This window comes from Triticum aestivum, chromosome 5A (assembly GCF_018294505.1).
Source record: "Triticum aestivum cultivar Chinese Spring chromosome 5A, IWGSC CS RefSeq v2.1, whole genome shotgun sequence".
Classification (NCBI taxonomy): domain Eukaryota; kingdom Viridiplantae; phylum Streptophyta; class Magnoliopsida; order Poales; family Poaceae; genus Triticum; species Triticum aestivum.
The window spans coordinates 433,651,551-433,723,639 of record NC_057806.1 but is presented as its reverse complement, the minus strand read 5'-3'; the positions used below and the strand labels follow the sequence as shown (position 1 = coordinate 433,723,639).

The window sequence follows — 72,089 nt, the reverse complement described above, 5'->3', positions numbered from 1 at the left end:
CATTTTGCAGTTTGGGAGGAGGTGCCATGGCACCATGGCATCCCCACTGGATACGCCGCTTTGCTACACCAATGCTATGGTGTATGAAATACTCCCTCCTTCTGACAATAAGTGTCTCAACTTTAATACAACTTTATACTAAATTTACTATAAAGTTGAGGCACTTATTTTGGAACGGCTGCTTAAACATATGGAGATCGACCGCTTAAAGGTTTCTCCGAAATGTAAAATCACCATACCTGACCCCGAAACCGAGGAGGAGGATGAAGCGGATGCCAAATATGATGGCCCGCTTATATCCCACTTGGTTGGTGAGGTTACGGAGGTTGGATTGGATGATGCAAGACCTGGGTCCATGTTTTGTGACTTCATGGCGTCTTCGCGGAAATCTAAATCGCACTCCTCTAAAAAGAAACAAAAACCGCCCAAGAAGGCGAAGAGTTCAACACAAACACAAGTTTCCACATGAGAGGCATGTTTTGGAATAGCAGAGGTCTCTCAGACTTGGCTAAACATAAACACGTCAGTGATTGTGTCCGGGAACACGGTTTGGATTTTGTGGCAATTTCTGAGGCTGGCAAGTGCGACTTTCGCCCACATGTCCTCGATCACCTATCAGGTGGTTTCGACTACACATGACATAGTCTACCAGCTCTTGGAAGATCTGGAGGAATCCTTCTTGGGATAATGACAACAACCATGGACTTGTTGGCTTTTTCGATCGGTGAATTTCATATAAAATTTCACCTGCGGAATAGAGCTGACAACTTTACATGGACTCTTGTCGCTGTCTATGGGGCTGCCCAAGATGAGCATAAATCTGCTTTCCTTCGGGAATTGGTTAACCTGGCTAAGAATAACCCGTACCCAATGCTTATTGGGGGGGACTTTAACATTCTGAGGTACCAAGAAGAGAAAAATAATGACCGCTTCGACACTCATTGGCCTTTCCTATTCAATGTTGTGATAGACAGTTTGGATCTTCGGGAGGCCAGTATGTCGGGGCGTCAGTTCACTTGGGCGAACAACCGATCTGTGCCGACATACGAGAAGCTCGATAGGGTACTAATGGATACCGAATGGGAACTAAAATTCCCTCTGGTAACCGTGCGAGCCCTAGAGCGTATCGAGGCCTTATCGGATCATGCACCCATCATTCTGGATTCTAACTCTACGAACCCAGCCACCCGACGCCCTTTCAAATTTGAATTGGGATGGCTGAATAGGGACGGATTCGTAGACATGATCAAGAATGTTTGGGAGAGGCCCGCTGTTGGTCGTACACCTATTCAACGATGGATCTTTAAAATAAGAGCCATGAGGCGACACCTCTCTGGATGGGCAAAACACACCAACGGAATATATAAAAAAGAAAAACAAAGGCTCTGTACCATCATTGATGACCTCGACAAAATTGCAGAGACGCGCACATTGTCTCAGCAAGAGATTGAATTGAAAAATCAATCTAATGAGATGGTTGCCCGTCTATTGCGAGAAGAGGAGATCAAATACTACCAGAGATCCAAAGCTGATTTCATTTTAATGGGTGATAGTAATACAAGATACTTCCAATTGATCGCCAATGGGCGGCATAGGAAGAAATGTATTTACAGTCTCCAACAAGATGAGGGGAGGATCGAAGGTCAGGAGGAGCTCAAAAAGTATATCACCAAATACTACAAATCTCTTTTCGGAGCGCCGACTGAAGGGAATTTCACCCTTGATGAAACCCGAATAGATGATATTCCACATGTCACAGCAGATGAAAACGATATCCTAACGGCACCATTCTCAGAAGAGGAGGTACGAGCTGCGGTGTTCCAAATGGAACATAACAAAGCTCCAGGCCCTGATGGCTTCCCCACAGAATTCTATCAGAATTTCTGGGATATCATCAAGTCCGACCTTTTGGAGTTGTTCAATTGTTTTCATGCCGACCAACTTGACCTATTCAGACTTAATTTTGGCGAGATTGTCTTGTTGCCGAAGATTAAGGAGGCCGAACGGATTCAACAGTTCAGACCCATATGCCTCCTTAATGTCAGCTTCAAGATTTTCACCAAAGTGGCGACGAATAGATTAAACTCGGTAGCTGACCATGTTGTTCGGCCATCTCAAACAGCTTTCATGCAAGGAAGGAACATACTCGATGGCGTAGTAATCCTGCATGAGACCGTCCATGAGATGCACCGGAAAAACATGAGTGGAGTAGTATTCAAAATAGACTTTGAAAAAGCCTATGACAAGGTCAAATGGTCTTTCCTCCAACAGGCCCTAAGGATGAAAGGCTTCTCCGATAAATGGTGCAAGTGGATCCACAATTTTGTAACTGGAGGTAGTGTGGCCATCAAAGTCAATGATGATGTCGGCCATTATTTTCAGACAAAAAAAGGACTACGACAGGGTGATGCCATATCCCCAATGTTATTTAACATTGTGGCTGACATGTTGGCTATTCTGATTGAGCGCGCCAAGCAGGACGGGCAAATTACAGGAGTAGTGCCACATCTAGTGGATGGTGGTCTCTCTGTTCTGCAATATGCCGATGACACAATTCTCTTTATGGAACATGACCTAGACAAGGCTAGAAACCTGAAACTTCTGCTGTCAGCGTTTGAGCAAATGTCGGGTCTTAAGATTAACTTCCATAAAAGTGAATTGTTCTGCTTTGGAGAAGCCGTTGAGGCAGCGGCCGATTATGCTGACCTTTTTGGTTGTGCACATGGACAATTCCCAATCAAATATTTGGGAATACCAATTCACTATCGGCGTCTCACCATTGCGGAGTGGAAGCATGTAGAGGAGCGGCTAGAGAAACGCTTGAGCAGCTGGAAAGGCAAGTTGCTCTCGGTTGGAGGACGACTGGTTTTAATAAACTCTGTCCTCACAAATATGGTTCTCTATATGCTTTCATTCTTCCAGCTCCCAAAAGGGGTCTTGCAAAGACTGGACTATTTTAGGTCCAGGTTCTTTTGGCAAGGAGATGGTGAAAAGAAAAAATATAGGCTGGCCAAATGGAGTGTGGTTTGTAGGCCGAAAGACCAGGGCGGCCTCGGTATTCATGACCTGCAGGTCAAGAATGAGGCCCTACTTAGTAAATGGTTGTTCAAACTTCTTACTGAGGATGGTGTTTGGCAAACCATGCTGCGCAATAAGTATATAGGCCAAAAGGCGGTGTCTCAGGTATATTGGAAAACTGGAGACTCACACTTTTGGGCCGGCCTAATGGCGGCAAAGAAACATCTCTTTCGCTTTGGGTCTTTCGCGATAAAGGACGGGTCGGAGATTCGTTTTTGGGAAGACATCTGGCTAGGCAATGCTAGCCTCCGAGAACAATACCCAGCCCTATACAACATTGCACGCGATAAGAATAATACTATTGCGCAAGTGCTCAGCTCATCCCCGCCAAATATTTCGTTTAGGCGGGATTTGATTGGCACCCGACTTATGTCATGGAATAATCTATTGTCCCGTCTGGATTCGATTATCCTGACACAAGGTCGTGATGTGTTTCGCTGGAACCTTACTACATCGGGGTCTTTCACAGTAGACTCTATGTATCGTGCACTCTCGCATTCTGAGGTACCGGTGAGAAATAACAAAATAATTTGGAAAGCGAAGGTACCACTTAAAGTCAAAATATTCATGTGGTATCTCCGTAGGGGAGTTGTGCTAACAAAAGACAACCTCGCAAGACGCAACTGGTCGGGAAGTAAGAAGTGTTGTTTTTGTACTCACGACGAGACAATTAAACACCTCTTTTTTCACTGTAAGTTTGCGCGTTCTACGTGGTCAGCCATCCAAATAGCGTCAAATTTGTATCCACCCACAAGTGTTGCCAATATTTTTGGTCATTGGCTGGACGGTATTTCAAATAGGTACAAAACGCTAATAAGGGTGGGAGCGTATGCCTTACTATGGTCGCTTTGGCTATGTAGAAATGATGTTGTTTTTAATGACAAAACTGTTTTGCCTTTGCAGGTTATTTTCCGTTGTACGCACTCGCTTCGTACGTGGTGTACGCTACAACGAGCGGAGTACCAACCGCTGTTCAAGGCGGTGTGTACGCTGTTGGAGCAGGTGGCTACGGAGGTTTTTACCCAACATGGATGGCAGCATAATCTCCGGCTCGGTCCACCATCTCTTTCGACATAGGCATAGTGTCGGTCTATAGACTCTACTGTTGCCGAATTGTCGGTCTTTTATCTTTCTACTTATCAGACTACTGGTGTTTGGCTGTGTGCATCCTAGTTATGCAGAGGCCGGGTGATACTCTTAATGCTTTGTATCACTTTGATGCTACATTTTGAGATAATAAAAGCGCCCTTTATCGAAAAAAACTTATTTTGGAACAAAGGAAGTACTTGTGATTTTGTTTTTGTTCATGTTTGTGCGAATTGAGAAGTATTTTTTTTCTTCTACAGGCAATACCATTATGCAGAAAAAAGTGCCATTATGCGACCTTTGCTCGTGTCAAACACTACAATGGGGTTTCCCGAAAAAAAAAGAGTTTCCCACGGTAGGGCTTTTTAAGGGCTTCTGGATGTTGGTCTGATAGGGGAGATCCTATTTACCGTGCAGGTCATTGGGTGGCGACCAATCGCATACCCTTTGCGATCGCTACGCTCGATACTAAGCCAGCCCAAGTAGGCATGCTCGGGAGACTCCTAGAACCTTCACAGGCCATGTTTTTTCTATGTTATTTTTCTTTATATGGTTTTTTTGCAAACATTTTTTTCAAATAATGAACATTTTATAAAATCACGACAGTTTTATGAAGTCATGAACACTTTTAAATTCGAGATTGTTTTCGATTCTGAAAAAAGTTTTTGAAATCCAAAAGTAGATTTTCTAAATCTATGAACATTTTTCAAATTCATAATTTTACTAAACCACAAATAATTTTCAAATCTGTGATTTTTTGAAAAACAAGAACATTTCTTGAAATTCAGGACAAAATTTAAATCCATAAATATAATTTTAAATATGTGATCATTTTTAAATCAGAGAGCAATTTTAGAATTCATGAACATATTTTGAATCAGTGAACACTTTTAAATTTCAGGAACAATTTTTGAAGTTGGCAAACATTTTCTGAATTTTGTATCAATTTTTTAAATTCGTGAACATTTTTATGAATTCCTGAACATTTTTGAATTCATGAAGATTTTCAGTAATTCAGATTTTACTGCAAAACTTTGAAAACTCTTTACAACCTATGAACATTTTTCGGATTTTTGTACTTTTTTTGAAATTCATGAACATTTTTTCGAATTTTGAGGATTTTTTTTCAAATTAATAATTTTTAAAAATTGTACGTACATTATTCCAAAAGCATGAGATTTTTTTAAAGTTCATGAACATTTTATGGATTTTGTTAGCATAATAAAATAAAGGAGGCAAATAATAAAAAAATGAAAACAGAAGAAAAAATACAAGTGTCATCAGGTGGCCGTGACTCCGTGACCCCTCCATGACCGGATCAAAGTTGCGCATTAGGTGAACAATATGTGGCTTTCCAGTGCGCACCGCGGGGAACGGGAGCTCCTGTCTGATAGGCCTTTTTTCTTCTCTTTCTTTTAAGCCAAACTCACAAAGTTTTATACTTTTATTAAACCGTCACAATGTTTAGAGAGACGAACAAAAGTTCACCGGGCTGCATGCCGGCTAGGCCCCGGTGTTAAAAGCATGCTTTACAAGTTTGTGAGCCTCAACTGTTGAGGTTATAAATTCATGACTAAAATTGCAAGAAGAAAAGGCTTCTGAGTGCTCTATGATTTCATGCACCACTGCTCCATACGATGCTGATGTGCCTCCTTTGATAGATTCAACTGCCAGCTTGCAATCTGATGTGATGAAGATCTTTTATATGTGTAGATCATCTGAAAGGGCGAGAGCTTCTCTGATTGCAAGTGTTTCCAGTACTTCAGGCTCGTCTATTTATTTTTTGCGGGCTTAACACTTGTATTACTCATTCAAAGTATCATTACAATCTTCAGCAACTATCTCCAAAACTTCTGGAGGACTTGACCCTAACCAAGTCATAGTCCTATTATTAATAGGACCAAAAGTAGCTAACTTGTCGCTCGCTTTATTTTACGAGCGAGCGACATGAGTAATACAAGTTTGATGTAGATTCAATAAAAATCTAATCTCATTCACTAAGGAAGAGTATATCGAACGATCAGTGCTCCCACATGTGATCATTGACACTGCAACAGAAGAGTCCATCTCAATTTCGATCGGCTGTATTGTGCGTTGAATCGAAGAAGATAAACCCTCCATACAAGCACATAGCTCTGCCTCCAACGCATCCATGCATAAATACAAAGCTCTGCAAGTTGAGAAGATAATCTTCCTTAAAAAATCCCTCAAAATCATACCCGCACCAGCATGTTCGTTCGAACCAAAAGCACCATCAGTGTTCAGTTTAGTCCAGCCTTGGCTCAGTTTGGTCCAGCTAGGCGACCTGGTCACTTGTATAACCGGCTGCACTCCCGTGTCCATGGTGCTATAAGATTTACCTTTAACAGGATCAACACCACTATCATGTTTGATTGCCATTAGTGACTCCAAGTAGCTCCACAGGAATCTGACAGACATGTCCATTGGCGGGGCCGGTTTGTGGTGCACCACTTCATTACGTACGAACCAGCTTCTCCAGAAAATCATTAGCATCATACATCTCTCCATCTCAGTCCTTGGAGCTAAAACTTGCAATAACCACTCCTTCCCACAATTGGCTATTGATTTTAGATTAGGGACTTTCCAGACTTTTGTCATTTCCATATATAAATCCCGACCGAATTGACATCTTAAAAACGGATGAAAATTGTCCTCCGTCTCAAGGCCACATACTGGGCATATGCTGGTAGTTTCAAGCCCTATCTTATGTTTATTCTTCCACGTTGGCAACCCATCAGTTGCAACTCTCCATGCAAAGTTTGAAACAGTCGGCGGTGCTCCACAATTCCATATGAACTTCCAACAACTCCTCGCCTCCGACGGCGACGAGCTAGATGATGCAGCATTAGCCCTATGTGTTTCATCAAAAGCCAAGTGGTAGGCACTCTTCACGGAGAAGACACCCGACCTGTCCGGACCCCATGCAGTCACGTCCTCTTCGCGCCTCGGGGAGGCTCTGATCTTTAAGATTCCCACCACATCTGCTTGGACGAAATACTGATTAAGTGTTTCTATCTTCCAAGACCCATTGGCATTTAGTAGGTTCGAGACATACCGGATGCGGCATAATCCCTGTCTAGAGATAGGTTTATAGGAGAAAGGACGTGAGATCCAACTATCTCGCCACACCCTAATGCTTCTCCCATTGCCCACTCTCCAAATTAAGCCTTTCTTCAATAGATCCATGCCGTGACTAATAGCCTGCCATGAGGACGAAGCGTTTCCAATGAACATCGTATCTTCGATCTTTCCATCAGGGTAGTATTTAGATTTGAGCAACCGGGCACAAAGGCTATCTGGCCTAGTAATAAGCCTCCAAGCCTGACGAACTAGGAGAGCTTGGTTAAAAAGACGAAAATCCCGAAAGCCAACACCTCCCTTATCTTTCGGTTGCATGAGATGATCCCACCCCTTCCAATGTACCTTCCTCTTTCCCCTCTCCTCACTCCAATAGAAATTCCTCACCATCCTAGTGAGATCATCACAGACTGAGAACGGCAGTTTAAAAACTCCCATTATGTATGTGGGCAAAGCTTGGGCGACTGACTTAATAAGCACCTCCCTTCAGGCTCGTCTATGTTTTTGAATACTACTGCAGAGGCTGGCTCCAGTACTTCATGCTGTTTTCTTCTAGCACTGAGATATCCAACACCAGCAGGCCTGCCAATGACAACGAGCATACGGTGGGTCGGCCCAGGTAGTGCTAGGTTGGTTCGTTTTTTGCCTTTTTCCATTCCTTCATTTTTACCCGATTCACAAATATTCTAAATAAGCATAACTTAAATTTCCTCATAAAATTTGAAAATCATGAATTTTATAAATTTTAACACAGTGTGAAAATGTTGATAAAATTCAAAAATAAATGTTGATAACGTTTAAAAAATGTTCAAGCATTTCCAAAAAATTAAACTTTTCAAAAATATTTATACAATGCCAAAAACAATGTTTTTTAGTTCAAAAATATTTTTTGTACAATTAAAAAATGCATGTTGTCTTTTTATTTTAAAAAATCACTTGTTTCAAATATACATTTATAAGATTTTAAAAAATGTTCATACCAATGTAAAAAAAGAGGTTTGTCTAGTTAAAAATATCATCATCCAAAAACAATGTTTCAGCGCGCGGTTGATATATTTTTAACACGTATTCAAAAAGAGTTCAGAAACATGTATTTGAGGAAATGTTGATCGTATAATTAAAAATTAATTATGTCTTTCAAAATGTTAAACATGTCTAAAAGTATGTTTCAGATGTATACGAAAATTTTATAATGTGTTTCATAATGTTAGTCATGTATTTGAAAAAAATTAAATGCATCCAGAAATGTTATTGATATACACGAAAATGTACAATCCGGACAACTTATTGTGCAGAATAGGGATAAAATAAAAATGAAAGTCAAAATAACTAATAAAATATAAATCAATCGAATGAAAAAGAAACGTAAAATCTTCTCTTCTACTACAATGCGGACTTTGGTACCTCTGTCCTGGTTTATTGATTTCTTTTGTAGTTTGTGTCAAATTCTGATTAAAGACTTAAATAACAAAATTTTAATGCATGTCAATAAAAATTATATCGTTCAATTTGTATTTATACATAGTTTTTAATGATATATTTTTTGTGACATGCATGAATATTTTATTAGTTAAACCTATGATCAAAATTTGACACAAAATAAATGGAGACCAATAAATCAGGACAAAGGTAGTTGGTAAGAATTAGTAAATCTTGTTTTAAATTACGCCAGGATATATTTTCACTGTAATGAAGATTTCTTTATGATTTACGAAGCACTGCACCATCAATGGGAAAAGAACAATAAAATCATGCTGCCCGCCATTCATCTGGAATGAATTTAGGAGTACATGCAACTCAAAAATATCTAGTTCCAAGCTAATGCATCAATGGGGACTTGAGTCACATACCTGAGCAACTCCCTCATAAATTACCTTTTTACCAGAGCATATTTCCGCATGGGCCGAAGGTACTTGATGGCACTAGTCACCTGTACCGGGACGGGCTCAGACGGCCATGCACTATTCGATGGGCCCCATGACTGCAATGTGCAGCTGAAAATACGACGGCCTGCTCAGATCCAGAGAAGAACACGCAGCAGGGATAACGTGTGTAGGCGAGGACGAGCGCTCCTTTGAATTATCGGCTGCTACGCGTCGATCGCAGATCTTTTTTAAAAGATCCACCGCCTCATGAGCCGTCGGATTTGACAAAATCGAGCGGCTGCACGTCTTTCTCTACTTTGCAACAGATATCTTGTTGCGGAAACACTTGTAAAAAAGATTGTTTTGTGGATTTTTTTTTGCAACATAGATTGTGTTGCATGATTTTTTTGCAACATAGGTCGTATTGCGGAATTTATTTTTCCGTCTTAACTTTTTTTTGCAACAGAGGTATTGTTGCAGAAAAACTTTGCAGCTGAGGTGATGTTGCAATTTTTTTTCTTTGTCTTCATCTTTATATGGTGGTACGGAAGAAAGTTTTGCAACATAACTGATGTCGCAGAAATCTTCCTTTCAACAAATTGGATGTTGCAAAAAGAAAAAACACCATTGTCGTTCGGCATGAGCTCCAGCCAGACGGGGGGAGGGGGGGGGGGGGGCACCACTGCCGAGCGCCCGACCTCCGACCAGCTTGCCTCGTCACCATCCTCCTCACCGGCGCGATGTACGCCATTGATAGCACTTGTATATGGGAGAGGGAGAGGTTGGGAAAGAGATAAATGAGGGAGAGAGACGAAGAGATAAGACATGTGTGGCCACGTGTCAAGCAAAGGGAGTGGGCATGAAATCAGTCGGCAGACGACAATTTTTTCCCATATAACAAAGATGAAGTGGTGATTACCTAGCTCTCATGTGGTTTCGGCAGTCAATGTGGACTCATAGGTTCCTTGGGTTGCAGGGTCGACGCTTTTGATCCAAAATTAGAAGGCAGGGACCTCTTCCGGCAGCAACCTTGTTCGGCATAGCAGAGTGGTCCGGCGTGCTGGGATGTTTCGGACAAGCCTTTCTTCATTTTCCTTGGCTTCCCTAGGCATTGGTGGAGAGAGGTTGCTCCCAAAGGGGGACACCTTAGTTGCGCCCACATTCGTGCATAGAGACGCCCGATGAGTCATGGTCGCTGATGTTTGCTGGGAGCTTACAGATACTCGGTTAAGTATAGTTGTGTTCTGCTTTCCTTTGTTCCGTCGTTTGATCTGCTTGTAAGATGTTGTATATACTTTAGTCAGTTTTGACTCTATTAATTTAAAGTTGTAGAAAACCTTTTTAGAAGGAAAAAAAAGCAATATCCAATGGCACGTGCAGAGTTTCGGCTTCGGTCAGAAAAAAAGGTCGCACTTTTTTTAAACACAAAAGACCGCAATTTTGAAAATGAATGGTTAAGCAAAATATCTTCAAAAGATCACTTGATCCTTTTGAACAAATACGTCACAACACAAGCTGAGTCAACTCTCATTGCTTCACACTGAACCATGCAACTTTATGCCTTAAGAGAGCAATATAAATACAAACACGAAAATAATCCTTAAGCCTTGTTCGGTTAATACTTTTCCCAAGGGGATAGGAGGGGGTTTTGGTTTGTAGGGATTTAATCCTCCCGAATCTCTACCAATCCCCTGTAGAGCCACTTTAACCAAACAAAGCCGTAGCGTGCACGCGTCCCAATGGCCAACCAACTTTAGAGACGATGCATTATCTAAAACAACTCTTAGCCTTCCCTTTGATTTAACTAGAGATTCAAGTGAAATCTCTCCTCTAACCTTTCTTCCCTCTGATTTTAAACTGTTTCTTTTCCCTAGTTTAAAGGGATTGATGGTTGCATGCGCAGAATCATGGGGATCAACAAAGCAAAAACGTAAGGGAACCGCAAACGGGGAACAAATATGAAAAATTTAAATATTCCGCTACAAATTGAACATCAAATTTTTCTAGCATAACAGATAGATCGTCTGAGATGGTGTCGTGGAATTGTCACGGCAGATGTCCTAGCAAAAGGACTTAGTCGTAGGGCCATCGCAACTAGGAAGCTTAAAGGGGTTAATCGGGACAAAGGACATGATATGGTGGACGAGCTCGCCTGCTCCTGCTTTCTGGACCAATGGGACAGCGCGATGCTGGAGATGGCATTTACTGCTCGCAGAAACGCAGGTGAGTTTGCACAGCAGAAAACGCATGCATATGGGTGTGGGGCCGTATGGGGAAACGGCAGACGCCGTAACGGAGAGCTGACGAGGACGTCAGTGAACATCTGGGTGGGCTGTTCGTAAGTAGTACTCCTATTTTTCTTTCTGTGAGTAAAACAAAGGCTAGCAAGGCACTTCCTCTAATCTAAATCAAAAAAAGCTAGCAACGCACTTTGTAAAACATTTTCACCATGTATTTTAAAAATGTCATCACTCAGCTTAGGCTATGCTCAACACATAGAAAGATATTTGACATGTCTCCAAAAAATGTTCAGTTTGTGTTTAAAACTATTCATCGTGTATTTTAAAATATTCAAGTTGACAAATGTTCAACATGTGTCCAGGAAAAAATAGAGTGTATCTGAAAAAATGGAGTGTTCCTTTTTTTGCAGGAAAACAATGTTAACCTCTATTTTAAAAATGGGGAAAATATATTTGGAAACAAATGTCAACATGTAATTTACAATGGTAAAAAGAATAAGAAAAATGGAGAATAAAAAATGGGTCGGCATGGCGGAGACGACAACGACTTCTTCACCGCATGGATCTCGGGGCCCTCTAACACTTTGCCCTAGTCCAGTGGGGGTCCCACCAGCTGGTGGCTGGCAGCCCCGCGTTCCATGCTAAGTGTTGCTTTGTTTTGTGGTGGCCCGCGCATGTGTGCGGCGGCCACTCCATCCCAGCCAGGCGGCTGGCTGGGACATGCCAGATCTAGCCTCGCAGGTGGCGGCGCCGACCTACGATCTGTAGCTGTGGATCGTGGTCGACAAGAACGGCATGTTAGTGCTTGAACAATTCAGTGTTTCTTTTATTTTCTAGAATTTGCTTCCATATGAGCATGAGATTATTTCAATTTGGTTACTCTGTGTTAATGCGACCATTTATTTATTTATATATAACATCAGAGAATTTTGCTTCGAATGACCATAAATTGCTCCAATGTAATAATAATAAACTCGTGCAAACAATACAAATATATGACTCAGTCAAACATATATTTACCACTGTTATAATTGTTTCAAGCACATTAAACTGGAACATTTCTTCCAAAGGATTTGGTATTTGCATAGAAAGAAATGGGAATGTACTTCCTAACAATTTGGAACTAGCATCTAAAAAACTGAGATTTGCTTCCCTATAACAAATACAACGCATATGATCAGGTTTTACACGGCCCGGACTACAATGCAGATACCATACTTCCAAAGATATGCAAATTTTGCTTCTAAATCATAGCTAAGAATTTCGTAGAAGTTTAGAGCATCTACAACCAGACTCCTCAAATTAATCGGGCAGGTACGGGGACCCCCGACCGGGCAGAAGAGAGAAGCAAAAAGTTAACCCAACCGAACCTCTCATATCACCCCTATACATCTGGGTTGTCCGCAAACCCTTATATCCATCTCAAATATGGCAAGGATATGAGGGCTCGCGGACGCGCCCGATCAGTTCACCATGTAGAACGCGTCCCTATCCCGGACTACCCCCCCCCCCCCTCTCTCTCTCTCTCTCTCTTCATCTCCACGAATCACATGCAAGTCACCGAACATATGAGGAAGAAAATAAGGACGGTGACTGCACGAATGGATAAATAGGGGTTCAAAACGGACACGCTCAGTCACTAACCAGGCGCGTCCACGTGCGTTTAAGGGGTCATATTTGCTATGTCCAGCTGTAGATGCTCTTACAACACTCGATGAGAACTTTGCTTCTAAAGTACTTCCTCCGTTTTTATTTACTTTGCATATTCATTTCGGTCAAAGTCAGACTTTGTAAACTTCAACATAGTTTATAGAAAAAGTATTAACATATACATTAACAAATAAATACAATGAGATTCATTATACAATACACTTTCACATCATATAGATTTTTTATTATAAATATTCATATTGTTTTCTATAAGCTTAGTCAAACTTTATAAAGTTTGACTTCAGTCAAATATAATATGCAGAGTAAATAAACTCAAAGGAAGTAATATTGTTTATGGTTACCCCATACACAGATGTGAAACTATAGTTGCGTGCAGATGGACGAGAGTGTAAGTGCAGTTACTCACAGTGCGGAAAAAGATTTTAAAAAATAAACAAAAAAATAAAAAGCAGTTGGACGAGCAACTGCAGTTGCGCGTGATCGATTGCCATGCAGTTGTGCGCCCACACGTTGACGTGCAACTATATTTGGCCACACCGGACAACTTATTGTGCAGAATAGGGATAAAATAAAAATGAAAGTCAAAATAACTAATAAAATATAAATCAATCGAATGAAAAAGAAACGTAAAATATTCTCTTCTACTACAATGCGGACTTTGGTACCTCTGTCCTGGTTTATTGATTTCTTTTGTAGTTTGTGTCAAATTCTGATTAAAGACTTAAATAACAAAATTTTAATGCATGTCAATAAAAATTATATCGTTCAATTTGTATTTATACATAGTTTTCAATGATATATTTTTTGTGACATGCATGAATATTTTATTAGTTAAACCTATGGTCAAAATTTGACACAAAATAAATGGAGACCAATAAATCAGGACAAAGGTAGTTGGTAAGAATTAGTAAATCTTGTTTTAAATTACGCCAGGATATATTTTCACTGTAATGAAGATTTCTTTATGATTTACGAAGCACTGCACCATCAATGGGAAAAGAACAATAAAATCATGCTGCCCGCCATTCATCTGGAATGAATTTAGGAGTACATGCAACTCAAAAATATCTAGTTCCAAGCTAATGCATCAATGGGGACTTGAGTCACATACCTGAGCAACTCCCTCATAAATTACCTTTTTACCAGAGCATATTTCCGCATGGGCCGAAGGTACTTGATGGCACTAGTCACCTGTACCGGGACGGGCTCAGACGGCCATGCACTATTCGATGGGCCCCATGACTGCAATGTGCAGCTGAAAATACGACGGCCTGCTCAGATCCAGAGAAGAACACGCAGCAGGGATAACGTGTGTAGGCGAGGACGAGCGCTCCTTTGAATTATCGGCTGCTACGCGTCGATCGGCAGATCTTTTTTAAAAGATCCACCGCCTCATGAGCCGTCGGATTTGACAAAATCGAGCGGCTGCACGTCTTTCTCTACTTTGCAACAGATATCTTGTTGCGGAAACACTTGTAAAAAAGATTGTCTTGTGGATTTTTTTTTGCAACATAGATTGTGTTGCATGATTTTTTTGCAACATAGGTCGTATTGCGGAATTTATTTTTCCGTCTTAACTTTTTTTTTGCAACAGAGGTATTGTTGCAGAAAAACTTTGCAGCTGAGGTGATGTTGCAATTTTTTTTCTTTGTCTTCATCTTTATATGGTGGTACGGAAGAAAGTTTTGCAACATAACTGATGTCGCAGAAATCTTCCTTTCAACAAATTGGATGTTGCAAAAAGAAAAAACACCATTGTCGTTCGGCATGAGCTCCAGCCAGACGGGGGGAGGGGGGGGGCACCACTGCCGAGCGCCCGACCTCCGACCAGCTTGCCTCGTCACCATCCTCCTCACCGGCGCGATGTACGCCATTGATAGCACTTGTATATGGGAGAGGGAGAGGTTGGGAAAGAGATAAATGAGGGAGAGAGACGAAGAGATAAGACATGTGTGGCCACGTGTCAAGCAAAGGGAGTGGGCATGAAATCAGTCGGCAGACGACAATTTTTTCCCATATAACAAAGATGAAGTGGTGATTACCTAGCTCTCATGTGGTTTCGGCAGTCAATGTGGACTCATAGGTTCCTTGGGTTGCAGGGTCGACGCTTTTGATCCAAAATTAGAAGGCAGGGACCTCTTCCGGCAGCAACCTTGTTCGGCATAGCAGAGTGGTCCGGCGTGCTGGGATGTTTCGGACAAGCCTTTCTTCATTTTCCTTGGCTTCCCTAGGTATTGGTGGAGAGAGGTTGCTCCCAAAGGGGGACACCTTAGTTGCGCCCACATTCGTGCATAGAGACGCCCGATGAGTCATGGTCGCTGATGTTTGCTGGGAGCTTACAGATACTCGGTTAAGTATAGTTGTGTTCTGCTTTCCTTTGTTCCGTCGTTTGATCTGCTTGTAAGATGTTGTATATACTTTAGTCAGTTTTGACTCTATTAATTTAAAGTTGTAGAAAACCTTTTTAGAAGGAAAAAAAAGCAATATCCAATGGCACGTGCAGAGTTTCGGCTTCGGTCAAAAAAAAAGGTCGCACTTTTTTTAAACACAAAAGACCGCAATTTTGAAAATGAATGGTTAAGCAAAATATCTTCAAAAGATCACTTGATCCTTTTGAACAAATACGTCACAACACAAGCTGAGTCAACTCTCATTGCTTCACACTGAACCATGCAACTTTATGCCTTAAGAGAGCAATATAAATACAAACACGAAAATAATCCTTAAGCCTTGTTCGGTTAATCCTCTTCCCAAGGGGATAGGAGGGGGTTTTGGTTTGTAGGGATTTAATCCTCCCGAATCTCTACCAATCCCCTGTAGAGCCACTTTAACCAAACAAAGCCGTAGCGTGCACGCGTCCCAATGGCCAACCAACTTTAGAGACGATGCATTATCTAAAACAACTCTTAGCCTTCCCTTTGATTTAACTAGAGATTCAAGTGAAATCTCTCCTCTAACCTTTCTTCCCTCTGATTTTAAACTGTTTCTTTTCCCTAGTTTAAAGGGATTGATGGTTGCATGCGCAGAATCATGGGGATCAACAAAGCAAAAACGTAAGGGAACCGCAAACGGGGAACAAATATGAAAAATTTAAATATTCCGCTACAAATTGAACATCAAATTTTTCTAGCATAACAGATAGATCGTCTGAGATGGTGTCGTGGAATTGTCACGGCAGATGTCCTAGCAAAAGGACTTAGTCGTAGGGCCATCGCAACTAGGAAGCTCAAAGGGGTTAATCGGGACAAAGGACATGAGAGGTTTATACTAGTTTGGCCCCTTATGATGAAGGTAAAAGCCTACGTCTAGTTGTGTTGGAATTGATGGGGTTTCGATGACCAGGGAGCGAATACGCTTTGCCTGGCTTCGAGTTGTCGTTTCTTGCCTTAAGCCGCCGCCGGGTCGTCCCCTTATATACACGGGTTGACGCCTGGCGGCCTACAGAGGCCCGGTCAGTTCATAAAACGTGTCCGGCTCGGTGACTTCCTTTATATGCCTTTCTTTACAAGTCTTTTCCTACATATGGCGGTTCACAATATTGGGCCTTAAGCCGTCTCTGGGCTTAGGCCTTCTTCAAGTCTTAATAAATCATCACCTTGAATATTTACTGGGCTTCTTCTTGTAACCCGCCATTGGGGTTAACCCGGCCCCTTCTGGGCGGGTCATACCTAGTAGCTATATCCCCAACATTAGGCCCCAGATTGACTTGAACTTTGTTCTTTGTCAATCTTCAATACTTAGACAAAATCCATCTTCGTCTCTTTGTAGAAATTCTGTAACCCGCCATGACGTCATCTTCTGAAAACACGAAAAAACTGCTATGATGTCATCCTTAACGAATCTTTATCTTTTAATGTCTTCCAAGAATCAAGGCATCCGTTTAGTTGGATAATCATTATTTGGGTCTTCCTCGATTTTCGCACCCGCCTGTTCGCTTATCCTATTATAAATAGGCACACCCCGGTCTTTCTCATTCTTCTCTCTCTTCGTCTTCTTCCTCTCACAACCCCACCGTTGCTCGAGCTCCGCCACCGTCGCAGAGCACCTCGTCTTCATCGACCTTGGCCGCTGCATCAACCGAAATCGGTCCAGAGAATGGCGGCGACTCTCCGCAGAAGATTCGTGGTTGTAAGTGTTTTCCCTCCTGTTCCTCAGATCCACATTAGGGTTTCTAGGTTTTCTGCGTGTTCTTCACAGTTCATCTCAGTTTCTTCGTAGTTCTTCACTGCAGCTTCTTCTTGATCCAAAAAGAACATATACTCGTGTGGTAGTTGTTTTGTGCCCATCCTTGATACCAATAGATTCCTTCTCTTGGTACGAAAAGCCTCATTAGAAATCATGAACTCATCTGTGCTAGATTTTTAGGTCTAGAATATTTTCCATTTCGAACGGCCGTTTGATCCAGAATAATATCAAGAAATTATGAAACTTGTTTGTCTCAACACTTAGCCAATTCTGTTGCTGGTATTTCTCAAATATCTGTAGTCATGGAGGCTTATGGCGTCGGCTCACCTTTTCCTTTATATGACATTAGCCCTTACGTAAGCCACCATTACTTATCTGTACCATCATTATCTTAACTTTTATTTTCATCATTGATTAAACCGGAACATCATTTTCCTTTCAGTATGTCTTTCATCATGCCGTCCAAAGCACCAACCGTCTGCAACTGGGTCCCCTCCACAGTAACTGAGGATAATTTGAAGGAATTCTTCACCATAGGATTTTTGCCAGGGAAGAATGTTATGTCTTATCGTGCACCTAACCCGGACAAGGAACGACCCAATCCTAAAGACGGTGAAGTCATTGTCTTCTCTGACCATATGAATCGGGGGTTTTCACCACCTGGCTCAAAGTTCTTCAGAGACGTTCTTCATTTTTTCAAACTTCACCCTCAAGATCTTGGACCCAATTCCATATCCAATATCTGCAATTTCCAAGTTATCTGTGAAGTGTATCTTCAAGAAGAGCCGACTGTGGAACTCTTTAGAGAGTATTTTTATCTGACCGCCAGAACGAGTGTACCAATGGCCCTAGCTTGGAACTTGGTGGAATCTCAATTCAGCGCCGATAGGGCGCCGTCTTTCCCCTAATAGTCTTACCGAGTCATCCCAAGGATTGGAACCAGACCTGGTTCTATTGCCAAGATACATCTCCAGCCAATGAAAAACCACTGCCGGGTTACCGCACGGAGCGTCTGGACTCCAAGTTTGTGCTCCCTGATAAGCTCACTGCTGCTGAATGCAAGAAGCTTATTCCATCTATAAATAGGATTAATGCCTTATTGGAGAATGGCTTAACCAGAGTTGACTTGACCCGTTGCTGGGTCTCGTGGCGGGTCATCCCTCTAAGCCGCCGATCCAAGTTGATGTATGACTATGACGGAGGCCAAGATGACTCTCTTCATCACAGCTCCGTTCAACTAACTGAAGAAGATATTGTTTCAATGTCAACCCTTCTGGTGAACGGCAAATATGAAGACTGCAGTAAAGTCGGGTGAAACCCCTTCTGCAAACTTAACCCGGCGCCAGAGGTAAAAAAACCCTGACCTCTTTCTCTTTGTATTTTCCTCAACAGTCTTAAGTACCTGCATGCCCTTTTATCTTGTTTACTTGTTTACAGGCCAAATCTGACTTCTGGAAAGCCAAGTATGACCATGAAGCCGCCAAGAAGGCTAGAGCCGCCGCCATAGCCGCTAAGAAGACGACCCGAAGGTCCAAGAAGAAAAAGAGCACCGCTGAGGACCTGTTAAAGCTTGATGATGATTCTGAGTCGGAGGTAGCCCTTGACTCCCTTGGCCAGTTTTTTAATAACCTTATTGACACTGACTATTGCCAGGACGACACGGGGGCCAGTCAGGCCATAGAAGAAGAGGTAACTATTTCCTCTGACTCAGCCCATTTGCCAAGACAGAAACTTCGACTGGTAACCCGGAAAGTAAGGTTTTCGCACTCTTTAGCTTATTTGGACCCTCATTTTCTTTTGAAAAAGCAGCAACATGAGAGCCGCCGTCAGGCCCGGAACGACGATGAACCGCCTTCCATTGTACAACAAACTCCTCGAAAATGCCAGAATGAGGTCTCTTTTATCTTCATATTCTGCTTTTATTAATGAGTCTATTCTCTTGCATTACTAACTTTATTTTAACTTTGCAGGAGTTTTCTCGCTCTTCTGGCGACTCATCTCAGACGCAATTTCCGGCCTTTAAGACTGCTCCTGGGTAAGGAAAAAATCATCTTTCCTCTGTGTCTTAAAAAACTGCATCATTGCACTAACTGTCGCATAAAATCTTTCTTAGTGGTCAAGCCAAGTCCAAGAAGATCAAAGTGGTTAAACCGGCGGAAGACCCGTCAGTTCTTGCACCTGAACCGACCATGCCAACTTCTCCCCCTCAAACTGAAGCACCAGAAGACCCAGCTGTTGATACTCAATTAGACCCTCCTGAGTCGCCAGCTGATGATACCGTTGTTAACCCCTCTACTGCCAGACCATCCAGTTTAGCTAACCCGCCATCATCTTCTGATCATGACGTTCTGATCACTGGTAGCCGTTTTGTTGAACCGGGGACTCCTACTGTGTTAGCTCGGCACACTGCTAAACAAGAAGCCTTGGAGAGACAGAAAGTGCGTTTTGATATCTCTCACTACACTCATCTGAATGCTAGTGACATATTGTCTGGCTATCTCAGCCATGTTCACTCCAGCCGCGAGTCAGAAATTGAGATGGTCAAGCAACTTCAGCTGAAATATGAGGTATGTTCTCCGGTTTACTTATACTCTGCCAGCCCCCAAGTCTTCAGATGATGAACCTGAATGATCTGGAGACTTTATGATATAGATTGATACTTTCTCTCTAAGTTTTTCAAAAGTCCAACAAAATAGTGTAAACTTCACCTGTAGTCCCCAAGGGCCGGCTCAATTTATCATAAATGAACTGGTACTTAACTTCGTAACTGTCTTTTGCCAGGTCCAATAAATATTGTAATCCGGTTTAATCTTGAGAAACTTTCTGAATATCATGCATTAGCCCCCAAGTGCCAAGTGCTGTTACTTTGTAAGGCACTTGGGACTTGAAATATATAAGAGTCATAAAAATTTGCTTTGGCAGACATTAGCCCCCAAGTGTCAAGTGGTATTGCGGTGCATAGTACTTGAGACTTGAACCTTTATAACTTGTAATTTAAGCCTTGACACACCTGTGTATGTTTTGTAGAACGCCCTATCTGAATTGGGCTCCCAATTAACTGATGCAAAGACCCGGCTGGCGGATCAAGAGGCAGAAATCAAGTCTGCTGATTCTAAACTTCAATTGAGTCTTTCTGAGACAGAAAAATTGAAGACCAGTTTGACGGCAAAGAAGAAATCCTGGGCCGAAGAAAAGACGTTGCCGATACAACATGCTGAAAAAGCTGAAGTGGCTCTTGAAGAGGTTACCACGGAACTCACCGGCTTGAAGAACCGGGTATCTCAAATGGTCTTCGCCATCTTTGGTAAGTCATCTGTGTTAATCACTTATGCCTTCTTGTGATTCGGAATATAAACCGCCTGCTGACCCCTTGTTTAAAAAATATGTGTAGGTCCGCGAAGCAAAAATCTAAGCCAATATAATGTGACCAAACTGAAGGCGGTTTACACCTTAGTGGAGCAGTTGTATACTGGCGCTCAACGAGCACTTGCTGCTATCTCTCCTGCCAACCAAGGACCCAATCGGCTAAGCGATGTGTTGAAGAAATTGTCAATCTTACCCGCCAGGTTTCAAGAGGTCAAACGATCCTGTGCCAGAGCCGGAGCCCTGACTGCCCTGAGCCGCTCCAAAGCCTGGGTGCCAGATCTAGACCCAGTGGATGTAGCTAGGGGGTACCCTACCGTGAAGGAAGACGGGTCTCTATTTGAGCAGGATGACTTCATTGCCTGCGTGAGGGGAGTTCGACCTCAAGCCACCGTTCTTGGAGATGAGACCAACGTTGATAAATATCATCCGGGTTTTGATTTGGAGAATAAGAAGATGGCGACTCCCTCTTATAAAGTGACGGATCTTATCCCGCCGGTTCACCAACATACATTTGCCCCAGAGATTGACCCGGCTGGCTTAACTGATGATGAGGCTGAGTTCATTGCTCTGAACGGCTTTGACTGGTCTAATTCCGGCTTTCAACCAGTGGAGGGAGATGAACCAGCCAGGGGGAGTCGTAACCATCTGAACAATCCTACTTTTAGCTTAGGACCTGTCTTAAGAGAGAAAAATAGTAACCTTTTGGACTCTTAATGCCTTGTAATAGGTTAGTTTAAAAAACTGCATATTTTGCCTATGCCATCGTGCATAGATGCAGTGTTACTCTTTGCTCCGGATGTCAATATATGCGTCACATCTATGGTTACATCTGCAATGTTTTAACTTTGCCCCTACAAAAAATGGAAGAGCTGGTCTGGTGGCTTAACACCGAACGGGTCAAAAACACCAAGTATATGTCTTTATTTGAAAAGATAAATAAAGATGAAAAAACCTGTTCGTGAACAACACTATCATACCTGTGTTTCTGGATTGTCGATTTTCATGATACGGATGATGAGGTTGATGACCCAATCTTTTTTGAAAAGTCAATGCTTCCACACACCTGATGACTATCATGCCTTTGGCATCTTATTGTCAAATAATCAAGCCGGCTTAAATAAAAACCATACTGATAATTTAAATGAGACAATAAAAAACTAGTACAACAAAATAGCAGATCGCAGGCAATATAAATTTGGGGGTTTCTGATTCGAATACGATCAGTAAACCGGACCAAAGGGGTTTAGCTAAGATTCGAATACGATCATATAGCCCCCAGTGGCTTTGGCGTTGCGCCAATCAAGAGGGTATCAACAACTATGTTCTCTTTGGTTCGAATACGACCTATGTTTGAACAGGAAGCCCCCAAATGACCTCGAGAGGTTTTTAACGACCCTGATTCGAATACGATCCAAGTCGGACCCAAAAGGGGTTAAGCTATGATTCAGATACAATCAAGAAGCCCCCTAGTGAGTTTGGCTTTGAGCCAATCAAGAGGGTTATGACAGCTATGTTCTCTTTGGTTCAAATACGACCTATGTTTGAACAGGAAGCCCCCAAGTGACCATGAGGTTTACAGCTAGATTCGAATACGATCATAAGCCGGACCAGAAAGGTTAAGCTAAATTCAGATATGATCAACTCCTTAATAGTCATGAAAATAGTAAAAATATATGGCATTTGAAAAGGAAAAAGACAGAGGTCCTGCTTTATTACTTATCATAATATATACAATGTCAAAGTATGTACATGACGAGAGCTGGTGGCTCAGGTGTAGTATGGCCGAAGTTGAGCAATGTTCCACGGCCGGCGGGTCTCCTCTTTCGACTTACGTGAGTCTTTGTCTTCTCGAACGTCGATGAGGTAATATGACCCATTGTTTAAATTCTTGCTGACCACAAAGGGTCCTTCCCAAGGCGAGGATAGCTTGTGTGCATCTGACAGATCCTGGATGAGCCGGAGCACCAGGTCACCTTCTTAAAAAGTCCTGGACTTAACCCGGCGGCTGTGATAATGGCACAGGTCCTGTTGATAAATTGCTGATCGAGCCGCTGCTAAGTCTCTCTCCTCATCTAACAAGTCAAGTACATCCTATCGGGCTTGTTCGTTATTAGCTTCAACATAAACCGCCACATGAGGCGAGTCATGACGGATGTCACTAGGCAGCACGACTTCCGCTCCATAAACCATGAAGAAAGGTGTATAACCTGTAGATCTGTTAGGAGTGGTGTTGATACTCCACAACACCGAGGGTAACTCCTCTACCCAACAACCCGACGTTCGTTGTAAGGGAACCATGAGCCAGGGCTTGAGACCTTTTAAGATTTCCTGATTCGCTCTCTCAGCCTAACCATTGGATTGAGGGTGAGCTATGGAAGAAACATCAAGACGGATATGCTCACGTTGACAAAACTCCTCCATAGCCCCTTGGGACAAATTAGTGTCATTGTCAGTGATAATGACGTGTGGAAAACCAAAGCGAAAGATCACCTTTTTCATGAACTGAACCGCCGTGGCTGCATCCCACTTACTCTCTGGCTCTGCCTCAACTCATTTTGTGAATTTGTCAACTGCCACTAAAAGATGTGTGTTTTTATCCTTAGACCTTTTGAAAGGTCCAACCATGTCAAGCCCCCAGACCGCAAACGGCCAAGTGATTGGAATCATCCGCAACTCTTGAGCCGGCACATGCGCTCGTCGTGCAAATTTTTGACATCCATCACACCTACTGACCAGATCCTCTGCATCAGTGTGAGCCGTCAACCAGTAAAAACCATGACGAAAAGATTTGGCCACAAGAGACTTTGACCCGACGTGATGACCACAATCCCCTTCATGGATCTCACGGAGTATTTCTTGACCTTCTTCAGGAGAAACACAACGCTGAAACGCTCCCGTGATGCTGCGATGATACAACTCCCCGTTAGAAATCGTCATTGACTTGGACCGCCGGGTTATCTGTCGGGCCAGGGTCTCATCCTCTGGCAACTTGCCCCGGGTCATGTAGGCCAAGAACGGTACTGTCCAATCTGGAATAACATGAGTAGCCGCCACTAACTGTGCTTCCGGGTCAGGAATGGCCAAATCTTCCTCTGTAGGCAACTTAACCGATGGGTTATGTAAAACATCCAAAAAGGTGTTAGGGGGTATCGGCTTACGCTGAGATCCCAACCGGCTTAAGGCATCGGCTGCTTCGTTCTTTCTGCGGTCAATGTGCTTCACTTGATAACCCTTAAAATGCCCTGCAACAGCGTCGACCTCGCGGCGATAAGCCACCATGAGAGGATCTTTGAAATCCCACTTGCCTGACACCTGTTGAGCCACCAAATCTGAATCGCCAAGGCACCAGACCCGGCTCAGACTCATCTCTTTAACCATTCGAAGACCATGGAGCAGGGCTTCATATTCTGCTGGGTTGTTACTACAAGGAAACATCAATTGCAGCACATAACTAAACTTGTCACCTCAGGGAGAAGTTAAAACAACTCCAGCCCCCGAGCCTTCCAACTGTCTGGACCCATCAAAGTGAATCGTCCAATATGTGTTGTCTGGTTTCTCGTCTGGCATCTGCAACTCTGTCCAGTCATTAATGAAGTCAACCAGCGCCTGATATTTGATCACAGTACGTGGCACATACTTCAAACCATAAGACCCAATTTCAATGGCCCACTTGGCGACTCATCCTGTGGCTTCTCTATTTTGAATGATGTCTCCTAGAGGAGCAGAGCTAACCACAGTGATTGGGTGACCCTGAAAGTAATGTTTGAGCTTCCGGCTTGCCATGAACACCCCATAAACGAAGCTTCTGCCAATGTGGATATCTTTATTTAGATTCAATCAGCACCTCACTGACGTAGTAAACTGGCCGCTGGACCGGATGTTCCTTGCCAACCTCCTTGCGCTCCACCACAATGGCTACACTGACAGCATGTGAGTTAGCAGCTACATATAACAACAACGGCTCTTTCTCAACCGGAGCAGCAAGAACCGGCGGCTCAGCGAGCTGTTTCTTCATATCCTCAAAGGCAGAGTTAGCAGCATCACTCCAGACAAAATCATCCGCCTTTTTCATCATTTGATACAAAGGCATCACCTTCTCCCCTAACCGGCTTATGAACCGACTTAAGGCAGCGACACGACGTGCCAGCCATTGAACGTCGTTGATGCACACTGGTTTGGCCAGAGATGTGATTGCTTTAATTTTCTCCGCTGTTAGCTTCAATACCTCTGTTAGACACCAAAAAACCCAAGAGTTTGCCAGTCGGGACTCCAAAAACACACTTGGCTGGGTTAAGCATCATCTTGTAGACCCGGAGGTTATCAAAGGTCTCCTTCAGATCTGTTACCAATGTTTCCTCTTTTCTGGACTTCACCACTATATCATCCACATAAGCATGAACATTACGCCCAATCTGATTGTGAAGGCAATTCTGCACACACCGTTGATAAGTCGCCTGGGCACTCTTAAGCCCAAAAGGCATAGACACATAGCAGAAGGCTCCAAACGGAGTGATGAAAGTCATCTTCTCCTGGTCCTTGACTGCCATCTTGATCTGATGATACCCTGAATAGGCATCCAGAAAACTTAAACGCTCACAACCCGCCGTAGCTACAATGATCTGATCAGTATGAGGGAGAGCAAAAGGGTCAGCCGGACAAGCTTTGTTCAAATCAGTGTAATCCACACATATACGCCAGGTGCCGTTTTTCTTGAGTACAAGCACCAGGTTAGCCAACCACTATGGGTGAAAAACTTCCACAATGAACCTGGCCGCCAAGAGTCGGGCCACCTCTTCTCCGATGGCCTTGTGCCGTTCCTCGTTAAACCGTCGAAGAAACTGCCTAGCCGGCTTAAATTTCGGATCAATATTAAGAGTGTGCTCAGCGAGTTCTCTCGGGACACCTGGCATGTCAGAAGGTTTCCATGCAAAGATGTGATACGTCTCCGTCGTATTTATAATTTTCGATTGTTCCATGCCAATATTATTGAACTTTCATATACTTTTGGCAACTTTTTATACTATTTTTGGGACTAACATATTGATCCAGTGCCCAGTGCCACTTCCTGTCTGTTGCATGTTTTTGGTTTCGCAGAATATCCATATCAAATGGAGTCCAAATGGGATAAAAACGGACGGAGCTTATTTTTGGAAAATATGGAAAATCCGGAAGGAAAATCAATGCGAACTAGTGCCCGAGGTGGTCACGAGGCAGCCCCCCCCTAGGGCGCGCCCCTACCCTCGTGAGCCCACCGTAAGGCGGTTGACGCTCTTATTTTGCCGCAAGAAAGCTAATATTCAAAAAAAATCACGGCGAAGGTTTCAGGCCAATCGGAGTTATGGATCTCCATATATACACGAAACGGTGAAACAAAGCCAGGGAGAACGTAGAACCAGAGAGAAATAGAGAGATAGATCCAATCTCGGAGGGGCTCTCGCCCCTCCCACGCCATGGGAGCCAAGGACCAGAGGGGAAAACCTCCTCCCATCTAGGGAGGAGGTCAAGGAAGAAGAAGAAGAAGGGGGGGCCTCTCCCCCTTGCTTCCGGTGGCGCCGGAGTGCCGCCGGGGGCCATCATCATCACCGTCATCTTCACCAACAACTTCACCGCCATCATCACCAACTCTTCCCCCCTCTATGCAGCGGTGTAACCTCTCTCTTACCCGTTGTAATCTCTACTTAAACATGGTGCTCAACGCTATATATTATTTCCAAATGATGTATGGCTATCTTATGATGTTTGAGTAGATCTGTTTTGTCCTAATGGCTATTTGATGATCTTGATTGGTTTGAGTTGTATGTTTTATTATTGGTGCTGTCCTATGGTGCTCTCCGTGTCGCGCAAGCGTGAGGGATTCCCGCTGTAGGGTTTGCAATATGCTTATGATTTGCTTATGGTGGGTGGCGTGAGTGACAGAAGCACATACCCGAGTAAGTAGGTTGTTTGCGTATGAGATAAAGGGGACTCGATACTTTAATGCTATGGTTGGGTTTTACCTTAATAAATCTTTAGTAGTTGCGGATGCTTGCTAGAGTTCCAATCATAAGTGCATATGATCCAAGTAGAGAAAGTATGTTAGCTTATGCCTCTCCCTCAAAGAAAATTGCAATAATGATTACCGGTCTAGTTATCGTTTGCCTAGGGACAAATAACCTTCTTGTTGACAAAGGCTCTTTACTAAAACTAATTTAGTTGTGTCTTTATCTAAACAGCCCCTAGCTTTTATTTACGTGCTCTTTACTTTCTTGCAAGCTTACCCAAAAACACCTACAAAGTACTTCTAGTTTCATACTTGTTTCCGGTAAAGCAAACGTCAAGCGTGCGTAGAGTTGTATCGGTGGTCGATAGAACTTGAGGGAATATTTGTTCTACCTTTAGCTCCTCATTGGGTTCGACACTCTTACTTATCGAAAGAGGCTACAATTGATCCCCTATACTTGTGGGTTATCAAGACCTTTTTCTGGCGCCGTTGCCGGGGAGCAATAGTGTGGGGTGAATATTCTCTTGTGTGCTTGTTTGTTTTATCACTAAGTAATGTTTATTTGTTGTTTTTAGTTTTTTCCTATCTTTAGTTATGGGTAGGAAACGCAAAATACCAAAAAAATTAGTTGTACCTACTGAACCAATGGTTGAAGAACCACTCAAAATCTATCACACTGCTGAAGCTTATTACTTGGATCATCTTTGATCCCTATGTGCTCGTGCTGAAACCTCAACTAGCCTAGTTGAGGGAAAATCTTTAGATGAGCATGCTTGTTATGTGCTACACCGAATATCTCAAAAAGGGAAACTTTTACAGCATCAAATTTATACTATGCAATGATATGCTTGGAATTTATGCTATTATTATGATTTTACTTGTTGTTCTGAAAACCCTAAGAAACACCTTCCCTACCAATGTGAGTTTATTGATAATGGAATCTTATCTTCATATGCTAAGGGTGTTTATAATTACTATGATGTTCAACAAATTGAAGAATTTGTTGCTTTTAAGGGTGCTTTTGAAATTGCTTCTTTGATTGAAAAGTATGATGCTACTCTTTACAAATCTGAAAATTTTGCTATACTTGAATATTGTTATGAGAATTATGCTTCTAATACCTATGTTAAACAATATATTGAGAAATACTCCGCTGTCCAAGAAGAGACTAATATTTTGCACGAGTCTATGGTAGAAGAAATTGATGAAACTGTGAGCTCGTTGGATGAAAAAGATGAGGAGGAGAGCGAAGAACAAAAGGAGGAAGAGCGGATTGATCACCCATGCCCACCTTCTAATGAGAGTAACTCTTCAACTCATACATTGTTTAATTCCCCTTCGTGCTTACCGAAGGATGATTGCTATGATGGTTGTTATGATCCCCTTGATTCTCTTGAAATATCCCTTTTTGATGATGCTTGCTATGCTTGTGGCCAAGATGCCAATATGAATGATGCTTATGGAGATGAACTTGCTATAGTTCCTTATGTTAAACATGAAGTTGTTCCTATTGCACCCACACATGATAGTCCTATTATCTTTTTGAATTCTCCCGACTACACTATATCGGAGAAGTTTTCCCTTATTAAGGATTATATTGATGGGTTACCTTTTACCGTTACACATGATGATTTTGATAGATATAATATGCATGTGCTTGCTGCTCCTACTTGCAATTATTATGAGAGAGGAACTATATCTCCACCTCTCTATGCTTCCCACATGATAAAATTGCAAGAAACTGTTTATACTATGCATTGGCCTTTACTTTGTGTGCATGAATTGTTCTTTTATGACATGCCGATGCATAGGAAGAGAGTTAGACTTCGTTGTTGCATGATATATGTTACTTTGTGCTCACTACTAAATTACAAATCATTGTTAATTAAAATTGGCTTTGATATACCTTGGGATCCGGGTGGATCCATTACTTGAGCACTATATGCCTAGCTTAATGACTTTAAAGAAAGCGCTGCCAGAGAGACAACCTGGAAGTTTTAGAGAGTCATTTATTTCTGTTGAGTGTTTTCATATAGTTTAAAAACAACAAAAATAAAGAGGGAAACCCAAAACTTTTTCAAACAGAAAAGCGAAAGTGAGAGAGACAAGCATTGTTGAAGTGGGAGCTAGCCTTGAACTTTGTTCATGCTCACGGCAACTTTATGAATCTTGATTACAGAAACTTTTCAACAAAAATAATTATCCCCTTGTAAAATTCCATTGTATTATAAAAATAATGTGCCAAGGTTTGCCTTTAGGATATTTACATTTGCTTGATGGTTTGTACGGTGCAGGACAGAAACTTTGGCTGTAGTGCGCGATTTTACATTTTTAGCTGGAACGTCAAATGGTTATGATTCTTTTTGCACTGTCTTCCTATACAAATTGTTTATTTTTCCTAATTTTGGTATAATTTGTCAAGTATCAGAAGTATGGTGAATGTTCATATTACTACAGACTGTTCTGTTTTAGACAGATTCTGTTTTTGATGCATAGTTTGCTTGTTTTGATGAAACTATCAATTTATATCAGTGGATTAAGCCATGGAAAAGTTATATTACAGTAGACACAATGAAAAAAAAATATGAATTGGTTTGCAACAGTACTTAGAGTAGTGATTTGCTTTATTATACTAACAGATCTTACCGAGTTTTCTGTTGAAGTTTTGTGTGGATGAAGTGTTCGATGATCGAGAAGGTTACGATGTGAGAAGAAGGGAGAGAGGCAAGAGCTCAAGATTGGGTATGCCCTAGGCACCCCAAGAAAATATTCAAGGAGACTCAAGCGTCTAAGCTTGGGGATGTTGGGGAGGCATCCCCTCTTTCTTCAACAAGTATCGATATGTTTTCGGATTCGTTTCGTTCATGCGGTATGTGCAAGTCTTGGAGCGTCTTTTGCATTTAGGTTTTTATTTTTTTATGCACCATGCTGGTATGAGATGGTCCTTGGTTGATTTATAAAATTCTCTTTACACTTCACTTATATCTTTTGAGTATGGCTTTATAGAATGCTTCATGTGCTTCACTTATATCATTTGAAGTTTGGATTGCCTGTTTCTCTTCACTTAGACAACCGCCATTTGTAGAATGCTCTTTTGCTTAACTTATATTTGTTAGAGCGTGGGCATATCTTTTGTAGAAAGAATTAAACTCTCTTGCTTCACTTATATCTATTTAGAGAGATGACAGGAACTGGTCATTCACATGGTTAGTCAAAAAAATCCTACATAAAACGTGTAGATCACTGAATATGATATGTTTGATTCCTTGCAATAGTTTTGCGATATAAAGGTGGTGATATTAGAGTCATGCTAGTCGAGTAATTATGAAAAATACTTGTCTTGAGGTTTGCAAGTCCCGTAGCATGCATGTATGGTGAACCGTTATGTAACAAAGTCGGAGCATGAGGTGTTTATTGATTGTCTTCCTTATGAGTGGCGGTCGGGGACGAGCGATGGTCTTTTCCTACCAATCTATCCCCCTAGGAGCATGCGCGTAGTACTTTGTTTCGATGACTAATAGATTTTTGCAATAAATATGTGAGTTCTTTATGACTAATGTTGAGTCCATGGATTATACACACTCTCACCCTTCCATCATTGCTAGCCTCTTCGGTACCGTGCATTGCCCTTTCTCACCTCGAGAGTTGGTGCAAACTTCGTCGGTGCATCCAAACCCCGTGATACGATACGCTCTATCACACATAAACCTCCTTATATCTTCCTCAAAACAGCCACCATACCTACCTATTATGGCATTTTCATAGCCATTCTGAGATATATTGCCATGCAACTTCCATCATCATCATATTCATGACTTGAGCATTTATCATCATATTGCTTTGCATGATCGTAAGATAGCTAGCATGATGTTTTCATGGCTTGTCCATTTTTTATGTCATTGCTACGCTAGATCATTTCACATCCCCGTAAACCGCCGGAGGCATTCATATAGAGTCATACCCTTGTTCTAGATATCAAGTTGTAATATTGAGTTGTAAGTAAATAAAAGTGTGATGATCATCATTATTAGAGCATTGCCCAAAAAAAAGAGAGGCCAAAGAAGCCTAAATAAAAAAGGGGGGCCAAAGAAGCCCGCAAAAAAGGGGGGGGCAATGCTACTATCTTTTTACCACATTTGTGCTTCAAAGTAGCACCATGTTCATCATATAGAGAGTCTCTTGAGTTATCACTTTCATATATAGTGGGAATTTTCATCATAGAACTTGGCTTGTATATTCCAACGATGGGCTTCCTCAAATGCCCTAGGTCTTCATGAGCAAGCAAGTTGGATGCACACCCACTTAGTTTCAGTTTGAGCTTTCATATACTTATAGCTCTAGTGCATCCGTTGCATGGCAATCCCTACTCACTCACATTGATATCTATTGATGGGCATATCCATAGCCCGTTGATACGCCTAGTTGATGTGAGGCTATCTTCTCCTTTTTGTCTTCTTCACCATCATATTCTATTCCACCTATAGTGCTATGTCCATGGCTCACGCTCATGTATTGCATGAAAATTGAAAAGGTTTGAGAACGTCAAAAGTATGAAACAATTGTTTGGCTTGTCATCGGGGTTGTGCATGATGTAAATATTTTGTGTGGTGAAGATGGAGCATAGCCAGACTATATGATTTTGTAGGGATGAGCTTTCTTTGGCTATGTTATTTCAATAAGACATAATTTCTTGGTTGGTATGCTTGAAATATTATTATTTTTATGTCAAATGATATACTATTGCTTTGAATCACTCGTGTCTTAATATTCATGCCATGATTAGACATATGATCAAGATTATGCTAGGTAGCATTCCACATCAAAAATTATCTTTTTTATCATTTACCTACTCGACGACGAGCAGGAATTAAGCTTGGGGATGCTGATACGTCTCCGTCGTATCTATAATTTTTGATTGTTCCATGCCAATATTATTGAACTTTCATATACTTTTGGCAACTTTTTATACTATTTTTGGGACTAACATTTGATCCAGTGCCCAGTGCCAGTTCCTGTCTGTTGCATGTTTTTGGTTTCGCAGAATATCCATATCAAACGGAGTCCAAATGGGATAAAAACGGACGGAGCTTATTTTTGGAAAATATGGAAAATTCGGAAGGAAAATCAACGCGAACCAGTGCTCGAGGTGGTCACGAGGCAGGGGGACGCCCCCCCCTTAGGGCGCGCCCCCTACCCTCGTGAGCCCACCGTAAGGTGGTTGACGCTCTTCTTTTGCCGCAAGAAAGCTAATATTCGGAAAAAAAATCACGGCGAAGGTTTCAGGCCAATCGGAGTTACGGATCTCCATATATACACGAAATGGTGAAACAGAGCCAGGGGGAATGCAGAACCAGAGAGAAACAGAGAGATAGATCCAATCTCGGAGGAGCTCTCGCCCCTCCCACGCCATGGGAGCCAAGGACCAGAGGGGAAACCCTTCTCCCATCTAGGGAGGAGGTCAAGGGAGAAGAAGAAGAAGGGGACCCTCTCCCCCTTGCTTCCGGTGGCGCCGGAGTGCCGCCGGGGGCCATCAGCATCACCGTCATCTTCACCAACAACTTCACCACCATCATCACCAACTCTTCCTCCCTCTATGCAGCGGTGTAACCTCTCTCTTACCCGCTGTAATCTCTACTTAAACATGGTGCTCAATGCTATATATTATTTCCCAATGATGTATGGCTATCTTATGATGTTTGAGTAGATCTGTTTTGTCCTAATGGCTATTTGATGATCGTGATTGGTTTGAGTTGTATGTTTTATTATTGGTGCTGTCCTATGGTGCTCTCTGTGTCGCGCAAGCGTGAGGGATTCCCGTTGTAGGGTTTTCAATATGCTTATGATTTGCTTATGGTGGGTGGCGTGAGTGACAGAAGCACAGACCCGAGTAAGTAGGTTGTTTGTGTATGGGATAAAGGGGACTTGATACTTTAATGCTATGATTGGGTTTTACCTTAATGAATATTTAGTAGTTGCGGATGCTTGCTAGAGTTCCAATCATAAGTGCATATGATCCAAGTAGAGAAAGTATGTTAGCTTATGCATCTCCCTCAAATAAAATTGCAATAATGATTACCGGTCTAGTTATCGATTGCCTAGGGACAAATAACCTTCTTGTTGACAAAGGCTCTTTACTAAAACTAATTTAGTTGTGTCTTTATCTAAACAGCCCTTAACTTTTATTTACGTGCTCTTTACTTTCTTGCAAGCTTACCCAAAAACACTTACAAAGTACTTTTAGTTTCATACCTGTTTCTGGTAAAGCGAACGCCAAGCGTGCGTAGAGTTGTATCGGTGGTCGATAGAACTTGAGGAAATATTTGTTCTACCTTTAGCTCCTCGTTGGGTTCGACACTCTTACTTATCGAAAGAGGCTATAATTGATCCCCTATACTTGTGGGTTATCAAGATGTCTCGGTTCTCACGGATGAACTCGATAAACATGCTTTTCTATTTTAGATTCAAGTTGGCACTGATGATGAACTGTTTGGATGAGTCGCTAGGCACAAAATCAACCATCTTGGTGTCATCAACCGACTTGAATTTCAGCACCGGTTCATGCTCGTAGTTGGCTTCTTCAAAGACGTCATGTCTGCCGGGTCAACATTATCTTTATAAAACTTCAACTCCTCTGTCGCACAAACCGAGTCAACATAAGCAGCATCCCCTTCTTCACATTTCAGGGCTATTTTTCGGCTTCCATGCACTGTGATGGTGCCTTTATAACCCGGTATCTTGAGCTGCAGATATACATAACACGGTCGGGCCATGAACTTGGCATAAGCCGGCCGTCCAAACAGAGCATGATATGGGCTTTTGATCTTAACCACCTCAAAAGTTAACTTTTCAGCCCTGGAATCATATTCATCCCCAAAGGCTACTTCCAGTTCAATCTTACCAACTGGGTATGCCGACTTACCAGGCACAACACCATGAAAAATGGTGTTGGATTGTTTAAGACTCTTATCAGTCAACCCCATCCGACGAAACGTCTCATAATAGAGGATGTTGATGCTACTGCCTCCATCCATGAGCACCTTAGTGAATTTATATCCACCAACCTGAGATGCCACCACCAGGGCCAAGTGACCCGGATTATCAACCCGGGGAGGGTGATCTTCCCTTCTCCACACAATAGGTTGTTCTGACCACCTCAGATAACGTGGAATCGCCGGCTCAATGGCGTTGACGACCCTCTTATGAAGTTTTTGGTCCCTCTTGCATAAACTAGTGGTGAATACATGGTATTGCCCACTATTCAACTGTTTTGGGTCGCTCTGATACCCGGACTGTTGCTGCTATTGCTGTTGATTACCTTGGCCGGGTTGCTGATTATAACCCCCCCTGGTTTCCCGGATGGCCCTGACCGTGAAAACCGCCTCCGCCTGAACCGGCGCCCGGGCCATGAAAGCCGCCTCCACCTGAACCACCGCCAGGTCCGTGGTTACCATCGAACATGTTGGAATTTTAAAATGCCTTCATGACCGTACAGTCTTTCCATAGATGGGTAGCTGGCTTCTCCCGGGTGCCATGTCGCGGACAAGGCTCATTCAGTAGTTGCTTGAGGGTGGGACCTGACCCGCCTAACCAAGGGGGTTGCCTACCCTTGCACCGTTGATTGTTGCCCTGTGCACTGGTGTTAGCCACGAACTCGTCAGCCTTACATTTATTACCTCCTTCATTTGCCGGGTTATGCTGGTGACCCTTGTCGTTGCCGCTCTTCTTTCCCTTCCCTGTTTTTTCTCCATCAGACACGGGATCCTTGGTACTGTTAGAATCAGCATATTTGACCAGGGCAGCCATCAACTGGCCCATGTCATTAGAGTCATGCTTGAGCCGCCCCAGCTTCTATTTCAGAGATTCAAAACGGCAATTTTTATCCAACATTAAGACCGCTGAGTCGGCATCCATTTTATCAGACGAATATATTATCTCCTTGACCCGGCGCACCCAATGGGTCGTGGACTCACCTTCCTCTTGCTTACAATTAGTCAGGTCCATGATTGACATGGGTTGTTTACATGTGTCCTTGAAGTTCTGAATGAACCGGGCCTTCAACTCCGCCCATGAGCCGATGGAATTGGGTGGCAACCCTTTCAACCAAGTGCGAGCCATTCCCTACAACATCATAGTGAAATACTTAGTCATTCCTGCATCGTTGACCCCCAGCAGCTCCATTGCCATCTCATAACTTTCAATCCATGCCCCGGGCTGCAAGTTGGCCGTGTAATTAGGCACCTTACGAGGCCCCTTGAAGTCTTTTGGCAAGCGCTTGTTACGTATAGCCGACACCAGGCAAGGGACACCTCCTATTCTTGTGGCTACTCCTGCCTCAACGGAGGTTGCCGGATAAGCCAGAAAAGTCTGATGAGCCGCCTACTCAGCTGCCAGTTGAACCGCCCGTTCAGCCTCTTGTCGGATTCTCTCTTGATCCGCCAAGTTAAGGGCTCCACCTTGCGTCGACTCATGCCTGTGCGGTTGGTTACGGCACTGAGCGTTGCTTGACATTTCGGCTGAGTCCATATGCCTGCTATAGCTCGGGCTCCGGCTTGGGCGAGGGGTTGAATGGATTTTGTCTCAACTGTAAGAGTATGCATCCTGCTGCGCTAGAGCCGTCTGTAGAAGTTCTCGCACCCTTCGTGTTTTGATTGCTGTCGGAGAGTCGCCTTCCATCGGGAAAGCCGCCAAACGAGCCGACGCAACAATGAGATTCTCCAAAGGATTAGAAAAGTGACCCAGTGGTATTGGTGTGTAATGAAGCGGAGCGGTATTCATACTAGGAGGTTCCATGGCCCGTGGTTGAACCGGCGCCCCGGGTGTCGTGGTCTGATTTGCCTCCGGCGGGTTACTTGGACCGGCCCCGGGTGTGTGGAAAAGGTTCCTAGAATCGTACGTCAGAGGCAGACATGACTGAGTTTTCTGGTGCCTTCTCCTCATGACCTCATTTGATGCGTTCAGATCCACCGAGAGCCGGAAAGTCTCCGCTTGAAGCTGTTGAGCACGAGCATCCAAAGCCGCCCGCTCCGCGGCCATCCTGACCTCTTCTGCTGCTAAATTTTCCTTGGCCTGTGCCATCTCTTCGTGTACCCGTGCCACCTCCGCGTCATGCTAAGCCTTATCCGCCGGCTCCACCACAGCAGTCAATAGAGTCGTCAACTTATTCATGAGGTCCATCAGTATTTGAGTCGGGGGGCGCGCGGGGTCTCCTGACCCGGCTGCTGCCGACCCGGTGGTTGTTGCTGTTGCTGCCGTGGAGTTCTGCCCGGGTTGAGTGCCAACCATGAAGACTCCGGTTCAATTCGGCGGCTCAAAGGGGTCCAGAATACTACTGCCATCGGAACAGCCTCCAAGCATGCCATCTTGCAGTTGGTACAAAGAATCTGTCTCGCCTGTTGATGATGTAGCGTCAGAACAGATAGCCGTCTCACCGCCATCCACTGATCCTTCAGAGTATTCACCTCCATGGATGCAACCCACGAAGGCATGCCTCACGGCAGGTTGAGCCCGGCTGGATCTCGCGCGCTGAGCCGTCTCGACGAGGTTGGTGTAGACGTCCGGCTCAGGGCATGACTCGCCGATCCGACCGATGAAGACATGGATTCCGCCGAAGGGGACCCGGTACCCATACTCAATTGAGCCGGCCTCGGGGCCCTAGCCTTCGTCGTTGATGTAGAGCTTGCCGCGACGACTCTTGGTCATCCGGCCCACAGCGTATCCCTTGAGCCCTTCGAAATTGACCTTCAAGAACTCAAATCCATCGTGCGCTGGCCCCACGATGGGCGCTAACTGTCGTGGATTGTCACGGCAGATGTCCTAGCAAAAGGATTTAGTCGTAAGGCCATCGCAACTAGGAATCTTAAAGGGGTTAATCGGGACAAATGACACGAGAGGTTTATACTAGTTCGGCCCCTTACGATGAAGGTAAAAGCTTACGTCTAGTTGTGTTGGAATTGATGAGGTTTCGATGACCAGGGAGCGAATACGCTTTGCCTGGCTTCGAGTTGTCGTTTCTTGCCCTAAGCCGCCGCCGGGTCGTCCCCTTATATACACGGGTTGACGCCTGGTGGCCTACAAAGTTCCGGTCGGCTCATAAAACGTGTCCGGCTCGGTGACTTCCTTTACATGCCTTTCTTTACAAGTCTTTTCCTACATATGGCGGTTCACAATATTGGGCCTTAAGCCGCCTCTGGGCTTAGGCCTTTTTCAAGTGTTAATAAATCATCACCTTGAATATTTACTGGGCTTCTTCTTTTAACCCGCCATTGGGGTTGACCCGGCCCCTTCTGGGCGGGTCATACCTAGTAGCTATATCCCCAACAGATGGTAAATTATGTTGTCACAGGGCTGGCAATTTTCTTTACCAAGCATGGCGAATCCTTGTCATGTTCAGTTTTTCTGCCGAAAATGTTGCCATAGAAAATTGCCATCCTCACGGCAACGTAATTTGTTATAAAAATCTTCGATTTACCATGTTTAAATAGCTGACATCATATTTTTAGCATTTCTGAAATTTACTTGGTCGGAATTTGATAGCTACAGCGCACGCCGTAGCATGGCCCTTTTTAGAAATAATGAAGGAAAAAAATCAACTTTACAGGCCGTTGACTCGTGCAACCAAAATGAAATTCAAAATGCTACGTACACAAGATCAGCCTCTCGATCGTTCCATCAAACGACGCGATAGAACTTGGAGGGCTGGAGCCCGGCGGTGAAGTTGAAGTACTTGAGCGTGGTGGACCACCTGAAGTTGTTCTTGAGCCGGTGCACGGCGATGGTGTCCGGCACGAGCTCGTGGGCGCAGGGGGCGCCTCGCTGCGGGAAGTCGTACATGGCCGGCTTCACGTCCACCCGGTTCTTGGCCTTCCCGGCGCCGCTGAACCAGGAGTAGAGCGTCCTGTCCTCCGGCCCGGCCGTGTGGTTCCTGATCCGGTCCGCCGCCGCCACGATCCACTCCACGAGGTCCCACGAGATGACGTACCCCATGCCGGACATGTACTCGTTCCACCCGCGCACGTAGTCGCACGGCACCATGCAGCCGTAGTAGAGGTCTTCCCTGGGCGCGCGGCCGAGCGACTCCGCCAGCTGCGGCAGCCGGAAGAAGGTGTCGTCGTCGGCCTTCATCACGAAGTCGTAGGCCTCGGCGCCGAAGAGCGCCGGCACGCTGGAGAAGTAGGAGTGCGTCTTGCCGTTGTCCATGTTCTCCGGGCAGTCCAGCTCCACCACGTCGCCGTACCGCATCGCCTCCAGCGCCACCAGCAGGCGCTGCTCCTCCGACTCGATCCGGCAGAAGAAGAAGCGGACGTCGACGCGCGCCGTCAGGTTCGGCTGCTGGAGCGCGTACAACGTGCGGAGCAGGTGCCGCCGCTCGTACCGGCTCGGCAGGGTCAGCACGCCCATGAGCAGCCGGAAGTCCGGGGCCGCCTGCGCGACGACGTGGCGCGCCGCGACGCTGGCGCCGTCGGGGCAGCCGGCGCCGGCGAGCGACGACTGAAGGGCGAACTCGTTGGGGTACACGACCATGAGCACGGCGGCGAGGAGCGCGAGCGGGAGCAGGAGGAGCGTCGCCGTCGAGACGGATGGCGTCGGGGTGGGGAGCTTCCTGTGCTGCGATTTCATTGCGAACGGTGTGCGCCACTCTGCGATTTCTGAGCAGGGCTTGCGCGGTGCAAATCCAGTTGATATGCAGAGAAGTAGAGTACGACGCAGCGAGAGGTGCAGCGGAAGCATTCTTCCCCGTGAACGGCGACGGTGTACGCCTCCTGTCTTTGCGTGAAGTGTGGAGGTATGACCTTGGGATTTGCTTCGTGATGGCTCAAAGTCGACCTTGGCTCGCGCCTGGAAATGGTGGCTTCCTTGAAATGACGGGTACTCCATGTTCTGACGCCTTTAATTTAGGCTATATCATTACAAGACATAGATTAGCTGTAACTCGGCTTAGTGTAGTAGGCAACTAGGATTAAACTTACACTAGGTTTACCCGACAATGATACCCTGGTTTCCTGTCAAAAGTGTGATTGTTTATCTACTCTCAGGCTGATTGAAAGGGGCACAGATCAAGAGCAAAATATCCAAGTGATAAGCACGTAACAACCTTTTGTTTGCGGAGAAAAAACCCGGATTTACCACGAATGTTCATAGTACCAAGCACCCTAAGCATAATAAAAACGAAATTGCCTCACATACGATCAATTTTATCATACGATTTGTACAAGAGACAGGCCCGTTTCCCGAGGTCCCCCCTCCCTTTTTGTAGCCGGTCTGATTTTGTCGATGACAGATGGTAAGTCTTCATGCACGTGCCACTAAGGACCAACGCCCGCGATCGTCTCGGTTGAACCCTTAAATCGATCCGAAGCACTTGACACCAGATCTCTTGTCGTGTATGCACATGGTAAATTCTAACCTCACAGTCCCAAAGAAACAACACAAATCTATGCCAGAGCTCCATCTTGATGAACGAACTCAAGAAAGGTTGGAGTCATCGGAATATGAATTCAACAATGAGGCGTCATCATCTGTCCAAGCGCCACCGTTGCGAAGAGTAAGAAAAAACTAATATAAATTATTAGCTGAGACGAGGCATGGGATTCCCCTCCCCGCAACTTGTCACGGGAGCAGCAGGCTGGGGAGAGGTGAATTCACGGGTTGGCTAAGAGCATCTCCAGCCGTTGAGCCCCCCAGGAGGCATTTTTTCGCCTCCTGGGGGGCGGCCGGCGTGAATTTTAGCCTGGGGGCGGGATTTTTTCCACTCGTCGCGCCCCCAGGAGGCGAGAAGCGGGGCCGACGAGGACGAGCGAGGTGCTGATGATCATCAACGGACGAGGGAGGAGAAGGACCGGGCTCCTCGCCGGCGTGCACCTCCCCTGCCTGGTCGTCACGCGCCCGCGCCCCTGGCCGCCACGCCCCCTGGCTTCCCTCGTCCGCGCCCAGGCCTCGCCGGCCACGTGTCCGCGCCCAGGCCGCGCGCGCTGGGGGTGCACCTGCTCCTCCTCCTCTCCTGCTTGCGGGGCGACGAAGAAGGCAAGCCAGTAGGCGAGGAGGCCGAGCCGGCGCAGCTCGTCGTCCTCGCAGATGTGGAGCGCCTGGATCTTCTCCTTCTCGACGACGAGGCGGGCGCGGATGTCCTGCTCGGTCGGGGTGAGGGGCCGGCTCAGCGGGGCGCCGGAGGGGGCCAGGCCGGCGAGGAGCAGCGCATGCTTGAGGGAGAAGGTGGCGGGGCCGACGGGGAGGCGGAAGGCGTGGGAGCGGCGAACAGGGCGTGGCGGCCGTGGCCGTGGAGGTGGTGGCCTCCTCGGCCGCCGCCTCGGCGTCGGGCACGAGCAGGTCTCTGGCGTCGACGAGGACCAGCGAAAAGGCGTGCCAGGCGGCGGGGACGGGAGTGGGGTTCGGTGCCCGCGTGTGTGGAGGGAAAGAGAGAGAGGAGCTAGCACGTGGGTGGTCTAGCGCCAGGGAGCACGTGGGGACGGGAGAGAGGAGAGAGCCGCTGGCAGGTGGGCCAGCTCCCACAAAAAGGCGAAATTAAGCTCCCGAGGAGCCCCCGGTGCGTTGGGTGTCCTATGGGGTTGCCGGCGGGAATTTTTGCTTCTACCGGCGAAAAATGACGAGTCGGGGGTCCGAATGGGGCGATTATTGACCACCGACGCCTAAAAAGTGGCTTGGGAAGACTTTTTGGGGCACTAGTGGAGATGCTCTAAGCCTGAAGGGGCGAGTTCTTCACCCCAACTGCCGTTGAGAGGAAGGGAAAGACAGAGAAAGTTTTTTTCCAACTCAGGTTAACTTGTTGCCAAATTATTGGGAAAGTGGTGCCTTGTGACACATAAATGCTTCAGATTTCGGCCATCGTATCTCCGAAAATTGGCCGGCGGCTAGCCCAAGAAAGTGCTAGATTCGGCTGAAACTTTGCGTGGTTTGAACTATCTAATTTTTTTGGCAAATGTTGTGAAGAACTGAGAATCAAAAGTTTGGACGGAGGGCTGTTGGAGCTGCTATATGACGCTAATTGCAGCGCTTAAGCAGTCATCGCCCACTAACCGAATCAACTTGTAACATCCACGATGCGGTTATATCTCCCACATGTCGGAGCACGACTTAGAGGCATAACCGCATAGTAGGCATATCGTAAAAGGGGTAATCTTTACACATCCCATGTACTGAATAAGAAAGGGATAAAGAATTGGCTTACAATCGTCACTTCACACAATACATAAATATAACATTTCATCATCCAGATACATACAAGGTCCGACTACGGAAACAAAATGAAAGAAGACCACCCATAATGCTAGATCCCCGATCGCCCCAACTGGGCTCCACTACTGATCAATTGGAAACGGAACAACATAACGAACACGATCTTCATCGGGCTCCCCTGAGCTCGGTTGCGTCACCTGCACGGTTATCATCGGCACCTGCAACTGTTTGAAGTAATCTGTGAGTCACGGGGACTCAGCAATCTCACACCCCCGCGATCAAGACTATTTAAGCTTATGGGTAGGGAAAAGGTATGTGAGGTAGAGCTGCAGCAAGCAATAGCATATACGGTGGCTAACATACGCAAATGAGAGTGAGAAGAGGAGCAAAACACGATTGTGAACTAGAAGTGATCAAGAAGTGATCAAGAAGTGATCCTGAAACTACTTACGTTCAAGCATAACACAAGACTATGTTCACTTCCCGGGCTCCACCGGAAAGAGATCATCATGGCTACACACGCGTTTGATGCATTTTAATTAAGTTAAGTGTCAAGTTCTCTACAACCGGATATTAACAAATTCCCATCTGCCCATAACCGCGGGCATGACTTTCGAAAGTTCAAAACCCTGCAGGGGTGTCCCAACTTAGCCCATCACAAACTCTCACAGTCAAACGAAGGATATTCCTTCTCCCAGGACGACCCGATCAGACTCGGAATCCCGGTTACAAGACATTTCGACAATGGTAAAACAAAACCAGCAAAGCCACCCGATGCGCCGACATCCTGATAGGAGCTGCACACATCTTGTTCTCAGGGCAACATCGGATGAGCGCTCCGTACAACTAAAATCAGCCCTCGAGTTTCTCCAAGGTGGCGCTGCAAAGGACTCTAGTTCGGACCAACACTTAGAGAAGCACTGCCCCGGGGGGGGGGGTTAAAATAAAGATGATCCTTGAGTCTGCAGAACCTAAGGGAAGGTGATAGGTTGTTAGTGCAAATGGTAAAACCAAGGTTGGGCCTTGCTGGAGGAGTTTCATTCAAGGCGAACTGTCAAGGGGTTCCCATTATAACCCAACCGCGTAAGGAACGCAAAATCAAGGAACATAACACCGGTATGACGGAAACTAGGGCGGCAAGAGTGGAACAAAACACCAGGCATAAGGCCGAGCCTTCCACCCTTTACCAAGTATATAGATGCATTAATTAAATAAGAGATATTGTGATATCCCAACAATAATCATGTTCCAACAAGGAACAAACTCCAAACTTCACCTGCAACTAACAACGCTATAAGAAGGGTTGAGCAAAGCGGTAACATAGCCAAACAACGGTTTGCTAGGATAAGGTGGGTTAAAGGTTTGACATGGCAATATGGGAGCATGATATAACAAGTGGTAGGTATCGCGGCATAGGCATAGCAATAGAGCGAGCAACTAGCAAGAAAAGATAGAAGTGATTTCGAGGGTATGGTCATCTTGCCTGAGATCCCGCAAGGAAGAAGAACGAGTCCATGAAGAAGACAAACGGACGAGGTCGAACGAATACTCACAAATGCGACGTTATCGAAACTAACCCGAAAAAGTAACACCAAAAAGAAGCAAACAACATAGTAAACAACCATCACATAAACATGGCATGATGCACAACCAAGTATGATGCATGTCCGGTTTAATTATGCATGACATGGCAAAGTGCACAAGCAATCCTACGAATTAAGTGGATCTCGGTATGCAACTCCGTTGCATATTGATGGAACATCACATCGGTTATTTAGTTCACACTCGGTTAGGTACTCAACAATATTAAATGTTGTTTAAACATGACAAGAGGTGAAACATGAGTAAAATACATAGTTAGGCATTTTAAATGAGGCCAGAAATATCAAACAACAATTCCGGTAAAACCTCATGTGCATTTAGTAATTTAAACAAACAACACTTTTAACCATTTTAAATGTTGTTATCATGATGCGAATGGCATATGCAAGTTTTATGCAATTTTTGAAAAGGTTGACATGAACATGCTATGAAGTGCTTGTCATCATGGCGGAAAGAAAGGGTGCCACGGTGACGAATCCGAAAATGATGCCACGGCACCATATCGGTTCCGGTAGCTCACGGGGATACCGGTGCAAAAGGAAAAGTGACGGGAGCGTGTCATGCAAGGATGGTGGGGTGCTCCCGGATACCGGGTCCCCACGGCTTAGCGGCAAAAGAGGAGGACCGAGCAAGTGACAACTCGGACATGGTGCAGACAACGGGTGCATCTCATACAACATATGCAAACATTCTCGGACGGTCATCTCGGGGTTATACCTTCGAAACGTGCGTTATCGGAGGGGTTCAAGTTCAAAGCGGTGTAGGGGAAGTAGACGTTCTCGGGACGTTCGGTAGTGGAAGTAGGGGTACATGATGACGGTAGAGGTACTCGTTATCTTGGCGGCGGTAGTCGTTCACGTTCTTAGTTGCCAATTTTCCATAGATGTTCGGGATCACGGCGAGGGACTTGACCTCCATGGAGGCTTCGAGGGTCGATGGTAGTTGTTCTCGTATCATCGTGGAAGTAGTCGTACTCGGTGATAGTGGTACTTGGCGTTTCGTTCGGTACTCTTCGAGCATCCAAGGTCTTCGGCGCTATGGTAGTCGTACACACATTCGGAGAGAAGCTCGGCGTATCCATGTACTTGGCGTTCCGGTGTGGTAGTCGTTCTCGGGACCGAGGTCCTCGTGCACTTGATGATTTCGGAAGAGGAACTTGGCACCCACGGTTATTGTGACCACCGTCTTGACGTTAACAGCGCCAGGCAGCTGCGGCACGCGTGCTATGAAGAGGTCAGGAAGCAATGGTGGCGACGACGGCCAGAGGCTGGACCTTGCAGCGGCGACGAGAGACTCCGGGACGGCATGGAGGTCGAGGATGAAGAGCTCGAGACGGCGCTGGAGCATGACGATGCGACAGCCGTACAAGGCAGGGAGGTGCTCGAGGAGACTCAGGCACACGTCGGAGGCATCGGCCAGCAACAGCTCTAGTGGCCGGCACGATCGAGGGACTTGCAGCGGCACGCGCGATCTCCGGCGGGTTGAGGCGAAGGAGGTAGCAGCAGCGAGAAGGCCGGGACGCGAAGTCGCGATGGCGGGAGGGGTCGTCCTGGTACTGCGGGCTGGCGGCCAAGGAAGCTCCTGCTCCTGCCGAAGACGACGGCGGCGGCCCTGCGAGATGGGACGTCAGGGAGAGAAAATGCGACGAGAGGAAGGGGAGGCCATGGATCGGGCACATGGAGCTTGAGGCGCCGGAGGAAGGAGGAGGCCATGAACACGAGGAACGCCACGGCGCTCGCTGGACAGAGCTTGCAGGCGGCGAGGATGGAGCCATGCGGGGACGGGGAGGCGAGGTGCGCTGGCGATGACGGGGATCGAGCGCGGGGGCTCCTGCGTGCATGGGTGGGGCGAGAGACCGCTCCTCTCTGGCGGCGCGGGCAGGGGAGAAGAGAGGATCGGGAGAGAGCGAGGCTGCGAGGGAGATGGGGGAGTCGGGCTCCCTGGCGGCGCGAAGGGAGAGGATGAGGGAGAGAACGATTGGAGGAGAGTCGTCCTAGGGTTAGGATTAGGTGGGCCTGGTGAGGGAAGTCGGGCGGCCCAGGTGCAGTTGGCCTAGGGATTAGGCAGGGGCGCGGCTGGGACTAGGGATGGGCCCTGGAGGCCGGCCTGCTGGGCTCTCTCCTCTCTCTCCCTTATTTCGAAGCAGAAAACAAAAATGGAGAAGAAAAGAAAGAGGGAGGGGTTAGGGAAAGAATTAGCGCATGTAGATAATATTCTCGGACTCGCAAAAATGCGCTGGTTCCAAGAAAAATAGGAGAGGCATGATTGCAAGGATTTAATTCAAAGTCATTTGAATTTAATTCAAATGGTTTGAACAAGGGCTAGGAAATAGAGGTGTCCAAAAATGTTCGGATTTTTGGTGGAGCTCCGAAATATGATGAAAGAAATATATGGCCATGTTGGAGAACAAGAATTAAGATAACAAAGGCATTGGAATATTTTGCAAGTGTGTTTGCGGTAAATCCAAATAATTGGAATATTTACTATAGCTCTCTAAATATCGAGAGGATATGTTGTAAAGAGAATCACCATGTGAATTCCCTCGGTTTAAATGGATCAAAGATCCATGCTGAGGGAGTCCTAGATTAGTGGGTGTTCAGAGAGCCGGACTATACCTTCAGCCGGACTCCTGGACTATGAAGATACAAGATTGAAGACTTCGTCCCGTGTCCTAAAGGGAATTTTCTTGGCGTGGAAGGCAAGCTTGGCTATACGGATATGTAGATCTCCTACCATTGTAACCGACTTTGTGTAACCCTAACCCTCTCCGGTGTCTATATAAACCGGAGGGTTTTAGTCCGTAGGACAACAGACAATCATACCATAGGCTAGCTTCTAGGGTTTAGCCTCTCTGATCTCGTGGTGGATCTACTCTTGTACTACCCATATCATCAATATTAATCAAGCAGGACGTAGGGTTTTACCTCCATCGAGAGGGCCCGAACCTGGGTAAAACTTCGTGTCCCTTGCCTCCTGTTACCATCCGGCCTAGACGCACAGTTCGGGACCCCCTACCCGAGATCCGCCGGTTTTGACACCGACATTGGTGCTTTCATTGAGAGTTCCTCTATGTCGTCGCCGTCAGGCCTGATGGCTCCTACGATCATCAATGGCCATGCAGTCCAGGGTGAGACCTTCCTCCCCAGACAGATCTTCGTCTTCGGCGGCTTCGCACTGCGGGCCAATTCACTTGGCCATCTGGAGCAGATCGAAAGCTACGCCCCTGGCCGTCAGGTCAGATTTGGAAGTTTAAACTACACGGCTGACATCCGCGGGGATTTGATCTTCGACGGATTCGAGCCACTGCCGAGTGCGCCGCACTGTCACGACGAGCATGATCTAGCTCTGCCGCCGAACAGTGCCATGGAGGCCGCACCCGCATCAGCTTCGACCCTTAATTCGGAGCCAACTGCGCCGACCGGGGATGGGCGGTTGGACGCCGCCTCGGGGGCTGCAATCCCAACGGCGATCGAGCCGAACACCAGCCCCGCACTCCGGGAGACTCGTGACTCCAAGGAGCCGGACTCCTCTCGGGACTCTGAACCCTCCGCGCCCCTGCCGATCGAATCCGATTGGGCGCCGATCATGGAGTTTACTACCGCAGACATCTTTCAGCACTCGCCTTTCGGCGATATTCTGAAGACACTGAAGTCTCTCTCTTTATCAGGAGAGCCCTGGCCGGACTACAGTCAGCAAGGCTGGGATACGGACGATGAAGAAATTCAAAGCCCCCCCACCACCCACTTTGTAGCCACTGTCGATGATTTAACCGACATGCTCGACTTCGACTCCGAAGACATCGATGATATGGACGCCGATGATGGAGACGATGAAGAACCAGCGCCTATTGGGCTCTGGAAAGCCACCTCGTCATATGACATATACATGGTGGACACCCCAAAAGAAGGAGATGGCGATGGAACAACGGAGGATGACCCCTCCAAGAAACAGCCTAAGCGCCAGCGTCAGCGGCGCCGCTCAAAATCCCGCCAAAACAAATACGGTGACTCCAGCACGGGAGATAATAATACTCCGGAAAGTGCCGAAGAAAACCCCCTCTAGCAAGATTTAGCACAGGAGGATGGAGAAACCAGCCCTCATGAGAGAGCGGCAGACAGAGAGGTCGAGGGCGATAATCATATGCTTCCCTCCGAAGACGAGGCAAGCCTCGACGACGACGAATTCGTCGTGCCAGAGGATCCCGTTGAGTAAGAGCGTTTTCAACGCAGGCTTATGGCCACGACAAGAAGCCTCAAGAAAAAACAGCAACAACTTAGAGCTGATCAAGATTTGCTAGTCGACAGATGGACTGAAGTCCTTGCGGCCGAAGAGTATAAACTCGAACGCCCCTCCACGAGCTACGCAAAGCGCAGGTTGCTACCCCGATTAGAGGAGGAAGCACTTAAACCTACATCACCAGCACTCGATACGGCCGATCGACCACCTCGTGGCCGTGACAGAGAGGCCTCTCGGCCCTCCACTCAAGCCGCACCCCGTACCAAGGCACGGGAAAATGCGCCAGACCTGTGAGATATGTTGGAGGACAAGGGAAGGCAAACAAGATCGATCTATGGATCGCGTGGGTGCCCCACAACTCGAGACGGTAACCGTCACTCCGGCCACAAATTCGGCAGGGCCGAACACAGTAGATAAAGCTCATTGGAGCTACGTCGTGATATAGCCCAATACAGAGGCGCCGCACACCCACTATGCTTCATAGACGAAATAATGGATCATCAAATCCCCGAGGGTTTCAAACCCGTAAACATTGAATCATATGATGGCACAACAATCCTGTGGTATGGATCGAGGAGTATCTCCTTCACATCCACATGGCCTGCGGCGATGATTTCCACGCCATCAAATGCCTCCCACTCAAGCTTAAAGGACCAGCTCGGCATTGGCTTAACAGCTTGCCAATAGGTGTTGGGGAACATAGTAATTTCAAAAAAAAAATCCTACGCACACGCAAGATCATGGTGATGCATAGCAACGAGAGGGGAGAGTGTGATCTACGTACCCTTGTAGACCGACAGCGGAAGCGTTAGCACAACGCGGTTGATGTAGTCGTACGTCTTCACGGCCCGACCGATCAAGCACCGAAACTACGGCACCTCCGAGTTCTAGCACACGTTCAGCTCGATGACGATCCCCGGACTCCGATCCAGCAAAATGTCGGGGAAGAGTTCCGTCAGCACGACGGCGTGGTGACGATCTTGATGTACTACCGTTGCAGGGCTTCGCCTAAGCACCGCTACAATATTATCGAAGATTATGATGGAAGGGGGCACCGCACACGGCTAAGAATATGATCGCGTGGATCAACTTGTGTGTCTAGAGGTGCCCCCCTGCCCCCGTATTAAAGGAGCAAGGGGGGAGGAGGACAGCCCTAGGAGAGGCGCGCCAGGTGTGGAGTCCTACTAGGACTCCCTAGTCCTAGTAGGATTCCACCTCCCATATGGAATAGGAAAAGAGGAAGGGAAAAGGAGAAGGAAGGAAGGGGGCGCCCCCCTTCCCTAGTCCAATTCGGACCAGACTAAGGGGAGGGGTGCGGCCACCCTTGAGGCCCTTTTCCTTCTTTCCCGTATGGCCCAATAAGGCCCAATACGTATTCCTGTAACTCTCCGGTACTCCAAAAAATACCCGAATTACTCGGAACCTTTCCGATGTCCGAATATAGTCGTCCAATATATCGATCTTTACGTCTCGGCCATTTCGAGACTCCTCGTCATGTCCCCGATCTCATCCGGGACTCCGAACTCATTCGGTACATCAAAACTCATAAACTCATAATATAACTGTCATCGAAACCTTAAGCGTGCGGACCCTACGGGTTCAAGAATAATGTAGGCATGACCGAGACACGTCTCCGGTCAATAACCAATATCGGAACCTGGATGCTCATATTGGCTCCCACATATTCTACGAAGATCTTTATCGGTCAGACCGCATAACAACATACGTTGTTCCCTTTGTCATCAGTAGGTTACTTTCCCGAGATTCGATCGTCGGTATCTCAATACCTAGTTCAATCTCGTTACCAGCAAGTCTCTTTACTCGTTTCTTAATACATCATCCTGCAACTAACTCATTAGTTGCAATGCTTGCAAGGCTTAAGTGATGTGCATTACCGAGAGGGCCCAGAGATACCTCTCCGACAATCGGAGTGACAAATCCTAATCTCAAAATACGCCAATCCAATATGTACCTTTGGAGACACCTGTAGAGCTTCTTTATAATCACCCAATTACGTTGTGACGTTTGGTAGCACACAAAGTGTTCCTCCGGCAAACGGGAGTTGCATAATCTCATAGTCATAGGAACATGTATAAGTCATGAAGAAAGCAATAGCAACGTACTAAACGATCGGGTGCTAAGCTAATGGAATGGGTCATGTCAATCACATCATTCTTCTAATGATGTGATCCCGTTAATCAAATAACAACTCTTTTGTTTATGGTTAGGAAACATAACCATCTTCGATTAACGAGCTAGTCAAGTAGAGGCATACTAGTGACACTCTGTTTGTCTATGTATTCACACATGTATTATGTTTCCGGTTAATACAATTCTAGCATGAATAATAAACATTTATCATGATATAAGGAAATAAATAATAACTTTATTATTGCCTCTAGGGCATATTTCCTTCAACAGGATCAATCAGTTGTTGGGAGGACCTGGAAGCCGCATTCCTCGACAATTTCCAGGGCACTTATATGCGACCCCCAGACGCCGATGACCTAAGTCACGTAATTCAGCAGCCAGAGGAATCGGCCAGACAATTCTGGACACGGTTCCTAACAAAGAAAAATCAAATAGTCGACTGTCCGGACACTGAGGCCCTAGCAGCCTTCAAGCACAATATCCGTGATGAGTGGCTTGCCCGGCACCTTGGACCGGCAAAGCCGAAGTCTATGGCAGCACTCACGACACTCATGACCCGCTTTTGCGCGGGAGAAGACAGCTGGCTTGCTCATAGCAACAATATGACCAAGAACCCTGGTAATTCGGATACCAGGGACAGTAGTGGCAGGCCGCGTCACAACAAGCAGAAGCGCCGCATTAACGGCGACAATGCTGAGGATGCGGCAGTTAATGCCGGATTCAGAGGCTCTAAATCTGGTCAGCGGAAAAAGCCATTCAAAAGGAATCCTAGGGGCCTGTCCAGTTTGGACCGAATACTCGACCGCTTGTGCCAGATACATGGCACCCCCGAAAAGCCGACCAATCACACCAACAGGGATTGTTGGGTGTTCAAGCAGGCAGGCAAGTTAAATGCCGAAAACGAAGACAAGGGGCTGCATAGCGACGACGATGAAGAGCCCCGGCCGCCGAACAACAGTGGACAGAAGGGTTTTCCCCCACAAGTGTGGACGGTGAACATGATATACGCAACCCACGTCCCCAAGAGGGAGCGGGAGCGCGCGTTAAGGGACGTATACGCGGTAGAGCCAGTCGCCCCAAAGTTCAACCCATGGTCCTCCTGTCCGATCATCTTTGAGCGAAGGGACCACCCCACTAGCATCCGTCATGGAGGATTCGCCACATTGGTTCTAGACCCAATTATTGACAGATTTCATCTCACTAGAGTCCTTATGGACGGCGGCAGCAGGCTGAACCTGCTTTACCAGGATACAGTGCAGAAAATGGGCATAGATCCCTCGAGGATTAAGCCCACCAAAACGACCTTTAAAGGCGTAATACCAGGTGTAGAGGCCAATTGTACAGGCTCAGTCACACTTGAAGTGGTCTTGGGATCTCCGGATAATTTCTGAAGCGAGGAGTTAATCTTCGACATAGTCCCATTCCGCAGTGGCTATCACGCACTGCTCGGGCGAACCGCATTCGCCAAGTTCAATGCGGTATTGCACTACGCATACCTTAAGCTCAAAATGCCAGGCCCTCGAGGACTAATTGCGATCAATGGAAACACCGAACGCTCCCTCCAAACGGAGGAGCACACGACGGCCCTTGCAGCGGAAGTACAAAGCAGCCTCTCCAGGCAGTTCTCCAGTCCGGCCATTAAACGACCGGACACCGTCAAGCGCGCCCGGAGTAACCTACAACAAGACCGCCTGGCACGATCCGAGCAGGCGTAGCAATGCGGCCCAACCCCAGCCCTCGCAAAAAGGCGACGCCAGTGCTTCGCATACATAACTACGCTCTAGAAATACCATGGGTACAGGGGGAGGGGCACCATCACGGCACGCCCGAAACATGGCTTAAACCGCACCAGGGGCTGCCGATTTTTTAATTTAATCTTACTTTTAGGACTCCATTCTTTGGAAGGCCTGTTCGGCAGTTCAATTGCCGCACAAACGATGCAAGAACCAGGGAAGCAGACAAGCCACGCCGCATTACGGAACTCCCAAGCGGTCTCTATCACGAGCAGTATAACTGTTTTGCATACCATTCCGCAGCCTGCCCCTGGAACGGACATGTTAAATAGTCCAACCTTTTGCTTATCGCATTATTTGTATCGTTCTGCTTTGATCGCAACCCTTTTTAATAAACAATGCATAGCTTTTGTCTATTTTTGCATTACTCTTTTTTTTAATATATGTTCCTTAACAACATGTTGCACCCGTACACTTTGGTACGACCAAAATACGCCAGGGGCTTTAGTACCCCTCAATATGGTGTGAGAAGTCCGAACACTTTAACAAGTGCGGCACCCCGAACTTATAGCATTATATGCATCGGCTCCGAATCATGTCTTGAGTCAATAGTTTGGTTTGCCCGGCTCCTATGTTTTGGTGCCTTACATTCTGCTATATCGGCTAAGGTAGCACTAGGAGAACCACTACGATTGTGCCCCAGTTGAGCTGGGTCAAGCAGCCCAGTGGAGAAAGCTAAAACTGACTGTCGTGATGAAGCGAGAGCTGGTCGCTGTTCGAGAGGTTTTTCGAGTCCCTAAAGACTTATGTCGCTTAGAGCGAGGAGTCGGCTCTGTCCGGCCAAGGCGTGGATAGCGCCCCAAACTCGGTCTTCCGAATACTAGGGGCTTCGCCGAAATTTAAAATTATAGAATTCTATGCCTAAGTGAGAGTGTTCACGCATTATATTCTGATTGCCTTGTTCGTTGGGCTGAGCGCCTCCCTCGAAGGACCCAAACATAGAAAAAAGAGCGCTCAGGTTTATCCCCGAACACCCAAACACTAGCGGCACGGGGGCAGAAGCCGACGACTCGCCATCTCTCAGAATTGATAAACAGCCGCACATAAGGTAATATTTTAAATTCCAACAGCATTGCTTAGCGCATATGAACAAGTTTTCAGCGCACTGGACAAAACGAGCAAGTTTCACTCAAAAATTACATCTCTAGAACATTCATCCGCCACAAGGCAGGCACCCTTCAGAACATCCTTATAATAATTCTCGGGCTTGCAATGCTCTTTCCCCGGCGATGGCCCGTCCTTAACAAGCTTCTCAGCATCCAGCTTGCCCCAGTGCACCTTAGCACGGGCAAGGGCCCTACGGGCACCTTCAATGCAGACGGAGCGCTTGATGACTTTGAGCCTTGGACAGGCCTCCACTAGCCGCCGCACTAGCTCGTAATAGCTCCCAGGCAGAGCCTCTCTAGGCCACAGCCGAACAATGAAGCCCTTCATAGCCTGTTCGGCCGCCTTTTGGAGCTCGACCAGTTGCTTCAGCTGGTCGCTCAGGGGCACGGGGTGTCCGGCCTCAGCATACTGAGACTAAAACACCTTCTCTGTCGAGCTGCCCTCCTCGGCTCGATAGAATGCGGCGGCATCGGACACACTCCGGGGAAGATCTGCGAACGCTCCTGGAGAGCTCCGGATTCGGGTAAGTAACAAGTAACTCACGTTTATGTGTTTGCTTTGCATAAAGAATGCCTTACCTGCCGCTATCTTCTTCACCTCATCCAACTCCTGGAGGGTCTTCTGGGATTCAGCCTTGGCAGACTTGGCATTTTCAAAAGCCGCCGCGAGCTCGGACGCTCGCGTCTTTGAGTCAAGATCCAAACTCTCATGTTTTTTCATGAGAACCTGGAGCTCTTGCTGCACCTTGCCAACCTAGGCCTCGTACTTCTCCCGCTCGGTGCGCTCCGTGGCCGCCCTCTTCTCGGCCTCGACCAGCGCTTGCTTAAGGGTCGCCACCTCAGACGTGGCCCCTACAATAGCCACGATAATCCTATCATTTTTTGCAATTGCACCTTTTTATATATATTTAAACAAGGTATTTCTTACCTTCATTGTCCTCGAGCTGCTTCTTGGCACGCCTGAGCTCTTGCTCGGACCGCTCGAGGTTCTGCTTTAGCGTTTCCACTTCCGCAGTCAGTGCAGCGGACGCAAGCAGAGAAGCCTGCATACGCATATTGACTCCTTTTTGTTAGACTCCTGCGAATTTTATTTGATCCTCTATTTGGCTTTTCTTCCCGAACGCCAAACAGAGCATCAGGGGCTACTATCTATGCAGTAATATTATTTACACATTCTTTACTTACCTCAAAGCCTGTTAAAAGGCTAGTACAAGCTTCAGTCAGTCCGCTCTTGGCGGACTGAACCTTCTGGACCACCGCACTCATAATGGTGCGGTGCTCCTCGTCGATGGAGGCTCCTTGGAGCGCCTCTAACAGATTGTCTGGCGCCTCCGGTTGGACGGGGGTCACCGGCACAGTAGGCTTGCTCCTCTTGGAAGGAGGTCCCTCGCCGGACTCTGGAACCTTTGAAGGTTCCGGAGCGGTGTCTGGCCTAGAACCGGACTTGGAGCCCTGGGGGGTTTTATCCCCTTTACTCCTGGAGTCTAGGAGGTCACCTTGCGGCGCCTCCAGGACTACCTCCTCCCGGCTTGGAACCTGTCGGAAGCTAATTCACATCCGACGAGTCCAGTGAACCGCTCGACGATGCATCAAGCCAGTCTTTGGGTGGGCTGCATAATCATATTCGACATAAGGGAAAGTTGTGCAATAAAGGAATACTATGAGTTACTCTGGTATCCGGATACTTACGATTTCGCTAGGGGCTTGGCCCTGAGCGACCACTCTTCTCCGCCGTCGTCGGCGTCGGTGGAGTAGTCCGGGGGAAGGGTTCTCCCCTTCTTGGACCCTCCAGCCTCCCCAGAGAGGGCGGCCTTCCTTTTCTTCTCTCCTCCTGCTGCAGGGGGAGAGGTCTCTTCTTCTTCCTCCTCGTCTTCATGGGAGGAATGCGCCTCGGAGCCGTTGGGTGATGAACCCGACACCTCCTGGCGCCGGGCACTCTTTTGAGTCCCTGTGCCCTTCTTCTCCGGCACCACATAGGGTGCCGGAACCAGCAGCTTCGCCAAGCGGGCATCAGCTGGGTCTTCGGGCAAGGGAGCCGGACAGTCGATCTGTCCGGACTTTGCCTTCCAACTCTGTCAAAGGCAAGGGAGCTTAGATCCCACATTGAGTTAAACTATGGAAAACTAATACCCTGTGAAAGGTACAAACAACTTACCGCGCTAGCGTGACGCTGCGCACCGAATCCGCGATCCTCAGTGGCGGATGCAGGAGCCTCGGCGCCCTTGAAAAGCACCTTCCAGGCATCTTCGTACGTAGTGTCGAAGAGCCTGCTCAGAGTTTGGTGCTGCGCCAGGTTGAACTCCCACGGATTGAAGGCCCGTTGTTGACACGGGAGGATCAGGCGGATGAGCATAACCTGGACTACATTGACAAGCTTGAGCTGCTTGTCCACCAGGGTTTGGATGCACGTTTGCAGTCCAGTCACCTCTCCTTTGTTGCCCCACGACAGGCCCGTCTCTTTCCAGGACGTGAGCCGCGTTGGGGGTCCGGACTGGAACTCGGGGGCTGCGACCTACTCAGGGTCGCATGGCTCGGTGATGTAAAACCACCCCGATTGCCACCCCTTCAGGGTCTCCACAAAGGAGCCCTCGAGCCATAAGACGTTGGGCATCTTGCCCACCATGGCGCCTCCGCACTCCGCCTGGTTGCCGCGCACCACCTTCGGCTTGACGTTGAAAGTCTTGAGCCATAGGCCGAAATGGGGGCGGATGCAGAGGAAAGCCTCGCACACGACGATAAACGCCGAGATGTTGAGGATGAAGTTCGGGGCCAGATCATGGAAATCCAGGCCGTAGTAGAACATGAGTCCTCGGACGAATGGATGGATCGGAAAGCCCAGTCCGCGGAGGAAGTGGGGAAGGAACACTACCCTCTCATGGGGCCTTGGGGTGGGGAGGAGCTGCCCCTTTTCGGGAAGCCGGTACGCGATGTCGTTAGACAAGTATCCGGCCTTTCTCAGTTTTTTGATGTGTCCCTCCGTGACGGAGGAGACCATCCACTTGCCTCCCGCTCCGGACATGGCTGGAGAAGGTTGAGGTGGGAAGTGCGGACTTGGGCGCTGGAGCTCGAGTGTGCGAGAATGGATAAGCAAGGGAGGAAGAAGGCGTAGGTGAAAAGGTGGATCCTTATCCCCTTATATGGGTGGACGCAACTACGTGTCCCTGCCAGCCTGGTAAAACTCGCTTATCTCCAAGCGTCGTAATCAATGGCGCGGTTGGGTTACCCACGCCCGTATTGATGAGAATCCCGGAATAAGGGGACACGATCTCTGCTTTAACAAGACGTTCCAAGGAAACCGCCTCGCATGACGCGCTGAGGTGGGATAATGAAACGACTCGGATAAAGGCTTGGCCGTGGTGTGTCACACTATGGAATACATCAGCAGATTAGATTTGTGTAAATATTATTCTCTCTATGGCAATATGTGGAAACTTATTTTGCAGAGCCGGACACTATCTTTGTGTTCAAAATCTTCTATGAAGTACTTGGAGGAGGAACCCGCCTTGCAATGTCGAAGACAATATGCGCGCCGGACTCGTCGTCATTGAAGCCTGGTTCACGGGCTATTGAGGGAATCCTGGATTAGGGGGTGTTCGGATAGCCGGACTATACCTTCAGCCGGACTCTTGGACTATGAAGATACAAGATTTAAGACTTCTTCCCATGTCCGGAAGGGACTTTCCTTGGTGTGGAAGGCAAGATTGGCGATACGGATATGTAGATCTCCTACCATTGTAACCGACTTTGTGTAACCCTAACCCTCTCCGGTGTCTATATAAACCGGAGGGTTTTAGTCCGTAGGACAACAGACAATCATACCATAGGCTAGCTTCTAGGGTTTAGCCTCTCTGATCTCGTGGTAGATCTCCTCTTGTACTACCCATATCATCAATATTAATCAAGCAGGACGTAGGGTTTTACCTCCATCGAGAGGGCCCGAACCTGGGTAAAACTTCGTGTCCCTTGCCTCCTGTTACCATCCGGCCTAGACGCACAGTTCGGGACCCCCTACCCGAGATCCGCCGGTTTTGACACTGACACATGCCATTTATTTAGTTGAGTTGCAAAAGATTTATGAGATGATGGCATGATGACATGATGCAATGCAAAAATAAAAGGGCAGGCAAAAATGAAACACACGGCGAAACCCGAAACACATGGAAGTCTTCTTGAGCATCGGTCTCGGGGCGTTACAACACTCCACCACTACGAGAGGATCTCGTCCCGAGATCTAGGATGGCACCGGATAGAAAACGGAAGAGGAAGAGGTAAAACAAAGTTGCTTCTTAGACCAATGAGTGAAACCAAAGAACCTTGCGAGGTTAAACAATTGGAAAGAAGAATACAACGGAGATGAACAAAGTTGAAAACACTCCGTTAGAAAAGAGGAACAAAGAACATTACTAGAACCTTGTAGGTTGAAAGACATAAGAAAAAGGGTTGCAATGGACAAGAAGTACATGCAAGCACTCCGGTAGAAACGAGATGTACAAGGAGCGATAAGGATCAATTACGACAACACTCCGGTTAGAAATGGAAGGTAAAGAATATGAGCTTGGCAAAATGAATGCACTTGGATGAGAGTCTGGTTAAAAGAGGAATGATAGACACAACACTCCGGTTAAAAGGATAAGCACGAAAAGAACATGATCTTTGACAAAACGAGATGATGGGTGAAAAGAACAACATCACAATGTCTCCGGAAAGAAAGAATAGAAGTTGGATCGTTGGAAAAGAAAGAATTGAGAAGAAAATGACAACTTCTGCCACAAATGATCTTGGAAGGCACCCTTCCAAGAGGGTTATAACGGAGTTGTTAGAAAACCAACAACGAAAAGAGTAAGCTTGTAGTGGGCTTATGGAGAACATCTCAAAACTAAGGTGAAATTCTACCACTAACGGAAAACAATGATTGATCGGGAATAAAGAAGAGATGAAAACTTCTTCCACCAAGAAGATAGAGAGATAACTTGAATCATTGATAAGCACCACAATAGCAACATTCCTTAGGGAAGGCTTTAGGTGAAATATGACACAAGACAACTCTAACGAAGAGATTAATGGATTTAAAATACCTCATTCCTGATAACTTGTGAATCATGAAACACGAAGGGAAATTATCAAGAATGACATAACACCACCTCAACCACCTCAAAAGATAAGATAGAAGGAATTACACTTTGGGATGCAAGATGCAGAATGCTTGAACTCCTCTGAAAAGAACCTCAATGAACACTTTGAGAAGAAATTGAATCCTTGATCAACCATCATGTAGAGCCTCCATGAAGAACTCCAGTAATAAAAGAATGATCCAAAAGAATTGAAGGATGAAAAGAATAAGATTGAAGCCTTGCAATGATTTAGATGGATCTTCGTGATGATATAATGCGGAAAACATGGGACTCCGGAAAAAGAAAAGATGAAACAATTTAAATCGAAAATTTGATGAGCCTCCGGAATAAGGAATTAATCACTTGGATGAAACAAGAGTAAGAATTACAGTATGCTTATCCTTCACCAATTTAAATTGATGACAAGCAATGGATTTGGCATACTACTTATTCTCGTATAAAGGGTTCAGGAGAGATATAGGGTGATCTTGAAAAGGTCTTGAACGAACCACCGGTAGGATTGAAACAACGAATGGATTGATATGATAATGAAGGAAAAGAAATCTTGAACGAACCACCGTAAGTATTGAAAATGAACAAAGAAAAGATAAAGAAACACTGGGAAGAATTAGAGAACGAATGACGATACTTGAGGGAATTTAGATACAAGAGAACGAAGAGATCATGAACTAATTAACGAATACTTGAGCGATGCACCGGTAAGATTTGGAGAACGAGAGCTGAAAGCTGGAATGAATACTTCTGAGATGATTGGCTCCGGAGAATCAAACTGAAAAGGCTCATGAATTGCTCCGGAAGGGTGAAAAGCATTCTCATAATCGAAAACAATTATGAGAAGATGGCATGAAGCTAGAACCATGAGTCTGCGAGGTTAGAGGAAAGCGAGACGTGAGCTGCTCGTGGATAGAAAGCCAGCAATTTATTTTTTGTTTTGTATATATATTGAATTTTATATACACTTTTGAACCACATTCAAAATAGGGGAAATAAATTGTGTTCAAATTGTATTTCGTAAAACATTCATGTATTTTTACTTAGATTTTTTTTATTAAAATTACAATCAACTTAAGAATAGAGTCAACTATTGCGTATATGAAAATAAAAATGTCCTCATAAAAAAATTCGTGTAATTTTAAGAACTGTTTGCACCTTTAAAATATATTCAATAAATTTGAAAATTATTCAAACATCTTGCAGAAATGTTTGTACAATATAAACAATTTTCACGTCTTTAAAAAGTTGTGTACTTGCTTTTAAGTGTTCGTGTAATTTTGAAAACAAAAGCGTTCACATATTTTTGAGAAACACGTTCGTGCAATTTCAAAAAATGTTTATGTATTTTACTAATGTTCATGTAATTTTACAAGTGCTCAACCATTCTTAGAAAGTGCATGGAATTGAAATGTCTTCCAAACTGGGGCGCCATCGCCACCTCCTCCTCCACAAAAATCTAGGGTTTTTGCCTCCCGCCGGCGCCGCCGTAGGTCCGCCTCCTCTCTGGTGGCCCTACGGCCATGGGGGCGCGGTGGATCTCGGCAAGGGCCGGCGGGAGGGCTCCGTTTTTGTCGTTTCGTTCAGTTTTGCTAGGGTTTGTGTCCTATTTAGGAAGACGAGACGGCGGCGGCTTTCTGAAGATGGAATAAAGGCCTCCCCGCCTAGCCCCCATTTCGGCGGTGCGTCTAGCACCGTTGGTGGGCGTGCGGATGTGTCTCCGGCGGATCTATCTTTTGTGGATTTGCTCGAATCTCGTCGTTGTTCGTCTACGTTCATGTGTCTTCGGATTGGATCCTTCCGATCTACATTATTCTTCATCTGCGGCGGTTGCTGTTCTGGTGCGCTGGTCCTACGGGGCCTTAGCACGACGACTTCCCGACTGTCTATTACAATAAGTTGTGTCCGACTCCGGCGATGAAGGGGCGATGATGGCGGCGCACCTTCGGCTCGCTTCAGTGCTTGTAGTCGTCGCTAGGTGGTCTACGGATCTGGTTGTAATTTCTATTATTTCTAATATTTGTTGTACTGTCATGTTTGAAGATGAATAGATTAAAAAATTTCTTGCAAACAAAATAAATGTCTTCCAAACATTGGGGCATGCATGACGCAGCTCTCTCTGTGTGCGCTCGCGCGCGCGCATGTATACGTACGTGTACATGCACTGATATTTTTGTCTCCCCCAAATATCATTACGCAGAACACATGAAGTCATCACAGTGCATACTTTTTTTTTGCATATATAGTTGCATATATACTTTACCAACCTCCTTGAACAAATCACTTCTAGGTATATAAACGTGAATGCACTTAACTAGTGGTTTCTGGAAAATTGAAGAAATTAGTGTCAGAAAGCAGTTCCAAATATATGTTAAAATTAGTAATAAATACCAATGTGAAATGAAACTAAATTTAAAATTGACAGCCATGCGCAGCCACACCAATAATCGGTTATTTTTATTCTAGACTGTGTTGTCTAAATTCATATTAAAGATATTTAACAATATGAAGTTACAATGTAAAATGGTAACCAATAGAGAAAGGTAAATAAATAGTACTCCCTCCGTCCGAAAATACTTGTCATTAAAATGGATAAAAAAGATATATCTAAAATTAAAATATGTCTAGATATATCCTTTTTATTTATTTTGATGACAAATATTTCTAGACGAGGAGAGTAATCAGGAAAAGTGATGCGCTCATCTATAGATTTCTTAATATTTTAAGCGCCGTATGGTAAACCCAATAGATCATGTATATGCCTCATAATCTAGACAATTATTTGTACTAGTAGAATGCCCGTGCGTTGCCACGGGCTGACAAAACTATATATAGAGAAAGTGCCGATCAAATAAACTACAATTCAACATGTGGACGTTACATGTGACTTATAATTTTATTGCTATGAATACTTGTTATTATAATACTACCCCCTTTCCAGTTTATTAGGCCCACATGTATCCCTAGATCAATGATATTTTTTTCAACATAATGCAAGTTATATTTTAAAAAGATTATATCATCAGAAACTTCAAATGTTCTATTTTTAAAGGTACAACGTTTTTCATGTATAATTCATATTACAGTAGTAAAATTACCAACCCCGGAGATACGCGCAGGACCTAAAAAGGAGGTAGCACTTTCTCGACGTCCCATATGCAAACACAGTGCATGACAAATTCAATGTGTACTAAAAGGATAGCATAATTTTTTGACATTCTGCACTTAATGAAAATGCAATTTGTTTAAAGTGTATGTATGTCGGTGAGTTCTCGGACTCAACAACCACGTCTTAGGGTTAAGTGGGTTCATTATGAATGTCTAGAAAATGTGAGACATAGAAATAAATTGTAAAATATTGCCAAATACACATAAGAAAAGACGGACAATTATACGTGTGTTATTATCAAAATGGGTGAATTTTCAGTCCTGTCCAGTCAGGTCGCAAACGAGTCGAGCTCGAACGAGTTGGTCTAGCTCAATTTAAACTTAAAATCAAGCGAGCTCAAACAAAGTAAAGTTCAAAGTCGAGTAATAGAAAATGGCATGTACTCAGCTTGTAACGACACATAGCTAATTTTAAGCTAAATAAGATGATGAAATACGATATAATATAAAAAACAAAAATTAAGTATTGTCTGTCTTCAACGAAAAAGGCTCTAGTTTGAGCGCTTTTCTGGTATCTTTCTCTCTCGGCCGATCATCCACCGAAGCGTCCATAGTAGAAAAGTAAAGGAAATGACTTCACGAACACTGAACCAGCGTTGCTACTTACCTCAGGAAAAAAAACCAGCTAGCTCCTAGCTAGTCTGCTACTACCTCACTCAGCTCTGTCTCGACCTCTCCAGGCTCTTCCTCCTCCCATCGCCCCTCGCCATATCCGATCCACCGAGCTCCGGCTGCCCGCCGCCTTGTGCATAGGATGAGACCTCCAGGCCGACCTCCCCTACCCTCAGATGCCGGCCATGGCGAACGACGACGCGCGGACGGAGGAGGCAACAGGTCGCGTCTTCCACTTGGGGATGAGGCCGACGAAGCTGATAGATGGGAATAGGGCGGCCCCCTGGAAGTGGAGGCAGCAACGTGTGTCTTCCTCCTGGGCACGAGGCCGAAGGAGCTGGCAGAGGAGGCAGCAGCCGCGCATTCCCGCATGCGGACGAGGTTGAAGGAGCTTGCGGCGAGACTGGAGGGTAGCGTGGTGGAGAGGCAGCGATGCACGAGCACGAGACGAGGCGTACAGGATGGACAAGCTTGCCGCGTACAGGATGGAAACGCTCGTCGGCATCGTTATCAAGTACAGTGTTCAGGTAATCTCCCTGCCCCTCGCTCTATTAATCCCATGTGAAGTGGTTTGATTTGTGGTTTGCACACTTTTGTTGAGAATTTTAAATAAATAAGCAATATATAAAGTCGGTTTATATTTGCACATTTAGCTAGCAGGAGGAAAAAACAGAAATATTAAATCAATAAGCAAAGCGTTTGTTGTGCAACTGACAAAAAAAATCGTCACGTCGTTCAGGAGGCAGATATCTTCGTTCATCAACTCGGATACCACCATGGCATTAGCATATTTTCCCTCAAACATCCTACGGTTCTTTCCTTCCATAAGTGCGAGGCAACATACATAGCATTTGTGGCTAGGTGCTTGGTATCTTTGGAATTGGCCATGACCACAACTTACTTCCATCATTTCTTGATGTTTGATTCCTAACCTTATATTCTCATCATCTCCAGGTTGGTAGACTCGAGCTCGCAAAAGGAGATAGGGTGAGGCAGGCAGCACTTTCAATGGTTTTGTCGCAAAAGGAGCAGACTTCATCACAGGGCCATCCTCTGCTCAGCATCCTATCTACTTTGAACATACACCTTTTTACCCAGATCTTAAAAGGATAGATATGCAGCTTTATCTGCTTGGAAGAAACTGGCCTCTTTTTTGAGTTCTACATAACTTGAACTTTTCTTTGCTGGTTCACGAGTCAAAATCTGGAAGGATACTTTAAAATCTGCGCATAATACGATACTGTCTGAGAACATGTGTGTTATACATGTGTGTTATTAAACACACGTATATTTAGAATTATAGACGAGGAGGGGCAAGAGACGGGTGTGCAGCTTGGACTCGCCTGTCGTTGCCGCTCCTGCTAAACCCTAGCTCTACCTCTCTCTCACTACACCTCGCTCGCTCGCTGCGCTCAGACGACAGAAGGAGGAAGAAGAAGATCAGACGAGGCAGTGGACACATGAGTTTTTCCGGCGCACGAACGCCCTTTTCTTTCCCTCGAGCACGAACTCGACGTGTCAACGAGCTCCACATAGGTGAGGGGGATTTATACCCGCGAGCACTAACATGCCAAGCCTCACCCACACGCACTCGCTCTCCCACTCGCCATGCCCCGCGCGCTCTGGCTCGTGCACGCACATGATCGCCGCGGCCTCCTCGCGCGCCCGACGCGGTCGCCTCCCCTGGACCCTCGCTGACTAACCCGCGTGGCCCCGTGCACACACACGCTAGATCACGCGCGCACACACACACACCTACGCTCGGTCACGCACGCACGCGCCCAAGCCCTGTCATGGCCGAACCCGACGCGACCATCACGCGCACGCACACGCACACCGCGTCCCGAGCTCGCCGTGGCTTATTGCCCAACACTTCTCCCCCAAAGCCACGACCTAGAGGAGGCCGCCGTCTTCGATGCTAACTCCGCCATCATCGCGTGCTCTGCCGCCGGCTCCCTCCGCAGCTGCGGGCAGTCGCGCTTGAAGTGGTCGCGCTCGCCGTACTTGTAGCAGCACCCGCGTCGGTTCCCGCCGTTGCCCGACGTCGTGCTCCGCCCATCATCGTCGTCGCGAGCTACTCCCTACTGCCGCTCCCGCACTCGCCACTGCCCCATGGTCAGCAGCAGCTGATCGCCGCCACGCTCGCCGCCGTCTTGTCCCCGGCGCCGAACCCGCTCATCAAATGCGCGCAGCCGCCCGAGCGCCTTTTCTAATGTCTTCTCGTCGAGGTTGCAGAATTGCTCAATGCCGGCGACGACGGGGAACAGCCGATCGGGCACCGTGTCCAGGAGCTTCTTCACAAGCTCCGCATCGCACAGGGTCTCCCTGAGATTCGCGAACCGCGTCATCAAGCCCGCCAGCCTCCCAGCGTACGCATCCAGTGCCTCGCGTCCGCCATCTTCAGGCGATCAACCTCCCCGTGCAACATCACCCGCCTCGTCGCGCGCACCCGATCGGCGCCGCCGAATCTCACCTTCAAGGAGTCCCATACCTCCCTGGCGGTCAGCTTCGCTGCCACCTGCAGCAGCACATCCTCCGGCAGCCCGCCGAGGATCATCGGGCACGCCGTCTTGCACTTCTTCCCGTTCACCGCCGCGTCGGCCGGAGCCACCACCTCCCATAGAGTGTGGGCGTCAAGGATCGCCTGCGCTTTGATCGCCCACGACGTGTAGTTGTCCGGCGTGAGCATCGGCATCGGCATCGACACCGATCAGCCCGTGCCACCGCCGTGTGGCACGATCGCCATTGCCGCCGGCGAGCTCCCGAACCTGAAGCTCTCATGCCAATTGTCGTTGCCGCTCCTACTAAATCCTAGCTCTCTCTCTCTCTCTCTCTCCACCTCCCTCGCTCTCTGCGCTCAGACAACAGAAGGAGGTGGAAGAAGAAGATCAGACGAGGCAGTGGACACATGAATTTTTCCGGCGCACGAACGCCCTTTTCTTTCCCTCGAGCACGAACTCGACGTGTCAACAAGGTACACATAGGTGAGGGGGATTTATACCCGCGAGCACTGACATGCCAGGCCTCGCCCACACGCACTCGCTCCCCCCCACTCGCCATGCCCCGCGCGCTCCGGCTCGCGCCCGCGCATCGCGCACGCACACGATCGCCGCGGCCTCCTCGCGCGCCCGATGCGGTCGCCTCCCCTGGACCATCGGTAACTAACTCGCGTGACCCCGTGCACACACACGCTAGCTCATGCACACACACACACACACACCTACGCTCGGTCACGCACGCACGCGCCGAGCCCTGCCACGGCCGAACCCGACGCGACCACCGCATGCACGCACACGCACACCGCGTCCCGGGCTCGCCGTGGCTTATTGCCCAACATTGCCGGCCTCCAAGCGGAATTGCATGCGGGCCTTTCCCACGATAATTACACTGCATAATTCTTTCTAATGTAAAAAATAATAAACAACCATTAAGCCAAATATTCTAATATGTTTGCTTGGCATATCACCATACATGATGAAAGAAAATATTGACATTAGTACATAAAAAAGTTATAAGCTTACCCGTACAAACAAAGTCTAGGTTTACATAATTTGTTTAGCGCAAAATAACATGGGCATATTTATTACACCGGAGAGAGTTTTGCATTCATAGAAAAAAACATAACATATAATTTAGCATATACAAAGCCCACAACTCTTGCCGACCTTACCTATGTAATAAATTAGCGCTACAACACAGATTATTAAAAGAACAGTAGGTTCAGGAAAATAGACAAAGAATGCAGTAGTTACTTTTATGAAAAAATAGGATGATTAGGGCCTTGCAGAAGACATAGCAATGCTTGAATGATTAAGTTGTGTATAACTGTAATTGGTATTGCTGGTGGAATTATAAGAGCATACAGAAATCATGGCGGCGTATGTTTCTTTCCACAATAATCATCATGTTTTGTAGTGCATCTATAGAACCACTTTATTAGCTACACAAAAATTATAATTATGTTCTAGTCTGTAGTGGTGAACATTATTCATAAATCACCGAGAAGAAGTCAGGTACTACAAATAAATTATAACATATTTACAACGTTCACATTCTTACACATGTGTCGTAACTCCAGGTAATTCTTTTTGCATCATATTGTAGATATGTATCCTATACATGCAGCTAGCAATTTATACATGGACAACACAAAGGACTTTATCTCCATGAAAGTGAGAAAACAAAGGACATACTCTGAATTTGCAATGCACGCGGAATTTGCAATGCTGCCTGTAGTGCACCGCGAATCTTCAGAGGCCAACGTGCAACACTCGCTACTCTGGGTGCGCCTGTCCAACGCTTGCGTGCAGGCCGGCGTTCCGTCATCCCATATGGCACAACTGATACGTTTTCCTATTAGACAAAAGAACCAATGGAAATTGATTAGCCGAGGCGGTTCTATATTCGTTTCCACCCGATCGAAAGCTAGCTAGCAATGAATGGAACAGATCCAGTAGCCTTCTCCACATCGTATTCTTGTGTGCGGGATCAAGAAAAACATGTACCTGCGCCGGCGGCGTACTTGCAGCCGCGCGTAAGGGTGTGTCATAGGTGCAGCTGCGCATGCAATCCCAATTGGAGGAGAATCTGATTAGCGTCAAGGCCGTCCAATCCGATGCCCACATCGTGCAGCCACGCTTGCTCACGGTGGGAGAGGATGGTGTGCAATCCCGCATCGAGATCGGCAAGTCTAGGATGCACGTCCGTCTCAAGACCATCTAGATGAGCATGGAGGTCGGCGTGCAATTCCGCGTGGTGGTGAGGAGGGGCATGCAGGGTGGGTGGGGCGGCGGCGCGGCGCATGGAGGGCCGAAGCCGAGGAGCAGTGGCAAAGGGGTGGGCTGTGGGATGCGTGAGAAGGGGCTGGAGTTAGGGTTTGCTTGGACCTGATTGTGCGTTGGTTACTTGTTTGACCACCTAATTTTTTGGGGGGTTTTCTCCACCGGTTTTCATAGGGATGGAAAAAAAATCGGTGGGAGGCGGGATGGAGGAGATCGAAAGGAAGTAGCGAGCGAGCGAACCAACGAACGAACCACGTACGGACTGAGACGTTAGGAGTAGGCATACTCCATAGTAAAGCGTCCATTAGACATAACATGTGAGTGCGAACAAACTTGTGATTGAAGGCTTATAAGGACAATGGTATTCTAGGCCCATTAGAGTTTAAGTCACAGATTTGCCACTGGTGCTTGTATTTTTTAATTTATTTTAGATTTTTCGGCGATGAGCATTTAGTGGGAGGAAACATTCCCGTCGACTACGAAGACGTCTGTGACGATTTTGTCAATCTTAAGATAATGTGCCGGCTCAGTTTCTCAACGTGCTCATAGAGACATAGTGGGCGTGCGTGTGTTTATAAAGGTAAGTGTACACACGTATGTTGAGCATCCGCGTCTGTACTGTGTTGAAAAAACATAACACATCAGTGGGAACCAGAATAAGAGATATGTATACAAGAGTCACACCGAACGGAGACACTAACATGACCGGCACTTTAAAATAAGATATTTTTTAGATATATTTGGATGATTTTTGAAAATCAGGTTAAGTTTCAGTGTTGAAACTTAGTACAAGCCATCCACAAAAAATAATTATTTTGAGGCTATCCGACTGACAGAAAAAATGCTTAAAATTAATCTCCAAAACTTGTTAAAACTTAGCATTTTTAGATGCAAAAAAGTAAGTTTAACGTTAAAACTTAAAACATTGTAAGGGATTTTTCTTTTTTACTGTCACTCATGTGGGATTCAACTACTTTGCCAATCACGAGATAACTCAAGCGGGCGGCAGGGCTTGGCAGCTGATTGCCCCCGCATTCGTGTGCCCTTGTGAATTTCCGTACTAATAATAATACAATCAAAATACAATACGAGATCAACCCCGCAAAAAAAGAAAAGAAAAAACCCAGTCATCAATCCATGCTCGTGAACTTGGACGGCTGGAGCCCCGCGGTGAAGTTGAAGTACTTGAGCGTCGTCGCCCACCTCCCGTTGTTCTTGAGCTTGTGCACGGCGATGGTGTCGTGCACGAGCTCGTGCGCGCAATGGTCCGCGCGATCCGGAAAGCCGTACATGGCCGGCTTCGTGTCCACCCGGTTCTTGCCCTTCCCGGCACCTCTGAACCACGTGGAGACCAGCCTGTCCTCCGGCCCGACCGTGTGGTTCCTGATCTGCTCCGCGGCCGCCACGATCCACTCCACGAGGTCCCACGAGATGACATACCCCATGCCGGACATGTACTCGTTCTCCTGCGCGCGGACCACGTCGCAGGGCACCATGCACCCGTAGTACAGGTCCTCCCTGGGCGCCCGGTTCAGGGACTCCACCAGCTGCGGCAGGCGGAGGAAGGTGTCGTCGTCGGTCTTCATCACGAAGTCGTACGCCCGGTCGCCGAAGAGCGCCGGGACGCTGGAGAGGTAGGCGTGCGTCTTGCCGTTGTCCATGTTCTCCGGGCAGTCCAGCTCCACCACGTCGCCGTGCTGCATCGCCTCCAGCGCCACCAGCACGCGCTGCTCCTCCGAGGCCAGCCGGCAGAAGACGAACCGGACGTCGACGTGCGCCGTCAGGTTCGGCTGCTGGAGCGCGTACACCGTGCGCATCAGGTGCCGCCGCTCGTACAGGCCCGGGAGCGTCAGCACGCCGATGAGCAGCCGGAAATCCGGGGCCACCCGCACGGCGACGTGCCGCCCCGTGAGGCTGGTGTCGCTGGCGTTGCTCGGGCAGGCGGGGCGGGCCAGATAGGACTGCAGGGCGAACTCGTTGTGGTAGACGGCGACGAGCACGGCGGCGAGGAGCGCGAGGGGAAGCAGGAGCAGCGTCGCTGTGGCGAAAGATGGCACCGGCAAGTGAACCTTCCTGTGGTGCGGATTCATGGTGGAGTTGGTTTTTGCGCGCTGTGTGCGTACTATATGCAGAGGTGTGGCGTAGGTTTCTGCCTCCTGAACGCACCGTCCGTCTACTGCCTTTGCGTAGAGTGTGGAGGTATGACCTTGGGATTTGCTTCCTGTTGGCTCAAAGTCGACCTTAGCTCGCGCCTGGTAATGGTAGCTCAGATGACGGGCTATCCGTGTTCTGACTTTTTTTTTGGCTACTACTACTACTTGGGGGAAATATCTGCTACTCCCACCCCTAGGTTCTTACAGGACAATGCTACTTGACCTAGGAAACTAGGATTTTTTTTCTTCAATAACACGCAAGCTGTGCGTGTCTTTTGTTGTACTATTAAAATAAGGGAATCTATCTGTAAATTTTCTCCCGCATCTGTCCGTGGACAGAAGATTAGTCTGCGGACACAAATACAGAAGGTCGTCATCCAACCCTATCCTATATATGTCCGCAAGTAAAGAGCAATTTCAAATTCAAATAAACTCCGATCCGCACAACGCGCCAGATTGTATGCCGATCACAACTAAAAAAAGACATGTGTCCTTAGTTTTTACATGTCTGAATCCAAAAAAACATCAGTCCGCAGTCCGTGCAATCTTCTGCCCACCGGATGGCAATCCCAGCAGTCTGCTCCCTGGTCAAGGTGGTGTCGTCGCTGCCGCATAGACCGCCCATGTCGCGTCCTCATTGTCCGGCGCCGCCAACCGATCTTTCTGCCGCTAGAACATCTGTTAGCGGACTAATTACATGATCATTCTTGCGTAGGCATTCAAAGAGTTCACATTCAAGGTCAACATCTTAGCATCCAAAGAATCGCACAACTCGTCTTCCCGCATGTTGAAACTTTCTCCTCTACCCTTCTTCTTCGCATCGCCGACTGTATCATCCGGATCATCGTCCTCGCCGTCCTTCTTCTCCGGCTCCTACTATATGTTGGGGAACGCAGTAATTTCAAAAAAATTGGTACGCACACGTCAGATCCATCTAGGTGATGCATAGCAACGAGAGGGGAGAGTGTTGTCTACGTACCCTCGTAGACCGTAAGTAGAAGCGTTATGACAACGCGGTTGATGTAGTCGTACGTCTTCATGATCCGACCGATCCTAGCACCGAAGGTACGACACCTCCGCGATCTGCGCACGTTCAGCTCGGTGACGTCCCACGAACTCTAGATCCAGCTGAGTGTGGGGGAGAGCTTCGTCAGCACGTAGCATGATGACGGTGATGATGAAGTTACCAACCCAGGACTTTGCCTAAGCACTACAACGATATAACCAACGTGGAAATCTGTGGAGGGTGGCACCGCACACGGCTAAGAGATCAACTTGTTTGCCTATGGGGTGTCCCCCTTCCCGTATATAAAGGAGTGGAGGAGGGGAGGGCCGACCCTCTCTATGGCGCGCCTAGGAGGAGTCCTACTCCCACCGGGAGTAGGATCCCCCCCTTTCCCTAGTAGGAGTAGGAGAGAAGGAAGGAGCCCCCCCCCCCATCCAATTCGGATTGGGCTAGGGGGCGCGCCCTCCTCCTTGGCCTTCCTCTCCTCTATTCCACTAAGGCCCAATAAGGCCCATATACTTCCCGGGGGGTTCCGCTTGAAGGAAATATACCCTAGAGGCAATACTAAAGTTGTTATTTATATTTCCTTATATCATGATAAATGTTTATTATTCATGCTAGAATTGTATTAACCGGAAACTTAGTACATGTGTGAATACATAGACAAACAGAGTGTCACTAGTATGCCTCTACTTGACTAGCTCGTTAATCAAAGATGGTTAAGTTTCCTAGCCATGGACAAAGAGTTATCATTTGATGAACGGGATCACATCATTAGAGAATGACATGGTTGACTTGACCCATCTGTTAGCTTAGCACGATGACCGTTTAGTTTACTGCTATTGCTTTCTCCATAATTTATACATGTTCCTATGACTATGAGATTATGCAACTCCTGAATACCGGAGGAACACTTAGTGTGCTATCAAACGTCACAACGTAACTGGGTGACTATAAAGATGCTCTACAGGTGTCTCCGATCGTGTTTGTTGAGTTGGCATAGATGGAGATTAGGATTTGTCCCTCCGTGTATCGGATAGGTATCTTTGGGCCCTCTCGGTAATGCACGTCACTATAAGCCTTGCAAGCAATGTGACTAATGAGTTTGTTACGGGATGTTGCATTACGTAACGAGTAAAGAGACTTGTCAGTAAAGAGATTGAACTAGGTATTGAGATACCGACGATCAAATCTCGGGCAAGTAACATACCGATGATAAAGGGAACAACATATGTTGTTATGCAGTTTGACCGATAAAGATCTTCGTAGAATATGTAAGAACCAATATGAGCATCCAGGTTCCGCTATTGGTTATTGACCGGAGATGAGTCTCGGTCATGTCTACATAGTTCTCCAACCCGTAGGGTCCGCACGTTTAACGTTCGATGACGATGGGTATTATGAGTTTATTTGTTTTGATGTACCGAAGGTAGTTTGGAGTCCCGGATGTGATCACGGACATGACGAGGAGTCTTGAAATGGTCGAGACATGAAGATTGAATATTGGACGGCTATATTCGGACACCGGCAGTGTTCCGGATGGTTTCGGATAAAACTGGAGTGCTGGAGGGTTACCGGACCCCCCCGGGAACTAATGGGCCTAGATGGGCCTTAGTGGAGATAGAGAGGGGCGGCCAGGACAGGCCGCGCTCCCCCTTCCCCCTTGAGTCCGAATTGTACTAGGAGGGGGTGGCGCCCCCTTTTCCTTCCCCTCTCCCAATCCTTCCTTGTAGCGACCAGACCTCAAACAGTCTGATCTCTGTGCTCCGGTGTCATCCCTGGATCAGTAATGCTAACACCACACAGTACTCGAAGGATTTATAACAAAGTAGCAATCACACACTTATTACATCGAGTGTCTCCATAGAGAACTTATTACAATAAATATGGCTTAAGGCCATCTAATAACGATAACAGCGGAAGGCTTGGAAGATAAGTGAGTCCATCAACTCCAACGGCATCACTGAGTATAGAACCACGACCTAAAAACTCCTTAATCGTCGTCTGAAAAGTCTGCAACATTAACGTTGCAGCCCGAAACGGGTCAGCACATGGAATATGCTGGCAATGTAACACATAGAGAGTAATGGAATGAAATAGCTATACTATATGCATATTTGGCTGGTGGAAAGCTCTATGGTTACAGTTTTGCGTATAGCCAATTTTTCCCTACTTCAAAGGAATAAATTTTATTTAACTATCATGGTAGTTGTTAAACATTGAGAATGGTTGACAGCATTCTCAATCCCAATTAAGCATCATCATTAAACATAACCCAACAAAATTAATTTAGAGTAACATGTTGAGATTCACATGATAATCCAAGTACTAGATACTCAAAATGTCCATAACCGGGGACACGGCTAATCATGATTAGTTTATTACACTCTACAGTGGTTTGCGCACTTTTCCACACAAGACTCGATCGCCTCCGTTTGGTTTCTCGCACTACATGGTGTTTGAGAAGACGGATGACCGAGACATAGTCTTTCAGAAGCGGTAGCACCTTACGATCGGGTAGACCGTACCACCTACATCCCCTACATCTGCTAGTCTACCACTGTAAGAGTTCGCGCGACTTAGTCAACTATGCTAGAGCCCATAATAGCTTGTGGCTGCACACGGAAGTTTCTAGTATGAATAGTCTCATGATCCCTTTGAGCTTGGGTGGTGGTCCAAAAGAAAAACATGCAAGTCCTGGAATACCCAGGTGCCTCAATCCACCCAGATGTGTGTTTAAGTTGCCACCTTAGATAAACCATTAATTAACAATCTCACATCTGTCATGGATATCACTCACCCAATCCACGTCTACTAGCATAGCATGGCATAATAAGCAAACGTAGAAGTAACTCCCAAAGGTTTTGATAATAAACAGTAATAGGTACTACTCAACTACTTCCCATCCCACAAATTTAATTAGATCCTAATCATGCAATGTGTGAGGATTGATCTAATGAAGAAAACTGGGGTAGTAGAAAAGGTATGGTCAAAGTGTTACTTGCCTTGCTGATATCGCGAAACCTAACGATTCGAAGTAACAGGCGGCGCACTCCGGGTATTCTATCATAGACAAACAAACAAGCATACAATAAGTACTCATGTAATGCACAGGTAAAACTCAAATAAGAGATCTAACCAGAAGTTCAACTTAAGAAACTCCGGTTGGCAAAAGAATCAAATCGAACGAAGCAACGAAAGTCAAACGGCGAAAGAAAACACTTCGTTCTAGTAATCTGGATCTAGGAAAATTTACAGTAGCAAAATCTGTTTAAGTGGTTAAACGGATAGAGGGTTTGAGACGAAGATCTGGGCGCTTGAATCGCCTGATTCCGATAAACGAGCGAAAAGATAAACTGAAACGAAAATCGGATCAGAAATCGCGGAAAAATCCACGAAAAAGAAAACTGACGAACAAGCTAACGAACGAACGTTGGTTGTGTGTAACTAACGAGTGAAAACTGTTTGTTAAAACGAACGTACGGACGTACGTCCGCTATATAAACTAAACAGAGAAAACCGGCGAACCGATCTAAAAAAACGAACTAGGGTTTTGTTTAAAAAAAACCGAACGGCGGCGGGGGAGTATACCTCCGGC

At 46.4% G+C, this 72,089-nt stretch overlaps 3 protein-coding genes across 3 annotated transcripts; all 3 read right to left on the bottom strand.

Annotated features, from left to right (window-relative positions):
• Positions 1 to 37,096: 37,096 nt before the first annotated feature.
• LOC123107074 (beta-1,3-galactosyltransferase pvg3-like) lies at positions 37,097 to 38,304 on the bottom strand. The gene has a single exon (XM_044529080.1). The coding sequence runs from the start codon at positions 38,295 to 38,297 to the stop codon at positions 37,239 to 37,241; it is 1,059 nt and encodes a 352-aa protein (XP_044385015.1). The 5' UTR covers positions 38,298 to 38,304; the 3' UTR covers positions 37,097 to 37,238.
• A 4,706-nt stretch (positions 38,305 to 43,010) lies between these two features.
• On the bottom strand, positions 43,011 to 43,988 carry LOC123101349 (uncharacterized; the record flags this gene model as incomplete). The annotated part of the gene is made up of 1 exon (XM_044522842.1): positions 43,011 to 43,988. A coding segment is annotated over one exon (591 nt), but the record flags the coding sequence as incomplete, so codon positions are not given.
• Positions 43,989 to 66,322: 22,334 nt separating this feature from the next.
• Positions 66,323 to 67,578, bottom strand: LOC123107072 (beta-1,3-galactosyltransferase pvg3-like). Its single transcript, XM_044529079.1, has one exon. It carries the CDS (start codon positions 67,420 to 67,422, stop codon positions 66,463 to 66,465), a length of 960 nt encoding a protein of 319 aa, XP_044385014.1. The 5' UTR covers positions 67,423 to 67,578; the 3' UTR covers positions 66,323 to 66,462.
• Positions 67,579 to 72,089: the final 4,511 nt, after the last annotated feature.

What these genes read in the sequence shown, in the direction of transcription:
- LOC123107072 (XM_044529079.1), bottom strand. Translation starts at nt 67,422, where the DNA reads ATGAATCCGCACCACAGGAAGGTTCACTTGCCGGTGCCATCTTTCGCC.
- LOC123107074 (XM_044529080.1), bottom strand. Translation starts at nt 38,297, where the DNA reads ATGCTTCCGCTGCACCTCTCGCTGCGTCGTACTCTACTTCTCTGCATA.